Here is a 72,089-nt window from a genome sequence, read left to right on the forward strand (position 1 = left end):
TAAATCCTTATGGTTTTGACAAATGACTTTACTCCACCCTTTAAACCGGCTTTAGGACCTTATGCAACCTGACTCTTTAGAACATCTTCTTGGTAACCTACAGAGGTGAGGGGCAGAGGTACAGGCAGGCAGGGAGAGAGAGGGAGAGAGAGAAGAGGGGTGTGGTGAAGGAGATTTATTTATTTATTTTTATAGAAAAGATTATGTGGAGCCTTATTAGGCTTGGAGACCGCCTCCCTGTCACAGGGAGTCTGATCTCCTCTCTTCTCTTTTCTTTCCTTTCCATTCAGAAAAGGTTGTATGTGTGTCTGTGTGGAGGGGGGAGTAACAGGTGGGACTAGGGGAAGGAGGGAATGGGGGTGGGTTTGTTCAAAATATATCATACGCATGTGTGAATATTAAATAAAATGTTTAAAAATAAACAAAACAAAACAAAAACAAACCCTCCCCAATACCAGGTGTGGTAGCATGTGCTTATAATCACAGAACTGGGACTTGCCGGTCCCTTGGGCTCTCGGGGTAGCCACTCTTGCCTAATTGGTAAGTCGAAGGCCAATGAGACGCCCTGTCCCAAAGGAGGTAGGTGACATTCCAGGCGATGACGCCCACGACTGTTCTCTGGCCTCTACGTGCGTACATGTGTGTGTTCCCCAACACCCAGACTCCCACGTCCCTCTCACACATACACACACCAGAAAAAAGAAACTGAATGATCCTGGATAAGAGAGAGAGAGAGAGCCAGAAACTCTGTTTGAACAAAAAGGAAATCTATTCTTCACTATCTTGAACATTTTAGTTTCTGCATCAGTCTCAAGGGTTGGCTGAGCAAAGCACAGATCTTTCACTAAAATGCTAAGCCCCTGAGGTGACCTCACTGCACACTAAATGAGACAGGTAGAACAAAAGCAAGCATCAGGCTTAAGTGCTCCTTTTTATCACGATGGACCTAACAGAGTCTCACACGCTTGCTTCCACTATCCATGGGACCTGCTATGTGCCAGCCATGTTGGTAGGTTTGGGGTGGGACAGGCCTCATCTTCCCAGGCTCTCATATTGGTAACATGCTTCAGAGACAAGCTCATAACAGAAGAGCCTGGAACATTAACCAGAATATTATCTTTTTTCTTTAGATATGTTTTGGCCCATTTTAGTAAAAACCATATTTGTGTTTCGCTTACGAGCCATAGGGAGATCAAGAGGCCCTTGGAAGGAAACATTGACATTGGAGAAATAAACACCTGACCAGAAAAGATTTAAGCTTGGAGTTGAACACATACTTTCATTGACTATTAACATTGAAGATGTACCACACTCATACCAGGAAGTGAGGCAGAAGAATGTGTAGGATTTGCTACAAGAAGTGGCCCCTCATAATGTTTTAAAAAAACTTTTGTTTTATGTGTATGTTTCGCCTATGTATATGTATGTGCATCGCTTGCATGCAGTACCCATGTGTGCCTAAAGAGGGCACCAGATTCTCTGGAACTGGGAAGCCACAATGTTTCTGCTGGCAAAACAACTCCGGTCCTCTAGAAGAACCTCAAGTTCTTTTAACCTCCGAGCATCTCTCCAACCCTTGTATAAATCTTGATGTCAGTATGGTTTGATGTCTAAAGCAGTGGAATGGGTAGTAGCTCTGAGTTCTCCACAGAACCCCCAGCTGGGTGGAGATGCTCTAGTGTAAGAATGTGAGAATCAGTGTCTGTCAGGAGTCCTGATACTGACTGATACTCTTGGAAAGTCAAAGCCTTCTTTGGAGCGCTCCGACCGTTCATGCTGCCAAGTCAGGAGGAAAGATAGGGTTAGCATTGTTCTCAGGTTAGGATTCACTTCTGTCATTATTACTCATGTTATCTGCTATAGATGACTGAGAAAATTTTTTTCTTCCCACCCCTGTGGTCCAAAACAAAAGGGAATTAAAAGAAACCACTACAAATTGCCCATCACAGAGAAAACTCATTGAGGTCTAATTCTTGGTAAACACATTGGCATTTTTGATCTGGAAGATTCTTGTTTTCTAAGGCATAATTTTTTTGTTGTTCTGTTTCTAAATAGGCCTGTAAAAGATTGAAAAGGTAGGTGCTTTTCTGTTAAATTTTCCCTGGAATTTTTTTTTGCACATTTTGCACATTTTATACATTTTACATTTAATACACTCACGGAGGCAGTTCTGGCTTATCTATGAGTAACTAGGCTCTACCTTGGCTCAGACATTCCTAAATCCATCTATTTTAAGAATTTTAAAGTACCTCTTATCATTTCAGAATTCAGATTTGAAGTCGGAGAAAGGAAGAGAGAGAGAGTTTCGTTCTTGGCCTCAGTCCCATCCTGAACAATACAAGGTTGATACGGAAGTTCAGAGAATGGATTTAGGATGAGTATAGATTTTATTTTAAAACTACTTACATTTGCTCACCTCTCCTTCTTTGTGAGCAAGCAAATGGTAGTTTTGCAACAATCGTCCTCCACTAAGAACACATCAATCGTGAAAGGAACACTCAGCTCTTACCGGGTCGCTTTTAATAAAAGTAAAACTATATCTCACTTGTTTTTGTAGGAAGCCTAAGAGACTTGGATTAGAAACCTCAGTGAATAGAAAGAAATTCAGCAAAAATATGAGCCCATTCGTCTCTGGCGTCTTGAAAACTCACCCACTCAATTTGGGAAGCAGTGGGCAGAGGAATGATGGCGGCTGTTTACAGCCTGGGAAACTAACACTTCACACCCCTTTATCCCTGTGAAGAGTAGTCTGTTAACTTTCCCTTGTACTTTGGAGGTTTTTTCTTCTTTCTTTCTAGAAAGTGACTCTACTGTGAGGTTCTAGAGATCACGTGACCTTCCTTCTTCAACATTACTTCACATGATGCTTTCGGTCCCCTTTACAAAGCAAGATGTAGCCTAAGGGACAGCAGACCCTCTCTTCAACCCAGTGTCACCCAGAGCAAATCTTAAGCCCTAACCCCATCTGGGAAATGCTGAAGAGAATTACTCTCTCCCTGCCTGCAGCCTTTGTGGGTCTGGTGGCCACACCCTGCTGGTGCTCGCATTCTGTGGCTCCTGCTCCTGGGCAAAGCCACGCATGCTCCCAGCCTGATCATTTCTTTCAGTAGCTCGCTTTTCTATTTCATTGCGGTTCTTCTTCCACAGGCTCCTACTTTCAATAAAGTTTCTCTTCAGTGAGATGTGAGAACGTGTCCTTTTGTTTCCACCGTGATTTGTCCGTCTCTTTGCCATCACCACAGGGCCGTTTCATACCATCCTTTGGAAAGGTCGCTCATTCCTACAATGGGCTAATGACACCCGGACAGGCCGTATTAAAATTACGATCATAAACAGCTCTGGAGTACAAAGAGAAGAACTTAAGTAAGTGCCTTCCAAAAAAAAAAAAAAAAACACCGAAAATATTAGTTAAAATGTTGAAGTATATTAGCCAATTACACGAAATCCTTTTATATTGCCTTGCTTCATTTCAAACCTGGCATGGGCTATTTTGTCTGTGAACTCAAGTGGAACAAAAAGCTACAGAATGCAATTTGTGTCAGGAACTGGACTACAGAAGGACAACTAATTCTAATTAGTAGGAATTCCCCATAGGCCAGGGGGAGGCCAAGTGCAGGAACCAACTGCCTAATGCTGTTTCTATCTTGCAACAGGTGGGCCAAGGCCTTCTAAAGGTTGTCATGGCAATAGCTAATGGTAGACCTTTGGCCGGACACCAGTAATTAATTGCAGGCATGTCCAGCCTTTGAATGTGATATCTTTTAATACAGTTCTGAAATAAAAGAAGGCTGGCTCTTCTAATTGGTTAAAATTCAAACAGCAGAAGGCTTTGCCAAGAACCCCTGCAGTATAATGCAAGTCCGATTCCAGCCTCTCTAACTTAGATGTTTTACCTCTTGCTACACAAGGGAGTGGAGAGAAAGGTATTCACTTGAGATAAAGATTCTGCTCAGTGTGGACTCAAAAGCAAAACATTTGCTCAGGGTACTTAGGCTGTGTGTGAGGCCTTGAAGAAGCATACCTTTTCAAAAATCCGACAAATTATCAAAAAAAAAAAAAAAAACCAAAAACCCACCCTCATCTGAATTCCCACGCCCGAGTGTTACAGTCTATTGGGCAGGTATCATGCAATTAGTCATCTTCTGTGACAGCCTATACTTAGAAGGTGGTCCCTGAGCACTGCTTGGCTTTGGGGTGTGGCCAAGAATAGGAGAGTGGCGGAGGTGTTTGTAGAATGAGGGGACCAAAGAAGGCAGCTATGCTCCATGCCCCATGAGTCCGGCCCCTGTTTAGCTTGGACCCAGGGCACTTCCTCTCAGCACTTACAAGAAGCTGTAAGGGGTACTCGATTCCCACAGGGCTGGCTATTTGGGATATCGGGTATGATATATTCTAAATATCCAAGAATGGAGTCAAAAGAATGCTCCCTCTTTCTCTTTGGACCTGAAATTGTGCTACTGCCCATTCTGGGATGGTCAAAGAGCACCCAATGTCAGATATGCTAGTTAGATGACCCGAGTCTCACTGCATGGCAGACCACGTACTAAATATTCTGCATGCATCACCCTTCCTTACTGTTATTTTTTCTAGTTTAAGGAGCAGGGTACTGAAGCTTAGAGGGGCTGGCTTATCCAGTGTCTATTATACAGTTCTGGCAGAATTAGCATCTACAACCAGGCCTGATGTAGAGAAACCCGTGAAAACAGTGGGGTGATTTGTGTTCCTTTAGGGTTGAACCTGTTTAGAGTCCACCCGTTGCTTTCCTTTGTTGTCGTTATGGTTATATTAATTTATGTACTGTGGACTGCACCTTGGGCTTCATGCATACTCGGCCAGTCCTGTTTTACTTTTTATTTTGACGTTGGGTCTCATGAGATTGTGCAGGCCTTAACTCAGTCTATAGCTATCAAAGAACTTGAACTTGCAATCCTCTCTAATGTCCCAAGTAGTTAAAATTAAAGGCTGGTCCCCCCCCCCCGTCGGCAAGCAGCCCATCCTCCCCTTAGAATTATTCAATTCAAAGTGCATTATATAATCTTTTGGTTCTAAAACCTGGACCTTTTGTTCCCAAACTAGGGTCCAATTTACTGAAACGTTTTTTTTTAAAAAAGATACCTTTTAATAGACGTTTAGATTTTTCTTTTAACTACAGCACCATCACTTCATCTTCCTTCTCTGCTCAGTGTGCCAGTATAGTGTTATTATTTTTTTCCCAATGATAAATAAGGAAGCAGAGAAGGAAGGAACTGTCCCTCCCCTCAGTGCATGAGCCACAACCGTGTCTGAAAGTTTCCGGTTGCTCTTCTTTTCTGCTTGATGTTTTAAAAACAATTACGTTTTACAGAAAGAAAAAAATGAGATTCAGTTCATTCTGAGAAATGGGCGATTTTAATATCCAAGCTTCCAAAGTGCTGTTGACTTACATATTTGTGCAGTGTAGCCTGTTTGCATGGAGAGTGTGGCTTTTCTTGAACAGATCCCTCTTGGTTTCCCTGAGGGAGACTAATCTTCCTAGGTATTCTAAAGCTACCTCTATTCTTCAGAGCCCTCAGTTAGAAACACTCACCCTTGTTATTTTCCATGAGCTGGTCAGCAGGAAGTACAAGCAGGAGGCAAATTTAGGACATCTTCAGTAATCCTGTCCCAAAACCAATGTCTTGGTATAGTTCTTTGACCCTCTTGTTGTGAAGGTAGATCTGTGACGGACTTTCATACTGAGAAATGACCTGTCCCTACATTATACATGCTGCCTCTATTCATATATGTTCAAAGTACCTACTTCCTGATGTTGCTAATAAAGTCAGAAAAGTAGGCATGAAAAGATAGGGACAGTTTTACCCCCTCAGCCCCCTTTGTTTAAACACATGAAGAATTCCCGGGACACCGGTACAATAAGAAAAACACTTTAGGATGCCATTGCTTTAGTGACTGCATTCCCCATGGATTTATTTTTACCTAACAATTAGATGGGAGATATTCTGTAGAGCTGTGACCTCCCCCACCTCATGATAGGAATTGCTTTACTAATAAAACGCTTCTCTCATGACCTCCCCAGATCTTTTGACTCACACTGCTTGGGTGGCACCAGAGGCTAGAGCAGGGTTCCTTTTAGTAACACATTTGCATAAGTTGATCTGAATGATTCCCCACGTGATTCCAAGACTCCGGGGCTGGCCTGTCATCTCAGAAAAGCCTGAGGTACACAGCCCAAAGAGATCAAAACTCAAGAATTAACTAGTCTTCATAAAATGGTAACATCTCTAGGAACAGTAGAAATGATTATCATTTCTTCTTGGCGTTGGACTATGCCAAGCTAGAGAAAAACAGAGCTCTCAAACGTTGACAATCTGGTATATTGAAGTATGACCATTATTTTTTATTTTCCACATTTTTGGTCCAAAGACAGTTCTGAGTAATTGATTCCCATAATGAGCTATGGTTCGTTAGTCAATTTAATTTATAATTGAATTGGATGGATGTAACTCTGTGTAAAATTGTCTCTGAAGAATCTGTTTTGTTCGTCTGTTCAACTTCTGACAGGGATGGAAGAAAATCTAAATTATTCCCTCCTGCAACGGGGAAAAAAAATTCAGAGTCTCAGCTTCCCCGGTGAAATTAAGAGAAAAAAATATTTTTAATAGTTGCCATGCAAAAATATTATGGCTTTACTAAAATTTATACAAGCGTGTCAATTAACACTTTCGTGGCAAGGACGGTGGGTTGGGGAAATCTGTGTAAATGCCCCGAGGCAAGGGCCTAGCTGAGCCCCAGGAAGCTTCACATTATTAGTGTGAGCACTGGGTCTCCTCCATCCTTCATCATTGGTTATTGACAAAGATTGTCCTATTGCTACATAAATACACCAGGGGAACAATAGCCCTAATTCTGCAGGTGTTGAGCAATTACCACGACTTGTATTTTCTATACATTTTCAATAATGCTATAATTTAGGAAACAATTATTAAAATAATCATGTAGCACTTTCACTTTTTTCTCCCCCCCTCCCCCAGTTTGAATGCCTGTCAGGAAAATTTGAACTTTAATTGTGAACAATAGGCATTCGGTATTTTTTTCCCCCCCTCGGAGATTTTCCCCTTCTTCCTGAAGCCCTTCACATTTAAAACTTTTACAACCATCTTAGCACACACTCAAAACAAAGCCATAATTATGTAAAAAGAAATGTTTTACAGTTAATGCCATCTAAGACACTCACCAAGTGCCAAAATGCATAGGATTTTGGTAAAAGGCAATCTGCTCCCTTGAGGATAATACATGCAAACGACTCTTGCTCGAAACCTGAGGCAGGAGGCAGGAATAGTATACAGCCTCAGCTCACACCTAGGGAGCTCACTTTGATACCATGCCCAGAAGAGGGTTACAGGCTGCCATCTGAATGCAGTTTAATCATCTTAGAAGCAAAGGGCCTTGAGGGTACTCTCGCTCCGTAAGAATTATTACATCTAAGAAAGATGAAGGCGTGGGCTTTACCCTTCCTCGTTAACAATGGTAATGACGCCTAATGATGGGCTGTTGTATGAAATCCACCGACTGCGAAGACAAACCAGATGAAAACAGCTGCCCTTTTCCACTGTCAGACTCCGCTCTTCTGTGGACAAAGAGATCACGGATTCCCGTCCCAGACTCCGATGGAGAAGGCATTATGTCACTGTATGGCCACTGCCATTTCTATGGGCTTTAATCTAATCCCTTGCAAATGTTAAAACTATATATTTGACTTAGTTATAATGATATGAATAAACGATGTTTAGTAAGGTGGGTCAGGATATGAAGTCCAAATGTTACAGTTCTCAAGACGTGGAGCTCCTGCCGCTTCTCGTGTCTTCTGTACCCGTACCCGTCTGTTCTCTTTCCTCGTCCTTTTGCAGGGTTTAAACTGTTTTTTTTTCCAGTTACTGATACAGGCACACTGTTCAAACAAGCCACGTTCACTTTAACGCCACAATAGTCAACAAAGCAAGACTTGGCCTTATCAGGTAAAGTAAATCAGTAGAGGTTTCTGAAAGTCATAATTGGAGAATTCCTCAGTGGGACTCATATTTTATGTAAGTCAGGTATGTGAAATGGATTGGAAGTGAGTCCAACAGATTATTCAAAGCCACATCAATCATTCATACACAATGCAGTCAATGAGGGCTGACTCTAACACGAGATAAGCAGTGTCGTAGTAACTCACACTCTGAGGAAGCAGACCCCGCTGTGATCAATCACCCACTAACCAGCCCAAGTTACATTTTTGCTTTAGTCCTCATACTCTTCTGAATGGACATCGAAAACTATTGTTTTTAATCTAAAGTACTGGATCAATATCTATGATCAATAAGCATTCATTTCCCACTGAAGAGGACAATGGCCATTGGGATCCTGAGGTGTTCTCATAGAGAAAAATGTTGGGTTGAGTCGATCATTAATACATCAAACTTTAGAGGGGCAGAGTCTTGAACCTCTCCTTGAGGAAGGTTCCTTTCTTCAAGATAACTGTTTCTTCGTTAGGATTTCCAGTAAACTCTTTGGAACCTTGTATAATGATGGGTTCTGCCTTTGCAATCCCCAGCCAATAAAAATGGGAGGCATTATTTATTGATGACTTGGCCTTGTGAAATTTTATGAGGTGTCTTGTTATAAAAACACATTATAAAGTGTGGGCAAGCCTTGCAAATAGACTAATGATATCATGGTGGGAGATAGAAGGTTCTATGCTTGGGCCTACGCTCACTTAAAGTTGTGTAGACACCTAAGGGTCCTGCTTCCAGCTTATGACACCAGGAGAAGGAGGAAGAGTTTAAAACCAGAGATAGGAAACTCTCCTTTGTAACTTTTTTTTTTTTTGCCTTTCACATTAACATTTTTAACCAGTTCTTACAGGCAGGGGGTCCTGGCTTATAGTTCACTGCGATCAGAATTGTTAGTACGTTCATGGCTGTGTCCTGGCTTATAGTTCTCTGCGTTCAGAGTTGTTAGTACGTTCATGGTTGTTTGCTTTTCCTTTGTTTTCCTTGCACTGACAGCGTTGTTAAGAGATTATCTAACAGAGTAAATGTGTCACTGTCCTATGGCGAGACCCTGCTTACCCTTTAGTCAGGGGATTTGGGTCTGCACCACTAGAAGGTGAGCCTGAATGTCAGCTGCTTTAGGAGAGGGCACCGAAGTGAACAGGCCATCAAGCAGAGCTGAAAACTTTCTGCTTTGAAAAAGTTGGGAGACAGGAGGCAAAACAGGGAAGAGAAAAGGAGAAACGCTCAGCACTTGTACCTTGCGAAGCAACATACTTGAAGTACTTTCAACTGAGTACCCTTGCTTTAAAACATCCCTTGAGCACACACCTATCTACGTCATCTTATAAATACAAGAGCTGTACACTAGCACATGGGCATATATGTCTGCAGATGTGTATGTCTGTATGTTTAATAATGCCACTAACAATATCCAAAGCATAATTTAATCATGGATGATAATGAAGACTGATATCTTAAATTTTTTAAAAATTATTTTTTGACGGTTCACTGTCATGTAAAATTTCATTGCCCATGTTGGGGAAGAGAAGAAGAATAAAAGGAAGGAAAGATGGGGTGTGAATAGGACCAAATACATATTAAAATGTCACAACGAGGCCCCACGTGCTCGCACAGGTACTATATGCTTATTTAACAAACTGAATTTAATTCATGCGGCCTTGAAGGAGTGGAAGCCTGTGCTTCTGTTACTGATTCTGTCTTCAGTCTGTACAGACTTGGCAGTCGGCTAACTTCAGTCTTCAGGTTCTCCAGCCACTTTGCGACACAAGGTGTCGATCTTGTGAACCAATGTAACTCAAGTTACACAGTAACCCGTGAAGCCGGTTCAGTGGTTCAGGGGACTTGCAGGCATTTTTTTTTTTTTTTGGCATATACTCACACCCCTCACCTCGAGGTACAAGGATTATATCCCCACTTAATGCTTTCTGATGTATATACTATGCTGGACACTAGTGTCCACGCACCAAATAAGTACACCTAAGGTTGGTTTTGTGTGTGAACATAAGTGAACATTCCATGATTTCTTTCTGCACAAAGGCTCATCTTAGTGAACTTCCTTTGGAAATCTCTATGCTTGAGGACCGGGGAAACATTCAGATGCTCCCTGAGAAGTCTCACTGGATGTGAACATGCATGAGGCCACACGGCCTCATGTTACCCTCCCATCTCTTATAGTCAAGAGTACCGCTCCCACACCTTGGCTCTCTCTGCCACACAGAGGAGAAGGAACATTTCCATTCACTTACTCTGCATTTGCTGAGCACGATCTGTAAGGCTTAGCGTTCAGCGCGTCTGTTCGTAATGGAATGTGGGGTCTCACAGAAAACCACAGACAGATATGGGGATCTATGACATGATGGCAGCCTGCACAGGAGGAACCCGTCACCAAGCTGTGTCAGGTCATCTAAGGAAAGCTCCTTACAGAGAGCCATGTGGGAGCTGAGATCATCAAGATAAGTAGGACAGGTCCAAAGGTGAGAGAGATCAAACGTCCTACAAAAACTAAAGGATGTCCTTAATGGCTGGCCCTGTGGAAAACAACAGAGTGAGCAATTAGGCAAAGAGGAAAGGCTACAATAAACACTGTTCAGTGTGTTATATTAGAGCTTCCATTCCATTCAGAGACCTGTGCACAGCCATTAGAGACATTTCAGTAAGGGACAGACACTGGTAGGAGAACTCCAGAACAGAATCAATTTTTGATAAGCATGTGCTAAGCAATCAATATATATATATAAGCTTGGATTAACAATATCATCAATATGAATATCATTATCATTATTGACTATCACTATTGCTATCATATTGGATTTGTGGAGTGATCCTTCGTAGTTGCAATTTAGAGAAAACTGAGGTACAGAGCATTCTTTTTTGAGTTCTTTGTTTTTGGACATTTCTTCTCTTTACTTCCTGAGACTTGTCCAGCCTGTTGCTGGCACATCTTTTGGCAAAGATCCTTACAGTATTGGACTTTGTCTACATATTTATTTAGTCTTGAAGTGAACCAAGTAAGGAAAGGCCAGAGGTGACCCTAGAGGAAGCGTGGATGGGTATAATTTGGGGAAATGTTGCCAGAGAGCTTTCATTGTGTGGGAGCACATATTTCATATGGAAAGCATCTCACATGGGGCCGGTCAGGTACACACACTGAATAAATACTTCTTAACTGACCTACTTTTTCTTTTAACTTAAGAAATATTCCTGCAGCTGAATGGCTGGCTTTTCTGTCATTGGCTTACTCTTTTATTTTTTTCATATATGAAGATTTCTGGCTTCACCCCTTTCCTTTGAGGTGTGTGTGTGCTTGTGTGAGTTATGTTTATTTACTTGTGGGGTCAAACGTTTGGCTTGCTTCACTAGAGCCATCGCGAACAGTAGATTTCTGTTGTAGAAACGGTGCTTTGCATTATTTGAGTATAATTGCGCTACCTGAGCTTAATCTTCCATTAAGGCCAAGTCTTCCTTGAACACTAAACATCAAATATGTCTTTAGATTGTGCAAACATCGGCAAATGCTTCGCTCACTGTGTGGGCGGTCACAACTGAAAGTATCTGTTTGTGCCATTGTTATCTGTGGAGAAAAGGCTATCTTCTTTTGCTATCACCATATACCATTTTGTTGAAGGAAATCAGAATCAGGCTTTCCTGCCATTTGTCAGTCTCAGATCAAAAAGTCTCCCAAGCAATACAGACGGACTATCCCATTCTTGAGGAGGAATATGAACTCTATTCCGGACATCGCTCAGGGTCAGGACATGGCTCTGTCGGGAGAGCTTGCTGTGTATGCATAAAGGCTTGGGCTTGAGGTCCTGCACGCATGTCAAAGGGGAGCATGGTGGTGTATATATGTAACTCTGACGGTGCAAAGGGAGACAGGAGGATCCTGAGGCTGATTGCCCTGCCATGTTAGCTGCATCCACAGGGTTCAGTGAGAGAGCCTGTCTCAAAAATAGAAATAAAAATAAGATGGTGAGTGATAGAAAAAGATTCCTGATGTTGATCTCCGGCCTCCATGCAGCTGTACACAGATGTGCATGCAGACCACATGCAATATAGAAACGCACCCAGATAACGAAATAAAGATCAGAAACGTATCTTATAAATGGTCAGGGGAATCAACAGAAGCTGCGTATTCAAAGGGAAAGACGATGTTGAGATGATAAAGAGAAGGAGGCAGTAAAAGCCTAGCTGTGTTTTAGGCACTCCATCACACGCAGAAACCGGTGGCTTTTCCTTGTTTCTGGACACACCGCTGCCCGCTGTGCAGAAATTAAACATCACACGAAGCAGGTATTTAGAATGCCCATCAGAAGAAAAGATTAAAAACTGTAAATCTTGGGCTCGTGAGGTCTAGACAGAAGCTGGCAAACCGCCTGTTCTCTATCACCCACTGCTGAAGACACAGACCCAACCATGGCCAGACAAATACTGAGCACAGATTTGGCAAGGAATTCTTTTGTTTTGTTTTCCTTTCTTGGGCAAAAGGAAAAGCAAGCCCAATCCTCTACTTTTTTGTGACTTATTTTCAAAGGACAGAAGAGAGCCATTTCTGATGATGCAGGAGGATACCCCATGGAGATGTTGGAAGAAATCTTCTGTTTGCGGGGCAGATCACCCCTACCCGCTCATGTTTGGGGTGCAGGAATCCCGCCACCCTCTAGTACTTCATTGCAAGAAAAATGATTTTGTTCCAAATAAATAAATAACATGCCTCCCTCCTCAGTTTGAGGTCTGCTTAACAGGCATGAAAATGCAAAGGAAAGGGTGCATAATTTAGCGTGGGCATTTGAAATCTAAGGGTATATAATTTGGAAGAGCTGGTGTCTGTGTATTTTGTCAAGTTATAGCTTATCTTTGACTTTTATGTGTGCTTTCCCTTTTGGGTGCGTTTCCATCCAATACCGTTGCAGATTTATACATGTAATATAACCGTGAGAATGATGGATGGTCTGCAATACTGGGGTTGGTGGTGCTATCCATTTACCATAATAAAAAGTTAAAAAGACAAAATGTAATGCTAATAGTAAACCAAACACATCAATGCTTTCCTGACTTCTCTTCCCTGACTTTTCCCTCTCTGGTGTTTCCTCTGGTGGGAATCAGTCGGCTGTTTTAAACCCTTTGTCCTTTTCTCTTTATGGTCATGTGTTCCTTCCTGGTGGTAACCTTCTGGGTCTCTCACTCCTCAAATAGTCTCTTAATTTTATGTTTGTTACAATAAACAAATTTTAAAATAATTGTGTGTGTGTGTATGTATGTGTGTGTGTGTATGTATGTGTGTGTGTGTGTGTGTGTGTGTGTGTGTGTGTTGGAATGTGTGTGTGTGTGTGTTGGAATGTATGTGTGTGTGTGTGTGTGTTGGAATGTGTGTGTGTGTGTGTGTGTTGGAATGTGTGTGTGTGTGTGTGTTGGAATGTGTGTGTGTGTGTGTGTGTGTGTGTGTTGGAATGTGGGCATGTGTGACTGATGCCAGAGGTTGATGCTCAGTGTCTTCCTCAGTTACGTGTGTGTTTGTGTGTGCAGAGAAAGGCAGAGACAGAGACAGAGAGACAGTCACACACTCAATCACGTGTGTGTGTGTGTGTGTGTGTGTGTGTGGAGAGAGGGGAGAGAGAGAGAGAGAGAGAAAGGGGAAAAAAAAAAAGAAGAAGAAGAAGAAGAGACAGAATGAGACACAGAAAGGCAGAAAGATAGATAAAAGAGAGAGAGAGAGAGAGAGAGAGAGAGAGAGAGAGAGAGAGAGAGAGAGAGAGAGAGATTAGAAGAGAAAAGACGAGAGAGACAGAGAGGTCGAGACTCACTATGTAGTTTGGGATGGCCTGTAATTTACTGTGTAGACCAGTTGTTCTTGAACCAGTAAAGGTCTTCTTGCCTCTGCCTTCTGAAGCCTGGCTACTTTATTTTTTTGGAAATCCTGTGTCTGGAGCTCACCAACTCAATGGCCAATAAGCTCTGTAGATCTGGCTATCTCCACCGCCAGCACACTAGGATTACACATGAGAACCACAGTGCCCACCTTCTTCTATGTGGATGCTGCCAAGCTCACGTCTTGCTTTCTTGCCAATGGTCCATCTCCTTGCCCCACTTTTCTTGCTCTTCGTTATCCATTCTTCTTGCTACTTTCCCCCTCATCTTCTCCTCCTTTCTATCCTTTTCTTTTGTTCTTTTCATATCTACTTCTTTTCTACTTCATCGTTTGTTTTTGTTTTGTTTTCCTGTAAAATGTACTCTGTTGTCAGGGCTAATCTAGAAATGCTAAAGTGTAACTTGTGTTTGTCCATTCAACCTAGAAAATACAGTAAAAGTGCAAGGCACAATAATTCATGAATATATATCTGTGAGTATATCACCCAGTATTAGAACAAGGCTCAAGATCAGGTAGGCTCATATGCTTAGAAATGTATGGCTATTAGATCCCACCAGCTTTATGAGTTCATCAAATGTACTTAAACTCTCAAAATGCTGTGCCATGTAGTCTTGCAAGTTTTCAATCGATGTTACAGATGGACTTCTGGCCTTCAGGCACTGTCAGGACCTGGTAAAAAGTGGTTGTGTGACAGAGTTGGGAGTTAGCACAGATCCAATCAGAGTATTTGACTTCAAGCCCACGATCTAAAATCAAGCATCCCTGCATCTTTGCATTAGCAGAGGTATCCAGCAAATTATCAGGCTTGGTTGGGAAACCAAATAAATATAAGACCCACTATGAGGCCACTGATCTTAGTTAGAAAGTAATTGGTGGAGCAGAGAGGATGCTAAACCAAGAACCGGTTACTCGATTCTCTTACTTTTAAACCTCAGTTGGGAGAACAACTCTATTGAACCTCTACAAACTGTTTCAGGGAGAGGTGTATACTTACTTCATGTAGAGTACTGTGTGTTTGAAATTTATCTTGATCACTCAAGTTCACTGCTAGCCTTCTCGTAGCCCCTGTTTCTCAACCTCTCTCTCCCTGGCAGGAAGTAGTGCGTTGTCTGCATTGAGCACATTTTTGGGCAGCACCGTAGTTCCAGGCTCAGCTCTGATGTTGCTTTGGCTTCATCAGGAAGCTTCTATATGGTTGCTTGACTGTTGATTTGTTCTGTCCTGTGTGACTTTGTCACTCCACAATCCAGGGTTAGGAGTAGACATTCCTGTGTGGGAGGGGCCACACGTCACATGGAGATAAAATGGCAGAGAGGGGGAGATAACACGTGTGAAGTCCCTCAAGGTCCCACCCATGAAGTTAAACTACATATAAGCTCTGATTTAATTGGCCAAACCAAGTCACGTGATCAAGACTGAGCCTAGACACGCAGAGTTCACGGTTCCCAAGAAAGGAGCTGTAGTTGCATGGCAACAGATTGAGCATAGAATGTTCTTACAGGGAGAATGACAGGGACAATATGATTTCCATACATAATAAAAGCTATTGAAATGAATTATAGCCAGGAGAATAAAATTATTAGTATATTCTCTTGAGAATGAACAGACAGGAGATAGTTTTAAGAACTTTTTCTTTGTTTAGTTTCCTCAGCAAGATTCTTCCCATTGATAAGTGCATTTGAATAGCATTATCTGATTGAGTACTTAGCGTTAATTCAATAGAATAGTTAAATGCATGACCACGAAACGGTTAAAGAGCAAAGAAAAGACGACAGAGGAAGAATTCTAGAGTGGTTTCTTTCCCTTTAAGACGTAGAGAGAACTTGGTAGAGTTCTTCAGACACCAAATTCTTCTATTCCAAGCTTGAATCCCATTTACTAGAATTACCAGGGAGGGGAGAAGGTAAGAATTTGTAGATTGGCTTTCTAAGTAGCCTATATCAACCTTCCTTCAGATAAGGCAATAGGTCACATTGCTATTTATTAAAGTGGTTGAAAAAGACTCAGGCCTACACTGTGCTTTCTCTGACTTCCCTAACAAGAGCACTTGCTACAGCCCAAGATTCTCAGGCTTTAAGCAGCCATCACACTTTGACCCTGTGTTCTTGGAAGAATCTTTCTCTTCTGTTCTTCAGATTCTATTGTAGGTTGGGAACTTGTGTTTGTCAAGGGAACCAGTCAAAGTTGAACATTGGTAGATGGGGGAGCAGAAAGCTCTCAACCATGAGCTGGTCCAAGGAGATGATGAAGTGCTTTAAATTCTGGTAGACTAGCATTTTTTGTGAGAGAAACAAGATATGAGAAGTCAGGTAAACAAAAAATTTAATTCCTTTCCCAGATGCAAGCATATTTTAGTCCCCCTACTGATTCATACTGTAATCATATCTCAATATTAGTAGCCCATTATCTATGACACTTCTACATTTAAATTATTAAACTTATATTCTCAATTTTATTACGTGGCATGCTAAATTATTTACCTGCTTATTTAAAAAGTATCTGAATTTACAAAATCATTTTCAGTCTGCCTAAGATTTTTGAAAGGGGTTCGGCTTAAATAACATTCATTGCAATGTCCAGGTGGTCAGAGAAGGAAGTCGCACGGTGAATAATTTCCATTCCAGAGACTTTTTTTGAGCTGCTCAAGCTGGTTCCCACCTGCACAAATGCTGGTAGACAATAAGGACTCAGTAAATATTTACCGAATTGACATAGGAAAGTTAAGGACAGGTATGGGGATGGTTCAGAAAGACTAACTCATGCCCAGTCAGAAATCCAGACTGATAACCAACTGAAAATATCTGTAGAACTCGTTAAAACCCAGGGGGAATGCAGGAGAATGTTCCTCCTCTACTCCATTACTCTGTGGGAAATATAAATGAAATAGATCATTTACATAACGGCATAATGTGCCTAGATATAACAGATTATTTGCATAACTGCATAATGCCACTAATCAGGGAAAAAGCCTTAAATATTTCTGGGATGTGAACATACAGAATTCTATAAGGTATGCATATCAACCAATAATCAGTGCCTTCTCTCTCTTTTGCGACTCATGTCTTGATAAGCAGGAACACATCCACAGTAACAACGGGGCCTCCCCAGCACCAGACACTGAAAACGGGGGCCTGCTGGGGAAAGGCCTGACTGCAAGGTCTGGGTTCAGTTTCTCCAGACCAGCTGTCTACCTCGCATCGTGTGCAACTAATAGAGAGAGCTGTCCTCATGAGGACACAAAGGCAAAGCCCCTTGAAAGTAATTTTCAGGTGAGTAACAAGGAAGGAAAGGCTAGGCTGTTCACTTAGGTATCAGTGCCTTCCCTGTCCTGTTAATAAAGATACTATTTCAAGAAACTAGCCAGATAAGAGCAGGGGGAAAAAAGGCAGTGCAGTTTAGCGATAATAATCTTTTTTTTTCCTCCCACAATCAGAGTAGCAATACTCTGTTATATATTTATCTCAGTGCCAAGGTTCTTGAATGTGTATAACTCCACTGAGTTCATTATATTTTTTAATGTATCTCAGATTCATTTCAGATCCTGATTTCCCAGCACAAACCAAAGCAACAAATATATAATTATTCTCATAAATAACTCAGCACCTTATATTTCAAACAAGTTTTCCCACAAGGCACAAGTGCCCTATATTAAATTCTTTTAAGTGTAAGTTGATTAAGGTAAAAATTAGTTGCTATTACCTTGTGGACATTTTCGTCTTAGGAGCAATTCGACGTCGGGTCTATACCAAGTCTATTTGTTACTGCCCACAGGTATAATCAACAGGAAAATTAATAATCATGTTCTGTATGACTATAAATCATTGTGGTTTAGGCAATTAATTTCGGTAGAAAAACGAAGGATCTATAAGCGCTATTAAAGTGCAAGCCGCACGTTGTAACCTGGATTTGACAAAGTCATGTTGAAATCGCAGGCTCTCTAATGTCAGTGTGTTAGCATGGGGTCATCTGAGGAGGCAGGGTCTCTCAGCAGTGTATGAATGTAGTTTTCAGTGCATGCGGTATTTGGAGTCTCTGAGTCAGATGACGTGGAAAGAGTCACTCACTTTTAATAAAGGCGGAGAACGCCATTAGAAGCAGATGAACAAGGGAGTATTTAAATGAGCAAATATCCCAAGAGCCGGAGTCCAAGGAATGCTGTTTGCAAAACAGTTTCCTGTAAGACTTCTTTGACTCTGGTCTGTCTGGTCAGTGTGCAAAGTCAGACCCAGGAAACAACGTACCCAAGAGAAAGGCGGTAGCATCCACTCGTGGATGAAAGGGTGGGTAGGAACCATCCCCTACTCACTGATTTTCTCACTTAACCTTCACAATGTCAACCACGTATAATTATGTTAATAGATGAGAAAATACACTCAGAGTGCTCCAGCGGTCCCTGAAATAAAGGTCAGAGGATATGGTAGTCTTAATTCCAATCTCCGCTGATCTCCAAAGTTTAACTTGTGCTTTCGGGATCTCGCTCTTTTTGTCTCCTCTTTTTCCCCCTTCTGTGTTTCTGCAGTATGGTTTTCCTTCTCTGAGGGTTGCCTCCGTCTTTATGCTTTTCCCCTGCTGTGCCTTCCATCTCCCATGATGCCCTTGGGCATCTCATAGTCAGTTAATGGTCCTTGGGCTCACAACTCTGCAATGGTGGCATTGGTTGATGGGACAATTTTAAGAAGGATTTATTTCTCTTTCCGGTTTCAGGCGTTCTGTCTTTCTGCCTCGACACATGCCTCCTTTGTCCTAATGCATCCAACTTTATTAGTTTCTGTTCTAGGACGGCCACGTCTTAGCTTTATTTGTTTACTGTATTTTCTGAGGCCTTCTAAGAAAAGGAGGGAGAAGGAAAGACCAGAAGGCAGAAAGGTAGAAGAGAAGGGGATAAAGCTTTCAGAATGACTCCTCATGCTAAGGAAGCTGCGTCACTTTTCAGGAGATTCACCAGAGGATCCCTTAAATAGGAAACTAATTTTAAACACCTAATAGGATTTGATTCGTGCCTTTTCAGGAATCATTCATGGAGCAGAGCGGGCCACTCCTGACTGTAGGTCCACAGCATCCCATCTTAGTAGAACACAGTGTGCGGATGGCAATGCATTTATTTGCCCCATTTGCCTCTGGACAGTAGTCTTATTTCTGCCACTCGAGGAAGGGCCTTAAAGCCCAGGGCACACAATGAAGGGAGAAGACAGGAACTCAAACTCAGTTCTTGTGACTCCTTAACTGTGGCTTCTTCAACAGAGACACAAACTTCTCCTTTGAGATTGCCACCCCCTTAGGTGAGACATTAACTCAGCTTGTGTGCTCTGTTTTGCTGTAGAATTTGCTCCAGTTAATGGGGTCAAAACTCTCCCCATTAGTCAATCTGATGGAGTCTGTCCAACCTTACCTTACGCTATTATTCCACGCCTTAGCACCCTGGATTACATCTTTCTCTTCAGCCTCCTTCTTTGTTTCCAGAGAGCCTTTTCTTTCTTCTTTCTCCTTCAACACCTCAGATAATTCTTTCTCTTTCTTTGACTGGTTCACCCTTCCCTGTTTATGTATTTAAATGATAAATGTTTTGGTCCATTTCTATGTAAGCATCTAAACCATTAAGTCTTTTCCCCCAAAGAGTCAGCTGTTGCTTGGTGATGTTGCTGAATGCTTACATAGTCACACCTCTGGTCCAGATGTCTCCTTTTATTTGTGTCCATAGTTTCAGTTGCTAAGTGAATATATCCATTGTAACATTAAACAGGCAAGGGGAACCCAATTTTATCTCCAAATTAGATCTCTCATCTTCACAAAGTAGCTTTCCATTGGCCTCCCACCTTAGTAAACAGCGACAGCACTGAGGGTCCAATAGAAGAAATCAGCTGTCAACAGGGATGCTTCACCAAGTTCTACTGGATCTGCATTCATCCTGCCATCCGTCCAGGCCTCTGCACCCCCTGCTGAAGTTTAGTCATCTGGTATCCTTGTCACTTGTACTCTAATTGTTGCAACAGCTATTAATCATTTACCCTGCAACAGAGGCCCACTGATACAATGTAACCATAGCTATTTTGTCATTTATCCCACAACAGAGGCCCGCTGACACAATGTAATCACAATAAAGAAATGAGATCCTGGCTATACCACACCTAGCTCCATTGTGTATTCTATGCCCAGTCAAGAAGGCATAACAAGTAGGTGAGGAGGAGCACAGCCTAATGAGACCCAGCTTTTCTCACATCTCTACCCAGAGTCATTTCCCATCCAGAGCAAGAGCGCTTCAGCTTCTCTACACAGTTCCCATGGTCCACAACTGCTCTGCCCTCGTCTTTCTTTTCAGTACACCACACTTCTAAGCATTCTGATGAGTTCCTGCCTGATTTATTGATTATCCCCTTTACTATATACTTCAGAACTCCAGACCCTGTCATCTTCACTGCTGGATCAGGACCGTAAGAAGTATGAGAAGGGAATGTGTATCATTGGGTATCATTGTCCTCTTCTTGCAAAGACCAAAGGCACAATTAAATTGTACTGTTGAAGACTGAATAACGGGCTTAACCAATGCGTGGTCAGACTTTAGGAAGACAAGATCGCAGGGCATCTCAGGTGGTCGCTGAATGCCTGCCATCTCTTGGCTGATGAGGTAAGAAAGGGATTTAGCAGGCTGGGGAACATTGCTGGTGCTAAAGGCTTATGGGAAGTTAATGTGACAGGGACTATGGCTTGTGACAGAGATAGTCAGTCTACTATGGCAACCAAGCCAGAGTGGGAAGATGGGGGGCAGATAATCTGATCTCACTGTCCTCTTGCCCCTAGATACCCCTCATCGGTCTGACAGGTTGGGTCCTCAAAAATCACCCTTCCAAGCAGGGCATAGCCAAGGGTGTTGGAACAGATGTGGAGAAGCATATGGAAATTCTCAGTGTCTGGGTTGGTAAAAGTGGAGGAATAAAGAAAAGAATGGGTGACGATCCCAGATGTATTCTTATGCATATAAAATGCTATGCCTCTCAAATGCTGTATTCACTTAATGCCTGGTAATTAGAAACCTCCCTCACACCGTGCTGATCATCCTGAGTACTCTGAGGTCAGGGTTGTCTTTTATTCATCCTTTATTTATAATTTATACACTTTATTTAAAATTTTTACACTTATTTTTTATGCAGTGTGTATACGTGTATATGTGTGTACATGTATGTATATGTGTGAACACATGCATTTGCAGAGGTGAGAGGACAATTCTCAAGAGTCTGGTCTCTCCTTCCATCATGTGTATCCTAGGGATTGAACTCAGGACTCAAGTCATCAGGCTTGAGGCTCTGCACCCTCATCTGCTGGACCATCTCCCAGCAGGGTTCTTAAAGATGGCAGCAAGGACTCCAAGTTTCCAAGATCACTTCTGAGCTTTATTGACTCACTTCATATCCCATCTATCAAGTGAAGTTGAACCACTTCCCTCCTGGCTCACCACCCTTCCAAGCAGCCTTGACTGTTTTGCTCCTTCTTGCGAAGCCTAGTGGTTTGTATTGATTTTTGTCATTTTAGATATATGGGTGTTTTGTGTCCATGCGCATCTTCACGTCACAAGAGGTCATCTGACCCCATGAGATTGCAGTTGTAGATGGTTCTGAGCCACCGTGTGGATGCTGGGAACTGAACTCGGAACCTGTGAAAGAAGAGCCCGGCTCTTAACCACTGCTCCACGTCTTCAGCCCCATTGGCCGGCGGTGGTTTTGGGAAAGGATAACTTTATCTAATGCCCCACAGTCCTTATGTCCTTTATTATCTGTCACTGCCCCCTCTAACCATCTGTCCAACAGTGTGCTCCTTCCCTTGTTTAAAACACTTTCTCTTCAAAATGACTATAATGCTTCGGGTCCTTTTTGTGGCACCTGATTTTCTCTCTTCTTGGTTTTCTTTGTTTAATTAAGCTCTCCTGCTTTCCAAAGAGAGTCCTTATGTAGTCAGCAGTCACTTCATTTGGACTCCCGCAATAATCTGCAATGAATTTATTTACACTGTCATCCCTGTATTGTATTATTTAAATTTCTGTTATGATTGTCCTTGAAAGCAAGGACTATGGATTTATTTACGACAAATCTCCAGTATCTAGACAATGTGCAGTGGATGGTAATTAGAGACAGCTTATGGGATGAGCGAATGAGAAAGGGGAGCCCAGAGCACTTGACCGTCTAGGATAACCATAGCTTATTGGATTCCAGAGAATCCAAAAAATGTAAAAGTTATTTTAGGATTGTGAAAATGAAGTCAACAGGCTTTGCTCCTTGCTATGTCCAAATGCATGGATGGTCAATTTCACCTTTAATGTGCTTTCTTAGCTGAAAAGAAGACTAGTCCACCCAGCCCACACAGTAGCTCATACCTGTACCCTTAGCATTTGTGAAGATGATGGCGAAGTTGACATCTACATAGGTTATCTGGTTATATAGTTTAGTTATATACTTTGAGGCCAGCTTGTAGTGGGTAGTGAGTCTCTCTCTTATCTCTCTCTCTCTTCTCTTTTCTCTCTCTCTCTCCATACACACACACACACACACACACACACACACACACACATATATATATATATGTCAATAAATGGAAGCAAATCAACAAATGGAGGGTTTGAATATTAATAGAGCATCAAAACAGTAACTCATGCATGAGAAGCATTCCATAAATCATGCAAATATTAATTATGACCCACTCCTGCTGTAGGCAGTCATCATCACCTGGAAAGAAGTACAGTTAGCTCACGTTGGAGAAATGTCAAATATTTGCTGTAAGGGTGGGTCATAGTAAACTGAACATTCTTTTCATCTTCTTTCCTGGCTTCCACAGCTCTTCCTCTGTGGTAGTGCTTCACAGACTTGGGTGGCCTCTGGAGAGAAGGCAGACCCTGAACTGGAGGGGCAGGGAGAGGGGACAGAAAGAAGGCACAGTAGGGCTCGGGACATTTGAAAGGAAGAGCGGGCATCTGGAAAACTCAACAGCAGCTCAGTTCTTGGGGGAGCTTCACCATGACTACCTTCCCCTTTTACATCTCTTTTAAATAAAGTGTACATGCGTTGGAACCCATAGATCTTCAGTGACCAATTTTATGTGGTTTATTTTTCCTTATAAATAGAGACACCCATGAAGGCATGCTTATCAAGGAACAGAGGCCACCAGAAGTCTCCCCTGAGGTCTTCGTCAATTCGTGTCTGATCCTTTAATTGCCAGGATCACAGATTCCCCTTGTCTGTTCTCCAACTTTATAGAAATGGAGATGCGCAGTATGTATTTGTTTGTGTCTGGCTTGTGACTCAACATAGTGGCTACGGGATGCATCCATATTGTGTGCGTCTGATGCTAATCCCTGTAATTGCTGAGGAATATTACAGTGTGTGACTGTACCACAACCTGTTTATCTGTTCTCCTACTTGATGACATTTAAATCTTTACAGTTTTTGGTTATTATGAAGAAAGCAGCTATAAACACTCCTATACAAATCTTTTCGCATGCATCTGCTTTCGTTCCTACTGGGGAAGTTGCTAGGCACGGGGTGTAGGTAGGTGTGTGCTGTACACCGAGACTTTTTAAACATTTCTGCAACTCCGTTGTTACCATTTCGTAGTCTTCTCACCAACAGAGAATAACCTAAAGTTTCGCCACATTCTTGTCAACACGTCAGTTTTGAAAAGATTTATTTACTTTTATGTGTGTGGGTGTTCCTGCATGCATGGCCCTGTACCACGTATATAGATCCAGGGCCCACAGAGGCCAGAGCGTAGTATCACATCCCAGGGAACTGAAGTTACAGATAGTTGTGAGCCACCATGTGGGTATTGGGAACCCAACCCAGGTCCTCTGGAAGAGCAACCAGTGCTCTTAACCACTGAGCCATTTCTCCCAGGTTTGTACTCATAGCTAGTGTTTATAACTTTAGTCGTTCTTACAGGTCTAAAGGGACAGGTCACTCATGCTTTCTTTACATTTCATTGATGACCAATGCTATTCATATTTGATATGCTTCATATTCTCATAGAATATTTGTGTCCGTACTGTCTGTTTAAATGTGCCTCCCCCGCATACACACTCTTATAAACAAAAACACACAAGCATACAAATGCTCACCAAATGGGGGATGGGAAGAATATTGAAAAGATCACTTTTGTTTCCTTTTGAAAAAGAAAAAGTCTCACTGTGTAGCCTCCAGCTATCTTGCAACTTGCTAGGTTGCCTCAAACCCACAGGAATCAGCCTGCCTCTGTCTCCTAAGAACTGAGATTAAAGGCATTCGCCACCACACCTGGCCGAGAATCACTTCCTTAACAGTGCTATTAGACAAGCAGACATTTGGATTTGTTTTCCTGAAGTTCACATATTGTTTTTCTTAAATGATTGGTTATTTCTCATGCCCTTCTTGAAAACCCTGTCTGAGAACGAACATCATGAAATTATTCCCCCTCATGGTTAGGTCTGTGGCTCACTTGAAATTAGCATTTATGAAGATCAGATGATGTAAGGTGTACAGCCTTAACTCTAACAGTATATGTGTATGTAATATATAATATATATTATACACACACACACACAAACTCATGCATACATGTGTGTTTTAGTGCCCTTTGGTGTGTTGCAGCCACACATATCTGTGGGAATGCATGTGCAGGTGTGCACGAGTATGTGTGGAAGCAGGACCACCTTGGGTATCAGGCTCAGGACTGTGCTCCATCTCCTGTGAGAGAGGGTTTCTTGTCAACTAGAAGCTCACAGATTAAGAAGTCTGGCTGCCCCGTGTACCCCAGGGATTCTCCTGTCTGCACCATCATGGCACTGGGATTGCTAGAATAGCACCATGCTCAGACTTTTCGGTAGTTTTGGGGGAACTGAACTCAGGTCTTCTTGTTAGTTTGCAAGTGCCTTCCTTCCTGCCTGAGCCATCACTCCAGTCTCTGGTCAACATCCATTGTATTTTTCATGTTTATTCTCAGGTGCTAACACCAAGTTACCAAAAGACTTTAATTTGCCCTTAGAGTTGCTTTGGTGTCCTTGTCAAGCAGCAGTTGACCAGCTGTGAGTCCCCGTGTCTGTCTGCCAGTGTTCTTTCCTATTGTGTAGACTATCTGTGTACCTCTCAGCATTACCAAGATGGAGTTGTTATTATTATTAGAGAATATTTTTATGTCAGTAGACAAGTAGAATCCTTTAACTTTTTTATGAGATTTGCCCCTTCTAGGTTCTATTCTCATATAAATTTTACAGTCAGCTACAAATGTCTAAAAAAACTCCTTTGCTATCAATAAAAATGTATTTGGCTATGATTTCATCGAATTTCTAGATCAATTTGGAGGAGAATTAACATTTTGATAATATTCATCTCGATATAAAGAGATCGATAATGTTGACAATAATGTTCAAATTTTAAGATAAAAGACTATTGCGTTTCTTGATTCACTTAAATCAAAGGTTTCCTTCAGCAGTATTTTATAACATAACATTGTGAGTGGTTTTATACATGTTTGTCAAATTTATTCTTCAGGATGTAGGCTTTATTGTTATTTTAAAAGCGATCTTAAAATGTGACTTTCCAGCCTTTTGTTTTTAATGCGGAGTAAGTGGATTTTTATTTTCGTTTTCACCTTAAGAGGCCCTGCCAGCAACAGAGTTGATGGTCAGTCTTGGCTTAAAATAATGCAGTGATGGAGGAATGGTCTAGCCTGGCCTCAGAATCAGAGGGAGTCAGCCACAGAGATATTAACATTACAAATCCCAGACACAGGGGCAGCACACAGCATCTTTAAGGCAGGGTTTGCATGCTTGGTTTTGCAGGGCACTTGAACTGTCTCTGACCCCTGCTTTAGGAGGCACCCGTCCAAGTAGGCTGACTTTACTCCAGCGGTCCAGCTCTTTATGCAAATGAGCGGTTGTGGTGATGCATGACTTAGAACAGATTCTTGTTCTGTTTTCTTTTGATCGTTTCTTTTTTGAAACAGGGTTTCTCATTGTGTAGGCCTGGCTGTCCTGGAACTCTCTCTGTAGACCAGCATGGCCTTGAACTCAGAGATTTCATATCTAGAGTTGTAAAATCTTGAGGACATCATTGTATGCAGCTGTAGTCTTTAATTTGTTTTTTTTTTTTTACAGGACTAAGTGCAGATTGGATAACCATGATCCACCCCAAGGAGGAATGTTACTACCCATCCATGATTCTGTGTGGAATATTAACTCTGTGTCACATATGGAGGAATTCCTGGGCAACACTGGAAGTCTGTATAGAAGAAAAATTGGCATCTTTTCATTGTTTATAAAATAAATTTAAAATTAAGCTTGAATAAGACAAATCTCAATCTCTCTCTCTCTCTCTCTCTCTCTCTCTCTCTCTCTCTCTCTCTCTCTTTAAAAAAAGCAACAAAAATGAACAGAGAATGTAAACCCCATGGTTCAGAAGTGAAGCTGTCTCGTCCAGGCAAGCTTGGGTTTCCCGTGGTTGACCCTGAGATGCTCGTGTATGAGAACGTTCACTGCAGAGGGTCAGACCAGAGTTAGGACCACCAGGGCTTTCCTGACAAAGCAGGAACATTGAACGAAGTGGGTAAGATTATCATTCATTCGCCTCAGAGCTGAGCCTTCTCTCAGGTGAACTCAGGGAACATCACCAGGCAGCCTTTCCTGCCAATGCTGAGCAAGATTAACTCTCCACATCGACTCTGTGTGCCGTGGTGCAGACGGTCGTGAACCGAGTCTTGGGATTTATATAACATGAGTTTTCCAGTCACCCCCAGAGCAGTAGTTTGATCCCCCTTTCCTTCTTAGGCAGGGTATTGTTGTTCGATTCCTTTGTCAGGACATGCTTTTGTAGACCATCTATTCCGTCTGGCGATGGTTAGTTAGCTTTATTTTAGTGTGGCCTCTGGGTTAGCTTTTCATTCCTGAGAGAGAGTGGACATAAATCCATTAGCAAGGATTTAGGAAATTTTGAAGTCAAAGCCAGAGTTAGAATTTGGCCACTGTACTTTCTCAATGTCCGTTCTGATTTGTCAGTCTAGCATAGGTTAGCTCGGGGATGACATCACTTCCTCCCGAGAAGCATTTTTTTGACGTATAAAATCTCTTTGAGGTCAGACATGTGCACATTTCTAAAAAGGCCTTTGGCCTCCTAGGATAATGATATAACTTTAAAGGCTAAGTGAAGGCTTTTCCCACTTATTAAGATCGAAGAACGTCCCCCAGAGACCAACCTAAACAAGGGCTCAGTGGGGACGACGCGTGCCTGTGGTTCACATCCCAACGGCAGATCTGCCGCAGGAAAAGCAGAAGACAAAAGTAAGGAAAAGAAAACAAGAAAGCTTCCAACAGACAATTCACACATGTCACAAAAAATCCACCCTCCTGTGTCTGAAGTCACACATATGTCTCAGTATTTCTACATTTAGGCTTATCTTTGCAATATCTCCGATTGTGGAGCTGTTTATTCAAAGAGGCATTTTTTTTTCTCAGATGATACGTTTCCACTGGCAACACGTGCTGCCATTCCAAGCCACCCAGGTAACACGAACCTTCCCTTGGTCCCTCATTTATGTGACTTTGGAGTTGTCAGATTAGAGCCCACCTCCTAATTTCCTTGTAAACATAATTAGAAATACGAGGCGTGAGGCAACCATACGGCAGTTCTAGCTGAGTTAAAACCATCTACACGCTCTCAAAAGTTTCACTCCTTTCGTTTGAATCATTCATGGCTTATATTTAAATATATATTTAATTGCCATCAACAATATACTTTCACATTGCGCTACACTCTCTGGAAAAGATAATGTCACACCTATATTTGTCAAGGTTTTATAAAGAATGCCACATGTCCACTACAGATGGAAGAAAGCCACTCAAGCATTTTTCAAAGCTGAATATATATGTTTTATGCTTGAATTTGTGCATTAGCGAAGGTGCCATTAACTGACACAGTGCGTATACTTCCCATAATTCACTGGTTTATTGTAGAGGGAGCTTATCTCCTTCCTCTTGGAGTGTTTGGGCTGTGTTGGGTTGACATTCTTCCAAGATGGGGTGCAGGGGCTCTCAGTTTGTCCAGTCTGCAGTATCATCCTCCGCTTAGGATTGCGAAAGTCACTGTCTTGATCTAGATCAGGTTAGACGTGTAAAGAATGGCGATCAGAACTGAGTTGGAGGTGTCAAAAAGCCTGACTAGGAGTTGGCATACATCGCTTTGGCTCCCATTTTGGGGGGGGATCAATCACATGGGCATCTACAACTGCAAGAGGATGTGGGAAAGACATTCAGCTCTGTGCCTGGGAGGACTGCGGCATGTGATCAAAGATAGTCCTGCTCCCGTCTTCCTATGTCTAAGTGGGTAACACAAACCCTTCAGTGAAAATACTTGGATGAAAACTGAGAGTAACGTATCTTTGTGATCAACCCCATACATCAGAGCTGAGCATATTTAGTTGTTCTACGCCTTGTGGAGAACGGTCATTAAAGCGATAGGATAGCAGTAGTAGGCAAAACAGTGGTCCCAGATTCATAAAGCCTGGCGTTTCTGCCCAGCTCTTCTGTTAATTGCCTGAGTACCCTTAGGCCAGTCACTCTTTGGGCTTTTTTCCCCATTGGTACTGAGAACTTTAAATTAGATAATTGTTAGGTTTTGGATCAAGTTGTAGCCTGTGACTGACTGACTTTGTTTTTCCTTGTTGCTTATGATAAATCTGTAATTAGGAGGACACTAAATGGATGGCTGGTGTGCTACTTCATAATACTGCTGTGACTTTTCTTTCAACTTTGGGAGCGTTATTGATAAGCACCCCTCCCACTGTGATGTAATTAGGGCTTTAAAAAGTCTTACTCTTCTTTCTAAAGCTCCACTGTGTGTGTTCTCTCTCTCTCTCTCTCTCTCTCTCTCTCTCTCTCTCTCTCTCTCTCTCTCTCTCTTTTTCTCTCTGTGTGTATAAAACAAAGGTTATCATGAATATCACTCTGACCGATATCCACTCATTAAATCATTACGATCTTAAGTTGCTTGAATGAACTGGGTCATGCAGCTATCAGCTGCAATTACCAGGGAGTGAGTGGTTGAACTTAGGTCCCAATGCCCAGCTGTCAAATTGCTTCTAGACAATAGATGGGATACTTTTTAACATTAAAATGTGGCCCCGAGATCCTTGCCTCCCTTCTATCCAAAATAATCACCAGGTACCGAATGGCACAGTCGTATCTCTTCTCTTTTCTTCAGCTGCACGTTAGAATCCCTCCCTAGTTACATGCACGCATACATGAATGTGCGTCTTAAATTACCTACATGTGTTGCATTTTCTATTTCTCTTGAGCATATTGGGTTTTCCAGGCCAAATATTCCCAATAGGGAAATGGTTAAATATTGCTTTGGTCAACTTAATTTCTCCAAGCCTTATTAATCTTACCCCTGATTTCCATCAACCAATGTGTTAAACTTACACAGAAGAAGATCGTTAAGTCCTAGCTTTTCTATGGAGTGGTAGAAAATATTTTCTCTTCTACCATAATTACCTGTTGACCTTAGAATGTCTTTTTACTACTGAGGACAAAAACAACAAAACTACACAATGCAAAGACTTAAGGGCCTGTTTCCTTTTGTGGGTAAGCTTCAGAGTGAGAGGCTTCTTCATCCTTCCCAGTCCTCTGAGACTAGATTTTCTTCAATCCTCCCTGGGCTCAAGGAGGTCTGGCCAAATACCTGCTTCTGTGTTCTGTGTCTTCCTCTGAGAACTTGACAACATGCTACCAACATTTCCATCACACTTACAAGAAGTCATTTTGTCCTCAACATGCTATGGGAGGCCTAAGAATGTAAATGACAAATTCATTTCCTGGTGAAGAATTTGCTGTACCTGAGGCTCCTCCAAGCCAGGCTTCTTTGCTAACAGCTCCATAAGATGCCTCCAAGGTTATGTGTGGGCACGGATTTAAAAACAAGGGGGTTAGTTTATCGTATTTTTAAGGCTCAGGGAGATAGAGAAATGTAATAAGAAGTTTTCCTTAGAAGGTTGAATGATGTCCACTGTGAGACTTGCAAATATCTCCTACCCAGAATAGTCCCAAGCACTGAAAGGCATTGAGACCGTTAACAAACAGCAACATAGGAAATGAAAAATATTCATAGGGATTTTGAAAAATAGAAATATCTTGCTCTAAATGCTAAGTTTGAGAATGAGACATTCCCCGATTCTTTCAAACACACGTCTTTATTATTGATTCTTGCCAGTGAAAACCTATTCGGATGCATTCAGTCAAATGCATTCTCTGTGTGTCTGTCAGTCAGGTCCCGGGTGAGCCTGTCATTTGACACTTGCATTTGGACAAGGTGGGCTTGTGAATTAAACGAGTACTGAAATGCGCCTTCTGTGATGAACTGTTACTGTTTTTGAAAGCATCAGCTTAGGTAAGCTTTGCACTGGGAAGACATTAATAATCTTCTGTAGGTGATATGAAGCAACTTTTAATGATTGATTAATAACTCTCGGATGAAACAGTGATAACAAAGAATGTGTATGTTTGTTGTTGTGTAGACTGATAGAGAGAATCGTGAGTCAAATAAAAATTACCGGGGAAGTTAACGCACAAGCGGATGCACAAGTCAACCGCGCCTCTGATCTTAAAGCCAGTGAAAGCTGCTGTTTAGCACTTTTTATTTTGTTGAGAGAGCCATCATTTTGTTAGAGGAGAGAAAGGAAAATAAGGAAAGATTTTGCCAGGAAATGATACACTTTAAAAAATTTTCACAATAAACTCATGCAATTTAGAGTCCTAGAGACACTAGGAGGAAAACAATATGATTCTGATCTTAGCTAGGAAGGTTGGCAAGGTGGCCCAATGTTTAAGAGAGCTGGCTGCTATTTCAGAGGACCCGAGTTCAATTTTCTGCATGCACACAGAAGCTCACAACCATTCGTAACTCCTGTTCCATTGCATCTAACACTTCCTTCTAGGCCCCACGGGTTCCAAGCATACACTTGGGGCACAGACATACTTGAAGGCAAAATACCCACACTTGTAAAATATTAAACACAATAATAATAATAATAATAATAATAATAATAATAATAATAAAAAAACAGTGTGAAGGAAATCTGAAAGGTCATCTGAAAATAACACTGTGTGTCTCTTAGTTTTCTTCTCATTGAAGAGACTGTGTAGAGTGAGAAGAATTGAGCAGCTTTCCTGTCAACTATGTGTTCTCTATCAGAAGGACAATAAGAAGATAGGGTTTAGACTCGGGTGTCCATACAGAACACAGGTTAGTGAGGCCCCTGCAAGTGTCAGAGACCAGTAAAACTTTAAGAATGTTTATGAGATTTTTTCCAAATCCCTTGGGAAGAAAGAGGATACAGAATGCAGCTGTTGGGGTGATGTATGGAATTATAAACCTTTTAGTAATTGTGTCACTGCCAAATTATAGTTTCTTTTTGATTTACTCTGTAAAGCTTTACACAGTCCAGAGGAGCTCAAAATTAACAATGGGGGGAAAAAGAAAAGAAAAGAAAAGAAAAGAAAAGACAAGAAAAGAAAAGACAAGACATAACCCGAAGGGAGCCACAGTGGCAATGCACTGCACTGTGTGGTTTACATGAAGAGGCGTTTCTCAATCACTGACCCACAAGTGTTTGTCCCAGGGCCCTTGTTAAACACAGGCATGCTTAGGACTCACCCTGTACCTACCAAATCATGACGTTGGATGTAGGCCCCAAGGCTTTTCACTGTAAAGACCATTCCAGGTGATTTTGATTCTGACGCATGTCAAAATCATAACATGACCATCATAGTAACCTGGAAAGACCCAAGGGAGATCCTGACTCTCAAACCTAGAGAGAAGTCAACTTCAGAGACTCTTGGTTCTGGGATGAAGGTTCTGCACTGTGAACGTGGACAGTCTGGGACCCAGGGCATTTGCTTCATTAGATCTTAAGCAAAGCACAAATGTATACTGTTTCTATCCTCTTGAAAGCTTTTTGGCAAGGTTCTCTATTGGTTAAGTGGTTGTGGGCCAGGAGGATCTCCAGCGAGTGTCCCACACATCCCACGGAAAGACAGCAAAAGGGACCCTGGCATCATTCTCTTTCTTTTTTCCTGTTAATGCAAATCCCTCAGCTGGCACTCCTCTCACCATCCTTTCTAGCTACTACTGAAGCTTCGGAAACATGAGTTGGACTCCTTGTTACTCCATGCTCAGTGGGTACATGTGGTTGGAAAGGGAGTTCAGCAGTTTGATTTTACACACCGTGTAGAGACCACGCCATACTTTAGAAAATGGAATCCCAGAGTAAATGCATGTTTTATAGAAATGGAGTCTGGGAGAAAGGGTAGGAAATGATAAATGATAAATGCTTGCTCTGTTTGCGTGAGGATCTGCGTTCAGATTCCCAGCATCTATGGATAATCTGGGTACAGTAGCACTGGGTAGAAGGAGACAGGAATATCCCGCAGGCTTGCTAACCAGACAGTCTAGCCCATTGGTGAGTTCCGGTTTCAGTGAGAGACATTGTTTCAAAACTAAGGTAGAAATGAGATTGAGACAAACATGAGCCGTCACTGGTCTCCACATGCCCATACGGATGGGTAGCTGTACACAGTTTAACCACAGTCATATGCATAGAGATTGTGGTACAAGTTTTAAATTGTTCTAAAATTAATAAGTGTGTCTTGAATCAGTGTTTCCTTAGGACCGTCTACGTTGCTGGTGCGAAAGACACAGAGCAGAGTGAGAAGAGAAAAAGAGAAGAGAAGAGAAGGGAAGGGGAGGGGAGGGGGGAAAGGAAGGGGAAGGGAGAGGAGAGGAGAGGAGGAGAAGGGGGGAAGAGGAGGGGGGGAGGGGGGGGAGGGGAAAGAGAAGGGAGAGGGGGGGGAAGGGAAAGGAGGGGAGGGGAGGGGAGGGGAAGGGGAGGGAAGGAAGGGAAAGGAGAGGAAAGGGAAGGAAAGGAGAGGAAAGGAAAAGAGAGAAGAGGAGAGGAGAGGAGAGAAGAGGAGAAGAGAAGAGAAGAGGGGTCAGGAGGAGGAGGGGAGGAGTGTGCTGTTACTATGACAGCACATGAAACGCCAAGCAGCAGTGGAGAGCAGAAAGCAGTCTTCCCTCTGCCAGGTGTGAGGCGGTAGAGGGAAAGACTCAGAGGTGTCGTGGAACAGAGGCAGCCTGCAGCGAGCACGAGAACTGAGGAGTCTGGTAGGTGATGACTTACCAATGACTATGGTTATCTGGTGCAGAGGTGCACTGTGGTAGCCTGGACTCAGGATGAAGATAAGCACCGTTCCCAGAAAGGCCTGTATAATGAAGACTCTTCATAGTGGCATTGCAGCCATACACAGCCTGTCTTGAGTGGAGTCTAAGTAAGGAGATGGTGGCTTTTTTTTCTTTTTACATTTGTTAAACAAGTTGAACTTCTTTAATCATAGTAATAATAGCATTGTATTACATATCTCTATTAATTTGTCTTCTCCCAGACTATAAAATTCCTCTCCTCCACTCTCCTCTCTTTTTTACCTCTCCTTTACTCTTCCCTTCCCTTTCTCTGCCCTCCCCTTCTCTGCCCTCCCCTCCCCTATGCTCCCCTCCTCTCTTCTTTTCTCTCGTCTTCTCTTGACTTCTGTTCTTTTCGTTTCTCCTCTCTTCTCTTTCTTTCCCTTTTTTTCTGTCTTGGACACTTGTGTATAATATAGGTAGTTAATAACTACATAGTTTAGAATAAACGAATGAAGGAATAATTAAGGAAAATAATGAAAATTAACCAAACTCATTGTCTGCTAAAATTGAGGATAAAGATTTTCTGGCTCCTAAACAAGGCAGGCTAGTTCTGGTTTCTAGGGAAAAACCATAAAGAAAAGTGAACATAGTGTGGGGTCTCCAAGAGACAGGCTAGCTATAGGAAGTTTGAAGAAACAGTTCAGCTGGGACCGTGAACGAGCCCTGGCTTAAGATATAAGGAAACTTCGGAAAAAAGTGGAGCTCAGTTGAGATAGAGCATAGGGCAGCCAAGGGGCAAGAAGAAAGCTCTCATCTATTTTTTTCTGAACGGCCATGTAGAGTTCATAGGACACATGGATTTGAAAAAGGAATCATAGGATGAACTACAAAGAAATGTGGAGAAAGACAACGTTGGGCCAGCAACAGGCCAGACGCAAGTAGAGTCTTTAAAAGCATGTTTCAGTTGAAGCTACAACGTGAACCGTACGTGAACCACTCACCCTTTTGTCTTCGCCTGTATGATGGCAGATTCCCTAGGAACTGGGCTGTTTGTGATATATTTTCTTATATTACAAACAACTGACCAAAAAGAGAATGTTTTTGTCATTTTTGCACAGAAGTGACTTTAATATCATAGGCATTTAGTGACTATTCAAAGGACATGTACATCACACTCCTGTCAGGGAAACGGGTTGGCTGACTGAAGCTCTTCACCTCTCCCTCCATTTCTCCAAATTCACTTGTCCTAATCTCAGCCCCAGCACTGTAGTAGAACACCTACTGCATCTTCCTTTTCCTCTCCAACCTCCATATCCAGGCCTCCTCCTACAATCTTCTTTCCCCCCACTCACCCCATCATCCTAGCTCCAACACCAGCAGGCATTCTTCTTCAGTTATCCTGCTATTCCAACCCCCACTGTAGCAGTCCTTCTGGGAATCTGCAAGCCAGACTGCCAGAGAAGGAAGTAGGCAGGCGAAGCAGGGCAAAGCACATAGGCAGGATCCACATCTTCACTCCCCTCCCCCATCTTCTTCATGTCCAGCCTCCCAGTCTCCTCCCTAGCTCTGTAACAGACTATCCACTGTAGTCTCTCCTCACTCTCTGCCACATTCCCAGGGGACTAAGCAGATCCTAGTGGAATATCTGGCTTTTCTTCCTTTGTGGACTCCCCCAGCCCTCTTCTAGTGTATCCTCATTCCTAAGTGTCAGCTCCCAATACCCAGAAAAACATTTTTTTTTCCTGGAATCCCCAGTGGCAACACATCTCAGATCCCTCAAAGACTTTTCTACCAGCAACACACAGTTGTGTGAAGAACCAGAAAGGACAACAGAAACGAAGGGACACATACTCACCCAACAGGGACAAGACCCGTTGTCAGCACTTACAATTATAATTTGCCCAAATCCACATGCCTCGATGCTAGTGTAAAAACACAGTAACAGCCAGGACAATATGTTCTACTAGAGCCCAGCAACTCTACCCCAGTAAGGCCTGAGTGTTGCACCATAGCTGAAGCACAAGGCAGAAGCCTCAAAGTGGCATTTATGACTATGACAGACATCCTTAAAAGGAAATGAATAAACCTCCTAAAAGAAATCTATGAAAACACAAAACTTAGAAGGAAATAAATAAAAGAGTTCAAGACCCAAAGGTGGAAATAGAATGAACGAAGAAAACCCAAACTGAGGGAAATCTGGAAATGAAAAGGCAGAATCTCAGACAGAAACCTCAGAGACAGGGCTTGCCAAGAGAAGGAGGAGAGAATCTCCGACATTGAAGACATGATAGATGAAATGAGTTCCTTGGTCTAACATGTTAAGTTAAAAGAAAATCTAGGCTCAAGCATCCAGGAAATCTGGGACACTGAACAAAACTCAAATCTAGGAATAATGGGAACAGAGGGAGAAGAAAGGGACAGAACATATTTTTGACAAAATCACAAAAGAAAATTTTTCCTAAATTAAAGAAGGAGATGCCTATCGAGGGGCAAGAAACACACAGAATAATCAAATAGACTAGACTAGAAAAGAAATTCCCTTCGTCACAGAATAATCAGAACATTAAACATACAGAACAAAAAATTATTAAAAGCTGCCAGGAGAAAAAGACCAAATTACATACAAAGGCAGAGCTAGTGAATGATACCTGCCTTCTTAGGAGGGATTCTAAAAGTCAGAAGGGCCCAGACACACAGACCCTGTGAGACCACAGATGTCAGCCCAGACAAGACCAACAGAAACTTCAATCACAATATATGTAAAAAAATAAGACATGATGTAACCAAATTTAAGGAATATATATCTACATATCCAGACCTACAGAAGGGGCTTTAAAGGAAAACTCTTAACATAAAGGTGGTTAATGACATCTAATAATCTCAACCCAGAAAACCAAGAGGAGAAACACACACACACACACACACACACACACACACACACACACACACACACACACCCAAACCATAAGAACAAAATTCAAAATTACGGGAATCAACAAACACTACTAATTGATATTTTTCAACTTCAGTGGTCTCTATTCCCCAATCAAAAGACATAGAGTAACAGAATGGATCTGAAAATTGAATCTATCCTTCTTCTGCATCCAAGAAACACACTATAATGTCAAGGATAGACATCCTCTCAGAGTTAAGGCTTGGAAAAAATATTCCAGGCAAATGGACTGAAAAAGCAAGCTAGGGTAGCATTTTTAGTACCTGACAAAGTAGAGTTCAACTAATGAGAAGAGATCTAGAAGGATACTACATACTCATCAAAGGAAAATTGACCAAGATGACATTTCAATTTTTTTTTCTTTTTTTTCGGGGCTGGGGACCGAACCCAGGACCTTGCGCTTGACATTTCAATTTTTAACATCCATGCACCAAGCACAAGGGCACACACATCCACAAGGAAACACTACTACAGGTTATATCATATATTGACCCTCTCACACACTGATAGTGGGAGACTTCAATATCTGACTCTCACGAATGGACAGGTCATCTAGACAAAAACTAGACAGAGAAATGCTGAAGCTAACAGGCATTATAAACCAAAAGGACCCAACAGATATTTACAAAACACTTCACCCAAACTCAAAAGAATATACCTCTTTCTCAATACCCCATAGAACTTTCTCCAAGACTGACCACATACTCAGACACAAATTAAGTCTCAATAGATATAAGATATAATAGATATATAAAATTGAAATACCACCCTGCCTCCTATCAGACCACCACAGATTAAAATTAGATAGCAACAATAACAGAAGCCACCGAATCTCAAAAATGTAGTATTGGGGCTTTTTCTTTCTTTCTTTTTCTTCTTTTTATCTTATTTTCTATTTCTATATATTTTATTCCATTCATGTATTTTTCTTTTCTATCCTTTTTACACTGAAGCTCCTCTGCACATCCATGCTTCCGTTTAGTATTTTTATGGGATTTCTGATTGTGTGAAGGGAATGAGTAGACCTCTGCTTCTCGTGCCTTCTCTTGGGCTCTTTTCTTCTGTTTTGACCAGTTTCAATGTGATAGTTTTTGTTTTATCTTATTTTATTACTTATCCCTCAGAAGCCTGTGTTCTAGTGAGAGACAAAAAGAGGGTGGGTTTGGTTGGGAGGAGATGTGGTGAAGACTTGTGAGAAGTAGAGGGAGTGGAAAGTGGACTTAGTATATATATATGTGATGGGATAAAATCTATTTTCAGTAAAACAGTAGCGATATGTACATCATGACAAAAGCCCTGTGGTCTCCTGAGTAAAGCCAAGAATCTCAGCGGGGGTGAGCTAGGGGGCACCATTGGATGACTTCAAGAAGCCCTTGGTGTCCACAGTGAGTAGTGCAGAGAGAACGAAACAGTTAAGCAAATAGATCTTTGACGCAGGAAGTATATGTACGTACTACTCCCCTCTAGCCTGACAGAGCCCTAGAACCCACTCCTGATGTGGTGTTCACCATCCAAAATGCTCAAAAGACTTCTCCTCCCAGTCTAGAGACAGGATGGGCACACGGCATCTAGGATCTGTGGTTTCCTTCTGCTCTCCTCACACAGCCTTGATTCTTTCCCCATCAACCTTTCTTCCCTCATTCTCAGTATGGGCCAAGTCTCCAGGCTTCCTGTCCTTTGCTCTTTATCACCTTCTTGAAGGAAGGGTTCTTGGAGGTTTTGTCTCTCTGGCAGCTGGTTGAAGGAGTGTGGCAACAGGGAACAGGGTTATTAAGGCCCTGCCAGCAGCCAGCACTGGTGGAACTTATGCAATGTACTTCAAAGGGCTTGCTCAACTTGAGGCTGGAGGGGAACAGCTGTTGGGGCGAACTTTGTCAGGTGCAAGCCAGCAGCAGGGAGCTCAGGAGACAACCTTCAGTATGCTGCCTGCCCACTCAGGCAGCTAGGTCGACAGGTCCGTCCAGTTCACACAGTGTGCTTCTCCCATTGTCTACAAAGCATAGTGGACAAAAGGAGATTCAGGAATAGGAGAGGCCCATTTGCTGAGTCATCCTCCACCACTGCTGCCTCCAAATTCTTCCTCCTTTGTGGGCATGCCCTTTCCTCCCTACCACTTTACCTTTGCCTATTGGGACAGTGCCTTGTGCTCCTGATGGTTCCCACTCATTACTCCTGTCCTTTCTTTCCCATCAAACTCACCAGTTCATGTCCTTCTGCCCACCAACTCCTGACAGTGTGGGTTGGATTTAGGGGCCTTCCCTACCCTTGTTGGAGCCTAGCTACAGAATGGCATCAGGGTGTGCCTTTGTTAAATCTGACTGCACTAAAATGGCATTGCTGTTTCTCATCTGGATTTCATCTTTTGTATTCTCTTTGACATACAGTACAAAGATACCTAGTGGCAGCCTTGACTCTGTGACTCCTTGGCCATGACTTGTAACCTTTCTGCATCCTGCTGCTGGGTATAAAGAAGACATTTGGAATGCTTTTCTCATTTCTATTTCACAAGATGGGTAGGATCAAATGAGTCAATGTGAGTTGGGAGTAGGAAAGGGCTGCGTGCTTAGACACCTCCCATGGTTATCTCACGTGACTGGCAACGGCTTAAATGATAGCACTTCTCAGAAAACTTGCATGCTTGACTCTTCAGGAGGACATCGTTTGAAAGAGTCGGATCTAGTCAGAGAACTACTCAACGTCATTACACATGGAGACATTTTGTACACACTGTGGGGGTTTTGAAAGGGCTACTTACTGATGATGATGACACCGTAGTGAGTTACATCACACCCTAATGAGCTCCCTATCTAGGATTTAATCTATTGCTCCAAGGCATCAGAATCAGATGAGTATAAATTAAAAAGAAAATTAGGGAACAAACAATTGTGTTTTTAAAGCGTCTCATCTTCCATTGCTTTGAAACAATATTGGGAATTTTGTGTGTAGTAGTGTAGAAAACTGTAGCACCAGTAAAAAATCCATTAGACATTAAAGCTTGGCTAATCTGAGCCTTGTGGAGAGCATGCACTCTCGCTCCATAGTATAACACTTGCTCACAGGTACACCCCTGCTGAGTATACAATGCACCTTATTTTTATTGTGTCCCTGTGGGACTTTACAAAAGCCATTGACTACATCCAGGTTCCCTTTTCTCTGCTGGAACGTAGACATTGGATTGGAATCTGTGCTTCTGCAACAGGGTAGCTTCTAGTTGCGTGGCCATTCATATTTTAATTCAATGAAATTCCAACTTTAATTTCTTAATCACATTGGCTGTACTTTGAAGTTAATGACAACTGGGTAAGACAACAGATTTAGCTCATCTCCAGGTTTTAAGAAAGATCTGTTAGATATTTAAGACTTAGTGATTTCCAAGTATTTCTTTAATAATTTTAAGGCTATATGTGGGAATGACGTCACTTCTAAATCACCATCCTTCAAGTGTCCCTTAAAGGATGAGGAAGATCACTCTTAGCTTGTAAGTCTTATGGGTACCATTTTTACGAGTGGCTGCTAAAGGAATATCAGTCTTGTTGAAAACACTGCACACTTTGGTTAAACTGAAGTCTCAGCTTCGAGTTTTTGCTTCTATCTGAAAAATCATTCTAATCCTTACCAGGTATGCCTTCCTTTGGGGGCGGGGGGTCTGAGATTAATCTCCCTTAACAGTTTTCACAATCTTATAGGAAAAAACTAATCTAAATGATAAGTAGCTTCTTTTTTCTTCTTCAATCTACCATAAAATTGCCCATGTGTTTTAGAAGGCACTATTTTTACAGAACTTGTGTAAACACTCCTTTGGACTCCATCTGTTGAGTCAGCCCCAGTGTTAACAAGTATTGTTATGCTGTGCCATCCTGGCTGGTGACGTTGATGGGCTGCAAGTGAGATGGCTTGGCTACACGCAGACCCCAGGAATCAAGCCACTGTGACTGTTGCTGAAGAAGAACACTGATGTCATCAATGTCATTCCAACTCAACCCAAAGGGAAGGATGGGAGGGGGAACCCTGCATGTCGTTTCTGAGTCTGAAAGAGCAAAATTATTAAAAGATCTGAAAGTGATCCTATACAAGGTAAAGACATATTTTGAGAGAGAGAGAGAGAGAGAGAGAGTCCCCAAAAATCATTCAGCAGCCTCCATTCACTAAGATAATGGTGATTTTTTAAGTGTCAAAGCCTAACTCATCAGTAATCTTTCCTAAGCTTTGTCTTTCTCTGAGCAAGCTGAACCAAACCAACGCTATTCTTTATTGTACCCTGAAGTAAATGCAGTGAAACAGGCAAGCACTGATTCTACCAGCCAAGAGAATTGGCAAGAACACGCAGTGAAGTCCAATGACATAATCCATCCCAGCTTCAGAAGCTCACATTCTGACCTCCAAACCTGCTCTGGGACTCTGCTTCTTGTCAGTTACGGATTGTTGCCCTTGTTACCACGTTGCCCACGTGCTGTGATGAGAGCAGAGAAACTCTGCCCCTGGAGTGGGCTTGTGTCAACATTTTTTATTGCAAATTCCCATTTTCTGATCATTAAAAAGCTTTCGGCACAGAAGTAAGTTTGCAAAAGTTCAAACTTCGAAAGGATCCATTTAATGGCTTAAAAAGAACACTGGGCCACGCCCATAATTTAAAATTTTCAAGCTGGCTTTGTGGCCTGGGTTTTTTCAAAATGCACAAACTTAAAATATGAAGGGATTCAAGACTTGGAATAGTTCCAAAGTTGGTTTTTAGTGTTTGGTGAACTGGGAGGGAGTTTGTTAATGGTGAACTTTACTTGCAGATGTGAAATGGTAGTAACAATGAGGTTAGAATGCTTTCTAATGTCATCTGGAAAGTAGCGTGTGGGGGTGGGAAGTGAAGGGCGTGGAGGGATACTTCCATACTTTCCTAATTGGGTTCTGAGACAAGAAGGAAGGGTTGAGTTTGGGATGGTTTACATGATTCTGAGGCCCATAAATAAAGTAAAAATGAGGGGCCACCAGGGTGGGTAAGCAGTTCTGTGGTAGAATACTTCCAAGGCCCCAGGTTCCAGACCTAGCAGTAGTGTGGAAACATAGTACCTTGTTTGGAAATCATTAAAAATTCCAAGATGGCAGCATTGAAAGATTAAAGCAAATGAAGGGCTAGTGTAGGTGTGAGGTATTATGGTCCTAGCTTAGCCCCTCTCTCTCTCTCTCTCTCTCTCTCTCTCTCTCTCTCTCTCTCTGCCCCTCTCCCTCTCTCTCTTTCTTTCTTCTTTTCTTCTTTTTCCTTTTCTTCTTCCTCTTCTTCTGCTTCTTCTCCTCCTCCTCCTTGTTTAGCATTCTTGAGGTACAATAAGGACCTAAGAGTTTCTAAAGCATCCTCCCTGAGCATCAACCCTGAACATCATTTGACTTAGGAATTAGTTTACATGTGAACACTGTCATTTTGGTGGCTTTATATTCCTCCTTTTACAAAATACAACTATGCCTAACTACATCCCCTCTTGCATATTAAGGATAAATAAAATGTTTGAGGGAAGAGAGCTTTTAAAGCTTACAGCTTTTCACATCTGTTTTATAATGGCATTCTCAGAATAATCCCAAGAAGTAGTAAGACTAAAACATCTCCATATTCTGAAACTTTGTCATCTCGGTCTGTGTGGTTGATTTTCCTGAATCTACACAGGTCTTTACTGATGGAATAAAAATTGGGACTCAGCTCTTCCGACATTTAATTCTCACATGAGTAAAAGTAGCACAACATTTAAACTCCAAGTAGAAGGAAATATTGGAACAAGAAATAAAGAAAATATTGTGAAATGAGGTGAGTTTTATTTCTCATAATTTGGGATTTGACCAAACTAACAGACACTGGAAAGAATTTCCAAAGGATGTTTTTATGCAATGTGTTCTGCTTGAGACTAGTCTTACATCCATGCTAAATTCATGGGATATGAGCATGGGATATGAGCCTGCATTATAATTGGGCTTGTTTCAAACTAGGTAAATAAAAGATATGGGGGAGGTTATGGGCCACATAGAGAAGAGCTTTAGGGAAGACTAGACAGTAGTTTGCTTTTTGAAGTCTCATAAGTCCTGTGTTTCTTAGTGTATTCCACGGTGGTTAATAATGGCTGTCTGTCTGTCCTCCCCTCCTCCTCCTCCTCCTTCCCCCTTCCTCCCCTTTCCTCCTCTTCCTCTTCCTCCTCCCCTTCCTCCTCCTCCTCCTTCCTTCCTCCTCCTCCTCCCTCCTCCTCCTCCTCCTCCTCCTCCTCCTCCTCCTCCTCCTCCTCCTCCTCCTCCTCCTCCTCCTCCTCCTCCTCCTCCTCTTCTTCTTCTTCTTCTTCTTCTTCTTCTTCTTCTTCTTCTTCTTCTTCTGCTTGTATTTGCTCTTTTTTTCTTTAATTAAGTTTGGGGAAATAATGAATCTGACAAAGTTAAACAGCTTCCAAAGCATGGGTCATATCAAACCTTTAGTGAACTACTGTGATTTGTGACTCTCCAAGGAGAAGTTCAGGTTTTCCAAACTCATTTGACTCTAGAACATCTTAAACCCAAAGCCTATATTTTTTAAATATAAAGAATCTCCAGGATCCAGGGCTCAGCAGAACACCCTTTGGAAAATGATGTGTTGGATTAAAAAACCAACGCCGTCGATTATTGTCTTGTAGTGGGTTAACTGCTACAATCAAAACATTTCTCCAGAATTGGTTGATTAAGTCAGGGCATCATTAGCACCTCATAGCCTTCAGAACTAAGACAATATATTCTGTGAGGCCACAAAGTTTGTAAAGATTTGTTATAGAAGATCAAGAAACTAATGAAAATCTAATCAGTAAATCAAAAGAGAGCAGTGCCTTTCATCTTGGCTACACACCGAGTGCGGCCATCTTTGCTAGGACTGCTCTGGGCAACAGGAAGCTGCCCAAAAGAGGGTTTAAGATCTAGATAAGTTGAAGTGAATGGGCCTTATAGAAAAGCCAAAGCTGTCAGCCATCCAGCAGCTGTATAAAGGGAAACAGCACGATGAGACCAAGAGTCACTTGTTAGGTCCCTAACAATGCCACTCTTGTCCCGAGAAGATTCTCCCACGGGTCGACAAGTTGCCTGTGGGGTGAAAACCTTAACCGCTCTCAGCTGCCTCACCCCTGTCTACAGGCTCTCAAACGAGACTGGGAAAACTTCCAAGCATGCTTTGTATTCCGACCCTTCTGAGCATATTCACGGTTTGTTCTTGTTGCTCTCAGTTGAAGAGGCCATTTCTCTTCTTTGTCTTCCTGCAGCCTTTACCCTACATTGTTGCCTTGGTCGTTTATTTCTGACCTGTAATTGGGTAGCATCATAAAGGGCTTTCTTTAGCTTAGAGCAAGGAAGACCTGTGTTAAATAAACTAAACTCGTTCTCTGATGACTTGCGTGCTTATTGTGTGTTAGCAGAAGTGGCTGAAATGTCAAAGAAGCTTTTGCTCAATAGCTTTCTCTCTACAGGGTTAGAGGTTATGGAGGCCTGGGAGGGCCCTTGAATTACACTGGGTTTTGTAACCGCCGTTAGTGTGACATAATAAAATGAAAAGGTTGCAGCTGATATGCTTATTGCTTCCCCTTCTGGCGACTCAATGTAGTGAACCAAGCCATCCTCAGCCTTCTCTGAAGCTCCAAGAAGCTTTGGTCAGGGCTTCAGAAACTCACTAACTGGCTGCACTTAGCCAATGCTTATTAATAATTGTCTTCCTCCCATCTCTTTGGTTTCTCCTTCCTCTGTCACACCAGTAGGGGGCCTGCTGTCAGGGACAAGAGCTTTAAGAAAGGAGGGGTCTAGGGGCAGTTGGGGACCTCTGCTGGCTTGGAGTGTCCTCTGCCCCTCTGACAGGGAAAGAAAATCGAAAGAGAGGCTGGGGTGGAAACAAGTTACTGGTGCCTCTGCAAAGAACATTGCGATGTCCGAAGCAGGGAAGTGATTAAGAGGTGGTGAAAGGGGGGACTAGTAGAAATTTCCCCCCTGTGACTGACCCATAAATTTTGGAAACTCTGGTGATCACCCCTATTAAAAAAGCAAAAATATGGGCCCCACAGAGGTTATTCCAAGTTCATCCTGAGACACTGGGGCAGTCCTGGGAAGTAAACTTCTGACTCCTGATTCCTGTCCTTCAATCCCACAGCCTGAGAGCTACACCACCCCTCGCCTGTCACCCCACTCATAAATACAAGCAGACGAATCCACATCTAGAATTTTTTGCCTACTGCTTCTGCTTTCATCCAGACCTTACTCCAACCCCAGTGCATGACCAAATGTGGCAGTCTCGGGACTTCCAGCAGGAAACAAGAAAGCCAAAGGAGCATCCACAGGCGAAGGCCCGAGAAACATCCAGGAAAAACAATGCCAACATGCACGATGATGATAATAATTCCCCCAAGAGTCCCATCGAGATATCTAGGGATTCTCTCTGCCTTACCTGTGCACAGCCCTCCAAAGGAAAGTAGACGTTGCCTGGGTGCCTCCATGCAGCCACACTCCCAGCCCCCTGCATCATTAAAGGCAACTGCTCTGTAAACCTTTCTAGAGTTACCGTCCTAGTATTAATATTTATTTGCTTCTAACATACAGGCACCACAGACTGTCTTTTAGTGATTCGAGGTTCAGTAATTAGGAAACAGACATATCCGTAAACAGAGAGTCTATAAGATGCCATTTCCGTCTCTGATGCAAAGTCCAGAACCTTCCCTGGGCTGCCTTTAAAGAAGATGGCGCACGCTTTGGGGAGGTTCCGGACAGGCCGCGTGCTCCAGCGCTTGCTAAAAGCCTGCTGCAGTGGGTCGGAGTTAGATCAAACGTGCCAGCCAGAATCTGAAGGAATGGAAGCTAATGTGAGAGTGTAAGAGCCATTAAACTCTTCAAGTATGCGTGAACTGGAGAAAGTGAAGCCCATACACGGAGCATAGCCCTTAGCTGTTAGCAGGTGTGAGTCAGTCAGTTGTACAATTCATTTGTCTACCTAATTGCACTGAAGATAGGTTTTTTACTTTGCCTATAACATCTCTAATGAGTAGGTTTTCAGTTCGATCTAACTAATTAATTCTTGTTAACTTCCTTTGCATTGCTGTTCTTTTAATTTAACCAAGAGACAGCCCAGAGTTACGACTAGTGTTTAGTCTCAACTAGATTACACCAATTCATTAAGGCCCGTAATTGTTGGTCATACCCTTCCAAGTGGTCATTACAACCTCTGGCGTGCATACTGAATACCAGCCGTTTCCTGACTCCAGCCGACTCTGGTGTGAGGGAGGAGAAAATGCTAATAAAGAAAGAATAAATGGTTCTCGACTCCATTCAGGGCTGCCTAGATTTCTTTTGCAGCAGAAATTGTTCAGAGGTGGTAAAACCGGCTTCTCGCGGGCCCCCTACCTCCACCCTGAGCGAAAACAATAAGAACCAAGTGAAGCGTCCTCCGCTACTGTGATTACCGCATCCGTAAAAGTGATTATCCGGCTGCTGTAATCAACTTCAATGATAGCTGCCTGTTAGAGCTTCAATAATTACTCATTTCTGGTAACAGCTTGCTTTCAGTTTAGCACTTTGAGGCCAAGAGGGGGAAAAAGAAAAGAAAAAAAAACCTTGGGGCATTTTAATAAAGGATCCCACTCATGTGGTATTTTGGGGGGTAAGTGCTTGTGTGTGGGCAAAAAGAAAAATGCAGATGTAAGGTTTTTTTTGTCCTTCTCTCAATAGAGGCTCCGTTCACTTCCAGCTTAGATTCTATCCTCGGCAAGTACAAGTTCAAACAGGGTTCAATCATGTACTGAGTGTTTACTGAAGGACACACAATGGTTTAAATAAAGTGGTGGTTTTAAATATTTTACCCATTTCTTTAAACAAATTGCCAATCCTTAAAGTCTGTGCTCAACATGTCTCAAAAGTGGAATCCACGAGGATCTTCGAAGAAAACCTCCACAGTGAGTGCTTCCCCTCCTCTCCCTGCCCCCAACCCCCAGCCCTGGCTTTGACTGCATTGTATTATTACTGTTAATTATGTTAGGTGAGCATAAGGTTGGGAGAATAAATTTTATTCAGGGATGCCTCAAATATTTGTTCTGACAAGGAGATAAAGCAAAAAACAAAAACCAAAACAAAAAACAAACAAACAAACAAAAACCCAAAAACCAAAACCAAAACCAAAACCAAAACCAAAAAACAAAAACAAAAAACAAACAAACAAAAACAAACACAAACAAACAAACAGACAAAACAAGGTGAGATTATTCTAAATGGAGCAGTTCTGCCTTTGGATGCTGAGGTCACTGGAGGTGTAGTGGAGATGGGATAGCCAGACAAATAAATCAATGGGACCCACTGGAACATGACCCTCTGCTTCTCCCAGATCTCATAGACAACAAGTCTCACGAATATAATATTAAACCCCCAACAACAGGGTCCTTGTTTCACCACAGACAGACAGACAGCTCCTTGATGCACACGCGTTCTCTGAGCTTAGTCCTCATCAGACCTACTGTCCCATGCCCTCCTCTACAGACCTGCACCGCAAAGGAACAGATATAGCAAAAGCCTTATGAGAAAGCTGGGTGTAGTCATGTTCCTCGCCTCCAGTGTGCGGATCATTTGGGAACTTCTCAAAGTTTCCATCCTGTCTTGTACTAAATCTAAGCTTACCTTTGTTCCTCTCTGTAACAAAACCCCTAAATGTATCCAACTCAGGTTCTGATGTTTTCAAAATTGTTCAGAAGAAAAAACAACTCACGGGCTTTATTATTTTATTTTATTTTATCTTTTACTTTTCCTCAAACGACTAAATTATTAGCAAGTGAATAAAATCCACCTGTTTTCTAGAGACTGTGGCATGAAAAGACAAAAATTCTTTAATTATCTTTATCAATTAAAAAGCAAATCCTATTAACTTTTGTTTTCCTTAAAGGTCAAATTTCACCTGTCCAAAAACCTCCCCACAGCACGTGGCACCACCGTGAGCGTGGTTTGTTTGGATATGCGCTCTTCAGTGTATCTGTAACAGTATGAACATATCTCCATGTTCTGGGTGCCTGGGTATTATTGGTGGATTATCCATTTCCCTTGATCATATTTCACTGGTGGATCTCACACCGCCGGAGTTCATCTAATGTGTATCTAGGATGCATCCTCCCCTTCCTCCCCATCACCTCCACTTCTATTTTTGTTTCCAGCTAAAGTGTCTCCCATTGGGTCTTTCAGTGCTTAGTATATGGTTGCTCTTCCCTTTGGAAGAGGTGGAAAGTGTGAATGGAAGAGACCTGGGACCTGGAGTGAAGAGTCTGGATACACAGACGTTTCCCATCGCTACCTCAGCTTCAGTAACGCCTCTGCTTCAGAACATAAACCAAATTCGCAGTACTAACCCTTTTTTTTATGGCCTTCCATGTTGCCAAGTCACGACTGTTTCCTTCTAGTTTGGGTTTTTCTGCCCTGTTGGATATTTGTCTGTCGCTTTATGAAGAGAGGAAGATAAAGCTGTATATCTGGGAATCAAATGAAAATTGGGCACCTTTTAAGGTACTTAACGCTTTCGAAAATAAGACTATAACGAATACAACTGGAGTGTCGTCTTTATTTACATTTATCTATGTAAAAGTGCTGCTTACTTATGGAATGGGGAACTCAGATTGTTGATTAGCCCCTCTATAAAATACGTGTTATGCGAAATAGAAGATAATCAGAGCCATTGAGGAGGATTTGAGTGGGTTTATTTTTTCATTTCCATTTAAAACAGCCACCTAAAATCCTAAGGGGTTGTACCAGCATATATGAGGCAGATTCATACTGGAAAGGGAACGAGCCCTGAATATTATATTCAAGAAGAAGAAGAAAAAAAGATACAAGATGAGTCTTCCCCACCAGGAAGAAGCTGAGACTTGCAAGGTAGCTCTCCAGTAGGAAGTTTACAACTCTGTTGCATCACATGGTTTCCAGTTCTGCATTTTTCTTTTTTTAAAAAAACTCCAGTGGATCTGGCCTCCTCTCTTTTTGTGAACTTCTACCACCCAGGTGTCTGTCTATTATAAACGATCAACATTCGATGGCATTCAAGTCTTTCAAGCCAGGACATCAAAGAAGACAAGTAAATCGGTCACGCTCTGACACATGTAGTTTTAAGACATGAAGATTGGCTCTAAACCTTTTAGCGTAAAGAGATGATTAAGCAGACAGGCTCTGTAGGTATGAAGAGGTGTATTTGTGGCTGCATTATTGAATAGCAAAAGCCTGTGAACCTTTGACTCCCGTCTGCCCACTCTACCAAATACTGGTATCCACAGCTAGTGGGAACGGGGGTCCCGGGAAGACACTCAACTAAGATTTCAAGACAGAATCTGTTCGCAGTGGGTCTATCATTTGCAAACTGAAAGTGCTGGTTCAACAGTGAACATAATCCTTGCTTAAAGGCACGTAATATCTTTTTGATGTATGTCTGCTCCTCATCGCTGCTTTGCAAATTAGCGAACTACGGGGTGCCTCCTGCTTGGAAGGCTTTCCACAGTGTTTTGTGTGCGTCTAACACATACTCTGTAGGTGTTTGTTTCACTGAGGTATTATTGACTTTTCCTTACACTAGTAATGATAATAATATTTTTATATTTCAGAGATTTATTTTTTTTCCCCATGGGTATGTGCCTAAGTGTCAGGAGGGGTTCCATGGGCATGCATGGGCCCACACAGAGAAGGAGAAGTCAGATTCTTTGAAACGGGAATTGTAACTAATTGTGAGCCACCTGATGTGGGTGCTGGGAGCAGAACCCAGGGCCTCCCCTAACAACGAACACTCTTACCTAATGAGACATCTCAGCAGCTCAGAACGGTATACTTGAAAAGCCGTCTTACAGTGTGCGTTTTCTTCTACAGGAACTTCTAACGGGTTTTCTCTGGTTTTGTTTGGTTTAGCTTTATTTACTTTCAATCGTTACATAAAATAAAATATTTACGGTATTGTGACATGAGGTTCTGAAACGTATTTGTTGTAGAATTGGGAAACTGAGACCCACACCCATTATCTTACACACATTCATTCTCTCTCTCTCTCTCTCTCTCTCTCTCTCTCTCTCTCTCTCTCTCTCTCTCTCTCCCTCTCTCTCTCGAACACTTCTATTCTACTGGCTCAGCAATTTCAGGTACAATGTTATTAATTGATACCATGTACAGAAGAACTCCTGAGCTTTTCTTCCTACCATGGTGGTTTGAATGAGAATGGCCCCTCTAGGCTCACATATTTGAATGCTTGGTCCCCCATTGGTGGAACTGTTTGGGGATGAGGGCGTGCAGACTGGTTGGAAGAGGCCTGTCATTGATAGGGGCTTTGAGGTTTCCAAAGCCCATGCCATGTCCAGGCAGCTCTCTCTGCCTTGGGCTCCTGGACCAAGATGTAAGCTCTCAGCTATTGTTCTAGCACCAGACCTGCCTGACTATTGCTGTGCTTCCCAGCATGATGGTCATGGACTCTAATCCTCTGGAGCTATAAGTGCCTAATAAAGTCTTTCTTCTGTCAGTGGCCTTGGTCATGGTGTCCGTTCAGGGCAATAGAAAATTAACTAAGACTTTAACCTACCTGGAACTTTGTATTTTTTGACAAACATCTCCTCAGTTCCTTGTCTCCTCTCTATTCCACCTATTCCCTGGTAAGCACCTTTCTATTCTATGCTTCAATGAGGTCAATTCTTTTAGACTCTACATACAAAAAGGCCATGCTCTAGTTGCCTTTTTTACTTGCCCCATTTCATTTACTGTAATGTCTCCCCAAATTCAGCCATGTTGCAGCAAGTGACACAATTTTTTTTAACTTACTAGTATTCCATTCTACACATATACTGCATATACTGCATATATAATCCATATACTGCATTTCCTTTATTTGTCCACTGATGGACTCTTAGGTTAATTGTATCTCTTGGCAGTTAGGAACGATGCTGCTATAAAAATGGGGTGCAGAAATCTCAATATATTGACTCTTTTCCTTCAGATTTTTGCTTGATTATATGGTAGGTTTTTTTAAATTAGATTTTATTTTTTCTATTAAAAATTAGCAGCTTTGGTTGTATATATTTATGGAGCACAAAACCACTGTGATACTTTGAAAAGGAGTGATCCCCAATAGACTCATGTGTTTGAATGCTTGGCCCACAAGTAATGGCACTATTAATTGGTGTGGTCTTGTTGGAGTAGGTATGGCCTTGTTGGAGGAAGTGTGTCACTGTGGGGGCGGGCTTTGGGGTCCCAGAAGCTCAGATTAGTTCTTTCCCTGCTGCCTGCTGATCAAGATGTAAAACTGTCAGTTCCTCTAGTGCCCGGTCTACCTACACACTGCCACATTTCCTGCCACGATAATAATGGACTAAACCTCTGAACTGTAAGCCAGCCCCAATTAAATACTTCTTTATGTGTCTCCTCATGGTGTCTCTTCACAGCAAATTAAGACTGTCATGTTATGATATATAAGCACAATGCAGAATAATTAAATCAAGCTAATTAACATATCTAGTACTTCAAATACTTAAAAAGCATCTTTTTTTGGTCTGAGGATATTTAAAATGTACCCTTTTAAAATTTTTATAATGAAAATATTCTGTTAAACATATTTATTATCTCTTTTACAGTGATTTAATAACTTCAGGTCTTATGTTGATCCAGTTTGAACTACTTTTGCATAAGCTATGAGTGTTTAATAGCATTCTTCTGTTTATGAATGTCTAGTCTTTCCAGCATCATTTATTGGAGAGTGTGTTCTTGGAAGTTTGGTGAATGTTGATTGACATAAATATATGCTTTTATTTCTGGACGTTTTATTTTCCCTGTGAGTCTGTTTTGAATTTCAGCAACACACTATTTAGATTACCATAGCTTTGTGGTACATTTTGAATCCAAGTGCTGTCATGTTTCCAGCTTTCTTCTTTTTGTTCAAGACCATTTCGATTATATGAGTTTTTGTGTTGTTTCATAAAATTATGGTTTTTTGTGAAAAATGGCATTATAATGTCGATGCACGTTAAGTAATATAGACATTTTAATAATGTTAATTTTTCTAATCCATGAACATGGGATATCTTTCCAATTATTTTGTCAAAAGTATATTTTGGTGCTGTAAATTAAATGCACATCTGTGAACATGCTAAACTTGTGCTCTACCGCTGAGTTATCCAGTCTTATGCAGTTTCTTTCATTAGTGTTTTGTAGTTTTTTGGCCCACGATTTTATTTCCTTGGTTAATGTAATTTCTATGATTTATTTTCTTCACTTTTTCTGCAGGGAGTTTCTTTTTTTAAATTATGTTGGATATTTTCTGTATTTACATTTCAAATGTTATCCCCTTTCCCGTTACTCCCCTCCTGGAATCCCCCATGCCATCCTCCTACCCCCTGCCTCTGTGAGGGATTCTTCCACACCACCCACCCACCCACTCCCACCTAAACACCCTGGCATTCCCCTACACTGGGAAAACGAGCCTTCACAGGACCAAGGGCTTCTCTTATAGATGCCAAACAAGGCAATCCTTTGCTACATACACAGCTGGAGCCATGGGTCCCTCCATGTGGACCCTTTGGTTGGTGGTTTAGTCCCTGGGAGCTCTGGGGCAGGGGGTGGGGTCTGTTTGGCTGATATTGTTGTTCTTCCTATGGGACTGTAAACCCCTTCAGCTCCTTCAATCCTTTCTCTAACTCCTCCATTGGGGTCCCTGTGCTCACTGTGATGGTTAACTGCAAGCATCCTTATCTGTATCAGTAAAGCTCTGGATAGCCCCTCAGGAGACATCCATATCATGCTCCTATCAGCAAGCACTTCTTGGCATCAGCAATAGTAACTGGGTTTGGTGGCTGCATATAGGATGGATCAGGTGGGGCAGTCTCTGGATGACCTTTCCTTCAGTCCTTGCTCCACTCTTTGTCCCTGTATTTCCTCCAGAGAGTATTTTGTTCCCTCTTCTAAGAAAGTCCGAAATATCCACATTTTGGTCTTCCTTCTTGAGTTTCACATGATCTGTGAATTGTTTCTTGTGTATTCTGAGCTTTTGGGCTAATATCCACTTATCAGTGAGTGCATACCATGTGTGTTCTTTTGTGACTGGGTTACTTCACTCAGGATGATATTTGCTAGTTCCATCCATTTATTTACCTAAGACTATCATGAAGTCATTGCTTTTAATAGGTGAGTAGTACTCCATTGTGTTAATGTACTACATTTTCTGTACCTATTCCTCTGTTGAAGGACATCTGGGTTATTTCAGCTTCTGGCTATTATAATTAAGGCTGCTATGAACATAGTAGAGCACATGTCCTTGTTATATGTTGGAGCACCTTTTGGGTATATGCCCAGTAGTGGTATAGCTGGGTCCTCAGGTAGTACTATGTCCAACTTTCTGAGGAACTGTCAGACTGATTTCCAGAGTGGTTGTGCCAAATTGCAATCTCAGCAACAATAGGGGAGAGTTCTTCATTCTCTACATCCTCGCCAGCATCTGCTGTCACCTGAGTTTTTGATCTTAGCCATTCTGACTGGTGTGAGGTGGAATCTCAGTGTTGTTTTGATTTACATTTTCCTGATGACTAAGGATGTTGAACATTTTTTTAGGTGCTTCTCGGACATTCAATATTCCCAGATGAAAATTCTTTGTTTAGCTCTGTACTCCATTTTTTAATAGGGTAATTTAATTCTCTGGAATCTAACTTCTTGAGTTCTTTGTATATATTTGATATTAACCCTCTATCAGATGTAGGATTGGTAAAGATCTTTTCCCAATCTGTGGGTTGCCATTTTGTCCTTTGCAATTTTATGAGGCCCAATTTTCTGACTCTTGACATTACAGCATAAGGCATTGGTGTTCTGTTCAGGAAATTTTCCTCTGTGCCTATGTATTTGAGGCTCTTCCCCACTTTCTCTTCTACTAGTTTCACTGTATCTGGTTTTATATCAAGGTCTTTGATACACTTGGACACGAGCTTTGTACAAGGAGATAAGAATGGGTTGATTTGTATCTTCTACATACTGACTTCAAGTTGAACTAACACCATTTGTTGAAAATGCTGTCATTTTTCCACTGGATGGTTTTAGTTCATTTTTCAAAGACCAAGAGACCACAGGTGTGTGGGTTCATTTTTGGGTCTTAAATTTTATTCCATTGATCTACCTGCCTGTCTCTGTACTAATACCATGCAGATTTTTTTTTAAATCAAGATTGCTCTGTAATACAGCTTGAGGTCAGGGATGGTGATTACCCCTCAGAAATTCTTTTATTGTTGAGGATAGTTTTTGCCAACCTGGGTTTTTTTGCTAATCCAAATGAATTTGCAAATTGCTCTTTTTAACTCTCTGAAGAACTGAGTTGGAATTTTGATGGGGATTGCATTGAATCTGTAGATTGCTTTCTGAAAGATGGCCATTTTTACTACGCTAATTGTGCCAATCCATGAGCATGGGAAAGATTCCCATTTTCTGAGATCTTAATCAATTTCTTCCTTCAGAGACCTAGAGTTCTTGTCATACATTCTTCCTCTTGCTTGGTAAGAGTCACACCAACGTACTTAATATTATTTGTGACTATTGTGAAAAGTGTCATTTCCTTATTGTTTTTCTCCCACTGTTTATCCTTTGAGTAGAGAAAGGCTACTGATTTGTTTGAGTTAATATTATATCCAGGCACTTTACTGAAGTTGTTTATCAGGTTTAGGAAATCTGTGGTAGAATTTTTGGTGTCACTTAAATATACTATCATCTCATTTGCAAATAGTGGTATTTTGACTTCTTCCTTTCCAATTTGCATCCCTTTGACCTCTTTTTGTTTTCTAATTGTTCTGGCTAGGACTTCTAGTACTATATTGACTAAGTAGGGAGAGAGTGGCAGCCTTGTCTAGTAAGATTTTAGTAAGATTGCTTCAAGTTTCTCTCTATTTAGCTTGATGTTGGCTACTAATTTGTTGTATATTGCTTTTACTATGTTTAGGTATGGGCCTCGAATTCCTAATCTTTTTAAGGCTTTTATCATGAAGGGGTGTTGAATTTTGTCAAATGCTTTCTCAGGTTCTAATGAGATGATTGTGTGGATTTTTGTCTGTGAATTTGTTTATATAGTGGATTACTTTGATGGCTTTGTGTACATTGAACCATCCCTGCAACTATGGGGTGAAGCCTACTTGATCATGATGGATGATCATCTTGGTATGTTCTTGGATTAGGTTTATGAGAATTTTATGGAGTATTTTTGCATCGATATTCATAAGGGAAATTGGTCTCAAGTTCTCTTTCTTTGTAGGGTCTTTGTGTGGTTTAGGTATAAACGTAATTGTGGCTTCAAAGAGCCAATTGGGCAGTGTTCCTCCTGTTTCTATTTTGTTAAATAGTTTGAAGAGTATTGGTATGAGGTCTTCTTCGAAAGTCTGATGGAATTCTGCACTAAACCCATCTGTTCCTGGGACTGTTTTGGTTGGGAGACTTTTAATGATTGCTTCTACTTTTTAGGGGTTATGGTACTATTTAGATGGTTTATCTGATCCTAATTTAATTTTGGTACCTGGTATTTGTCTAGAAAATTGTCCATTTTATACAAATTTTCCAGTTTTGTTGAGCATAGGCTTTTGTAGTAAGATCTGATAACTTTTTTTAATTTTCTCAGTTTCTGTTGTTATGTCTCCTTTTGCATTTCTGATTTTTTTAATTTGGATATTGTCTCTGTACCCTCTTGTTATTTGGGCTAAGGGATTATCTATCTTGTTGGTTTTCTCAAAGAACCAGCTCCTGGTTTTGTTGATTCTTTGTATAGTCCTTTTTGTTTCTATTTGGTTGATTTCAGCCCTGAGTTTGATTATTTCCTGCTGTCTACTTCTCTTGGGTGTATTTGCTTCATTTAGTTCTAGAGCTTTTAGGTGTGCTGTCAGTTTCTTTTTGGAGGCACTTAAAGCTATGAGTTTTCCTCCTAGCACTGCTTTCATTGTATCCCATAAGATTTGATATGTTGTGCCTTTGTGTTCATTAAATACTAAAGAGTCTTTAATTTCTTTATTTCTTCCTTGACCAACTTATCATTGAGTAGCGTGTTGTTCAGCTTCCATATGTATATGAGTGGTCTGTTGTTTTTGTTGTCATTGAAGACCAGTCCTAATCCAGTGTGATCTGATTGGATGCATGGGATTATTTCAGTCTTCTTGTGTCTGTTGATTCCTGTTTTATGATCGATTATATGGCCAATTTTGGAGAAGGTATCATGAGGTGCTGAGAAGAAAGTATATTCTTTTGTTTTAGGATGAAATGTTCTATAGATGTCTCTTAAATCCATTCGGTTCATAACTTCTGTTACTTTCACTGTGTCTCTGTTTAGTTTCTGTTTCCATGATCTGTACATTAATAAGAGTGGGGTGTTAAAGTCTCCCACTGTTATTGTGTGTGGTACAATGTACGCTTTAAGCTTTATTAAAGTTTCTTTTATAATGTGTGTGCCCTTGCCTTTGGAGCATAGATGTTCAGAACTGAGAGTTCATCTTGGTAGATTTTTCCTTCGATAAAGTGTCCTTCCTTATTTTTTTTGATAACTTTTGGTTGAAAGTTGACTTTATTCAATATTCGAATGGCTGCTCAACATTGTTTCTTGGGAACATGTGCTTGGAAATTTTTTTCCAGCCTTTTACTCTGAGGTAGTGTCTATCTTTGTTACTTATGTGCATTTCCTGTATGCAGCAAAATGCTGGGTCCTGTTTACATGTTCAGTCTGTTTGTAGTCTGCCTTTTTATTAGGGAACTGAGTCCATTGATGTTAAGAGATATTAAGGAATAGTGGTTGCTGTTTCCTGTTATTTTTGTTGTTAGAGGTGGAATTATGTTTATGTGGCTATCTACTTTTGCGCTTGTTGCAAGAAGATTACTCTCTTGATTTTTCTAGCGTGTGGTTTCCCTCCCTGTGTTGGAGTTTTCTATCTGTCACCCTTTGTAGGCTGGATTTGTGAAAAGATGTTGTGTAAATTTGGTTTTGTTATGGAATCTATGCATCTTGGTTTCTCCCTGTATGATAATTGAGAGGCTTGCTGGACATAGTAGTCTGGGCTGGTGTTTGTGTTCTCTTATGGTCTGTATGACATCTGTCCAGGATCTTCTGGCTTTCATAGTCTCTGGTGAGAAGTCTGGTGTGATTCTGATAGGTCTGCCTTTATATGTTACTTGACCTTTTCCCCTTACTGCTTTTAATATTCTTTCTTCTTTCCTTCCTTCCTTCCTTCCTTCCTTCCTTCCTCCCTTCCTTCCTTCCTTCTTTCTTTCTTTCTTTCTTTCTTTCTTTCTTTCTTTCTTCCTTCCTTCCTTCCTTCCTTCCTTCCTTTCTTTCTTTCTTTCTTTCTTTCTTCCTTTCTTTCTTTCTTCCTTCCTTCCTTCCTTTCTTTCTTTCTTTCTTTTTCTGTGTGTACTTGGTGTTTTAACTATTATGTGACGGGAGGAATTTCTTTTCTCGTCCAAACTCTTTGGAGTTCTGTAGGCTTTGAGTATATTCATGGGCATCCCTTTCTTTAGGTTAGGGAAGTTTTCTTCTATAATTTTTGTTGAAGATACTTACTGGCCCTTTAATTTGGGAATCTTCACTCTCTTCTATAGCTATTATCCTTAGGTTTGGTCTTCTCACTGTGTCCTGGATTTCCTTGAGGTTTTGTATTAAGAGCTTTTTGCATCTTTTTTTTTATTATTGTATCAATGTTTTTTATGATATCTTCTGCCCCTGAGATTCTCTCAATCTCTTATATCCTGTTGGTAATGCTTGCATCTTTGACTCCTGATCTCTTTCCTAGGTTTTCTATCTCCAGGGTTGTCTTTCTTTCTGGTTTCTTTATTGTTTCTATTTCTCTTTTTAGATCCTGTATGATTTTTTGAATTCCTTCATCTGTTTGATTATGTTTTCCTGTAACTCTTTAAGAGATTTTTGTGTTTTCTCTTTAAGGCCTTCTACTTGTTTACCTTTTTTATTCTCTATTTCTTTAAGGGAGTTATTTATGTCCTTAAAGTCTGCTATCATTATCATGAAATGTGATTTTTAATTCAAATATTGCTTTTCTTGTGTGTTTGGGGATCCAGAAATTATTGTGGTGGGAGTACTGGGTTCTGATGATGCCAAGTAGTCTTGGTTTCTGCTGCTTAGGTTCTCGGGCTTGCCGCTCACTATCTGATTATCTCTGATGTTAGTTTTTCTTGCTGTCTCTGACTGGAGCTTGTCCCCCTGTGGTCCTGCAAGCCTGTGATCTTAGGAATGAGAGTACTCCTGTGAGACCAGCTCTGTCTAGGCAGGTTTTGGGTCTGGAGGTCTGTGGTACAGCTTTACCTCTGGGTGCAGATGGAGACTGGATGGATCCTTTCCCAGGCTGCTCTGCAGTTCCTGTGCCCTGCGTGCTCCTGGCAGGTACCTCTTTGGGCAGTTAATGGAGTAAAAGTAGCGTCCTACCTGTGGTCTTAGGAGTAAGAGCACTCTTGGTGGACCACTCTCTCTGGGCAGTTTTTGGGTTCAGAAGGCTGTGGGACAGTCTTAGCTCTGGTGCATATGGAGACCAGAATGGCTAATCTCTCAATTCTTCTCTCAAAATTTAGATTCTTTTGTTTGAATAAGGCTGTATATATGTGTGAAGCAGCCTGCAGACTGGATTTCTGGAATTAGATACCAATCCCGTAGTCTAGTGATCTATAGGTGGGAGGTAGAATGTAGGGAAATCCAGTCATGTTATCAGAATAGCAGCTTGGGTAAGAGGGTAGCTCATTGAAGCCATTAAATAGCTGATACTTGGTACCTTTTCAAGAACAAGATGAGGACAGTGGATTTAGTGTCTGGGGAGGGCTTCTCTCTGCTCCTGCCACGGTGCACTGTTGATGTGTGTGGTTCAAAGGAGATGGGATGGGATGTCACATAGTTAAAAGGCTTTATTTTTGCTGAAATGGTAAAGGCAGGCTAGCTGTTTTCCTCCAGTCTCTTCAGAAGGCATGAGAGCAGAACTCCCATGACCTTGTCATCCCTGCATGCCCCACCTCTTTCTACTATGGCTTAGTTTAGAATGAATTCTGAAGGTACACAAACATTCAAACCACAGGAAGCTGTGTCCAATGCACACAACTCAAACGTTGACAATAGAAAATAATGCTTTCCTAAGTGCCTTTACTGCACTAAAAGAACAAATTCTACATGAAAAGTATGGTTTTACTTTCTGAGTTTCTTCTAAAACATGTAGCATATTTGTTTATATATATTTATTTAGTTTTACTTTTTTGCATTTGAAAAGTGAGGGTGATTTAATTTTGAAAGAATCAGAAATCATTGAGCACTTTTTCAGATCAAGGATAATGAATTAGTCTTATAATTATAATTTTGTCAAAAATGAACAGTGAGTACAAAAACCACAAAACTATCTTTTCTGTTGTTGTTTTTTGTTCATAAGCTGACCTTGAAGGCAGTTCCAAGAGGAATTTTTAAATTATTTTCAGCAATGATAGAACATTAAATAAATGTATTATCCTTTTGAGTATGACTGCTTCTTTTGAAGAAAAAACTTTAGGTGTTTGTTCAGTCTGGTGAGTGTGTGTGTGTGTGTGTGTGTGTGTGTATGTGGTGTGTGTGTATTTGTGTATATATATGTGTGTATGTGTATGTATATGTGTCTATTTGTGTGTGTATATATGTGTGTATGTGTGTATATATCTGTGTATACGTGTGTGTATGTGTGTATGTAGGTGTGTGAGTATGTGTGTGTATGCATATGTTTGTTTGTATATGTCTGTATATGTATGAATGTGTATGTACATGTATATATGAGTGTGTATGTATGAGTGTGTGTGTGTGTGTGTGTATGTGTGTGTGTATGTTCATGTCATTACTATCTCCATTCTACAACAACCAGAAAGCCTGGTTTGAATCTAAGTTAAGGGGGACTTGACAATTAGTAGGTAGATATTGTTCATGGATGGTCATACATGTAATCTGTTCCAATTAGAGTTGACATGTATTGGCTGCTGACTATTTTAACTACCAGCTGACTGAAGTTTCTACTACTAACTTCCATTGGAAACAGGGAACTGTTGGACTGTATCTACTCTGTTGATCAGAACAGCATGGGGGTAACTAGATGCTGGATAGGATCATTACTAATTAAAATATAGTGTTCCAATTACGTAATTAAACTCACTAATGTGTGTGTGTTCTATAGACTCAATGTTACTATCCTCAATATATTTCCCGAAGACGAGAGGTTCTTAAGATCCCCACTACAAACAGAGATGGTTGAGAACAATTAAAACAGCCTAGCTTTCACCAGTGGTTTTCATCCAGTGTTCCTTCCTTGCTGGGTTCTTTCTGCAAGAACACAGAGTGCATCATTATTCACCAGAGTTCACTATTGGAGTGGGAAAGAATTTTATTTCTTATAGGTCATTCAGAAGTGAAGTGGGTATCCTCCCGAATTATCTAGAGCAGCCTCACTTTTCTTCCTCAAACAACACAACTATATTCATTTCCCTCTATGCCCCTTTTTGTTTTCTGTGCACTGATATCAGGAAGAAAAGCACACCACCACCACCAACACACACACACACACACACACACACACACACACACACTCATTTCAGTCAAAGGATATATTAAGTAGTGAAGTTTTTGCATCAAACTATGAGATAAACCAGTGCAGGCTTGATTTTGGATTACAGTCTTTGAAAGTAGTTACTGTATTGCTCAGGGAAAGCACATGGTAAGAATCTACATTCCTTTGAACCTAGATTCCTTCATTTATACTAAACAAGGAAAAGGAAATGCATGATGTATATGATTTGCCTTTTAGAGTTCTGGTAAACAATAAACACATATACAAAGGCCACTCTTTCACTGACTCCTACCTCCTGGAAGTCCTCGTCACCCTTTTGGTATTTGGTGAGATCCTTCTATGCTCCTGAGATATATTACCCTGTCAAGGTAACTACAGATGATATGTCTTACAACCCTTTCCAACTCCACCCATATTCATTTTTATACATTAACCTTACTCCTAACTTTATGTTTCTTCTGCTTTTTACCTGTATGAAAATACTATAATGATTTTCCTTAAAAGTCAAGGAATCCTCTCATCCAGCAGGGACATAGTTACCAGTGGAGATTGTATATGTTGTTAGGCGGTAGCGACACTCTAGAATATGGAAGCAAGAAAGTCAGGCATCCCAAGTTGATAATTTATAATTGATCCAGGCATTTCATTCTATACTTATCCTCAAGTCATCTTCTATGATCTATTGCTTAATGAAAGAAGAAATTAATTAATTAAGAATATGTGCAAGGATGCCCAGGGGTTCAATTTCAATGTAAAATAAGTAGCTTATATTCACTAAAGAGATTTTAACAATGTGGTTCGACCATTGATGAGGCAACCTTGAAAAGGAAGATGTAGACCCAAGAGTCATGCCTGGAGATTTTTCTTTTGCTATCTGACTTGTGTTTTCTGCACTTAGTAAAGTAATATACACCTGAGGTCATGGTCTGTGGTTCAATCACTTTCAGAGTCCATAGATCAATCAGGTTCCACATCATGCTTTAGAGTCTGAGATCCATTGAGTATTATTTCAATTCCTGCTGTTGGTCATTATTAGGCCATCACTTTGCTCTTACAACTCCTGTTTCATTGCCATGGTACTTGTTTCCATGGTTCTTTTATTTATCAGAATACAAATTCCTTGGGGATGTATTTCATTCATCTCTATACCCTCAGAGCATATAGTGCTTAGGTGGTCAATAATTGTTGGTTAAATGAATCAATTGAGAAACAAAACAGCAGCAACAAGAATAAAAATGTTCTCTGGCCCAGGAAACAATTATTAGATAGCCCACTAGTGGGAGGACAATCAAATTCCCTTCCAACAGTTGTGGATATACTTCTCATGCTACCGAGGAAGAATGACCTTGGTCACATGAAGCAGTTCTGCATTCCAGGTTCGCTCAGTTTCCAGGTGAAACCTTCAGCCCCTTTGAAGGCTGCCTTATGTTCCCTGGGCCCCCAGGTCATTCCCCTACATAGTGACACCATCTCATTAGTTCAACAGAAAGGTGAGATTTACAGCTTCTGTAGGAGGTTGCTGTACAGAATAACTGGAGGAAGCTGTCACTGCCTGAATTAGCACAACATGTTTGCTTCCTTCCGGCTGTGCTGTTATCAATTCTAGGATGACACAGAGTCAACATTTCACGTGATTATGCCTGCTAGTAAATGGTCCTCCAAGCGTCACCCTTCCCCCTAGCCCTAAACCTAGAGGACCAAACTCTAAGAACAGAGCCGACTTCTGGCCTCAGAGTCAAAGGTAATTGGTGGCAAGCTTACTTGCCATTCCTTCCAACTCAGGACTTAGGAAGTCTCAGTTTTCCTTTCAGAAATATCTCATTTGACTAAATTAAGAAGCTTTATATAGAATATTATATTATAACAGAACCTCTGGTGTAAGATTCTTCCCAAGATTTTTTTTAAATAAGTCAGCCACACCGGATTCTTTGGAGAACTAAACTACCTAGCAGAGGATTCGCTACTGAATGCTGGGAGTAGACAGTTCACAACTGGTCTTGTGACTCATAAAATCTCTAAGCACTACACTGGGGATAATAAATTACAGGATGCTCAGAACAAATATTTGTCATTAGTTAGCCAAGTATGAAGTACATCTTTTAAGAAGAAAATATATTTAATTGTCAAGGCAGAAAATTACCTATATACTCCCTCTCTTTAAGGTGTTCAGAATTGAAGAGTGTCACTTTTTTGGCACGTATGATATGAAGCAAGATAGGAAATCTTTCAGTGATAGGATATGTTTGAAGGCACTAGAATGCAAGCTATCTAGAAGGGACAGTACCTTCAAGGCATCTGGAATGTGCGTGAGGTAGGAAAATGTTGATAGCTTCTCAAACTTATTAGTTATTTCTGCCCTATCCTGGATTAGAGCCCTGGATAGGAAGCCTTCCTAAGGAGCCTTTGGGCACAGTAAAACATGCAATAGTGTTTTCCAATGCGAATGCTCGCAATAGCCACGAAATTAGGTCAGTTTTCTGGTTCCTTCCTGTCCTGTGATCTAACCTGGGCTGTTCTGGTCAATTTTATAGTTGATTGGTGACTCAAAACCGGGGCAACAATGAGACATAGACAACATCCTGGATGCTTATGAAAAGAAATCTATAAATTAATGTTATTCTTAGAGAAGAGAAACTGATGAGCCCTGGCCCCCTCTCTCTATTAAATCATGCCCCCACCCCACCTTCCAGTTCAACAAATACTGTGACATCAGTGAGAAATCACAAGAGCCATTCATTCCTGGACTTGAACCTGTAAGGAGATGAAGTAGAAATTTCTGGTGTCTTTGGAAACTCAGTTGTGTCATGTGATGTTTTTCTGGAAGCTGTCTTGTGAGAAAATGTTTGTTGAAACAGACATATGAGAGGATATTTTGCTGAAGCAAACATGAGAAGGCATGTGGAGAGTGCATGATATTGGGAAGAGTATAAGTAGAACCTCATAGACATAAAAGGAAGCTCTTACTTCTTCATGTGACATTTCACTGGTTTTCACTGGTCTTTGCTAGCTATGCAATGCTTTGCTGGTTTTGCTTTTTCACTGGTCTTCACTGGTCTTCACTGGTTTTCGCTGATCTTTACTTCTTAGACAGAAACACACCAAAGAAGTTCTTGTGGTTAGTCCAGCTGCTTCTGGCTGCTTCTGCTGACTCATGCCAATGTGGTGGAGCCTTGAGGTTTCTGTTGGATTGTGTTGATTTGTGTTTTGTGTTTGCTATTGAACTGGACTGCTGTTATCCTGACAATGACAATGAACTTACCCAAAGAACTACTGCTAAACAGGTCCCCACCTCCTCTTCCTATTAACCTTCTTTCTCCTCCACCTGTGTTCAGTAGGCTAGAAGGGAGGTTGGATCATTTAAGAACCCTAAATAAAGTAGGTTTAGAGAAAAAAATGTAAGCCTACAAAGCAAGGTGGGGAGAGGAAGAGGAGAAGAGGAGGAAAGAGGAAGGGAGGGAAGGAATTACAGAGGGAAGGAAGATTGTATTTGACCTATTCCAACTAACTGAGTGATCCAAGTAAGTCATTCAGTTCTGTGAATGTCTGTTGAAAATATCTCCCAGGTCTAAGTCCAGCTCAGCATAGACTTCAGGTTGTCAAACTCAGATCAAATAAAAATATCTGAGATAAGACAGAATAATGAAGAAAATAAAACAACTCTACCAGGAGAGTTAAGAAGGAAGAGAGAAAAGAAGGCAAGAAGGGAAGGAGAGAGGCAGGAAGAGGGGACTGAAGAAAGGAAGAAGGGAGAGACAGATGGGAGAGAAGAAGGGAAGTGCTACCGATTCATAGACTCCCTGAACACATTGCATCTACGCTCCCATGACTGTGCAAGGGAAACAGTGACAGGGATGTCTCCCTCATCTCACCCTTTGTACCCAAGAATTGTCTCTTAGAACTATACTTCAAGGGATTACCACCTCAAGGGAAGGCCCAAAGAGGAGACCCCTCTATTCCCCTTGAACAATTCCTCCAAGAATATTAGGCTTCTATGGGTAGAAAATGTTTGTTTTCACTGTCATGTGACATTCAATCCACATAAGATATTTAAGAATCTTTTTTCTGTGATATAGAGTTTTTTTTAATCTAAATGTTTAGAGTTCACAATTGGATGATTTATAATGTCTTGTTGATTTGTCTTTAGAAATAACCTTAAATATCAGAGGAGAAATGAGTAGGGAGTTCAAGTCTCCAAGTACTTAGGTACCTTCTTGTTGTGAGCCAGGAGTTGCTTTATATCCGTGTGTGTGTGTGTGTGTGTGTGAGAGAGAGAGAGAGAGAGAGAGAGAGAGAGAGGAGAGAAGAGAGAGAGAGAGAGAGAGAGAGAGAGAGAGAGAGAGAGAGAGAGAGACTGGTTTGGAAACCTAAAGCCCACCTCCAGTGACATCTCCTTCAATAAGGCCACACCACCCAGTCCTTCCTAAATAGTCCACCATCTGGAAACCAAACATTCAGACGCATGGTGTATGGGACCCAGTCTTAGTTAAATTGTCACCCTTGGTGATGGTGTTGAGTAGCTGGATGAAGTTTCAGTTAACATTTTCTGTATTTCTAGATGTTTGTTTATAGAAGCCATGAATTCCTTTCTAACATTTAAGTTCATTAAGATTGTGCTTCCTCTGACTGCAAGACATAACAAGGAGCTGAAGGGCAGAGCAATTACAAGGGGTGTAACTGAGAAATGCTTGGATTTACCCCAGGCAAGGGATTAATTATATCTCCCCATCCAAGGACATATATCTGAAACCAGAGCCATCATAAATAAACACCAGAGTCTGAAATCTTCACCTTCATAAAAGGTCTATAAATATTTCTTTGATTTGTTGCATTGAGATGATCTAAGTCAATGTTCAGGAAGAGATACTTGTATTCTCTCTCTGTCTCCCCTCTCTTGTACATGCACACTCTTTTAACTGTGTGTGTGTGTGTGTGTGTGTGTGTGTGTGTGAGAGAGAGAGAGAGAGAGAGAGAGAGAGAGAGAGAGAGTTTGCAGTCATGCGTGTATAGCATCACTGATAGAGAAAGACATAAGAACATTGCGTTGGCCTCTGCCCATCCCTTACCATATGGTGTTCCATGTCATAGAAAGTGACATTCGTGACCAGAGGACTGAGATCAACTCATTGTCAGCCTGCATTATGTTGTAGAACTGAGTAAAAATTAGTGTGCAGAGTGGAAATGTCTGTAGTCTCAGGAGCATCGCCATCAATCTTCTCCATGCCTTCCACTGGGAAACCAGGACAAAAGAGGGTAGAGGGCAAGATCTGTGTCTGCTCATATAAAACAGCACTCCCCCCTTCCCCTGAAGGAACATTCTTCCTCCTTCTACAAGCAGGAGAGAGCAGATCGTGAGGCTGGGGAGGAGCCTGGGAAGTCATAGAGCATCAACCCCAGCGAGGCAGAGAATGTACAGCTTCCTGAAACCTGGTGGGACCAAGTTCATAACCAGAATGTGAGATTTCCTATTAGGCCTTAGAAGTCGAGAGAGCTAATTTGGGAGAATTAACAGAAAGAGCCCAAGTGAGTACTACATCGAAGAAGGGAATACTAAAGCCCAGGAGAAGCTTGGGCTGCCGGAGTATCCACCATAATTAAAGTAGATCATAACTGCTCTGAGGAGAGAAAGTGGAGGGTGAAACTTTCCAGTCAGCCCCATCTCCACGGGCGACGGGAGTAACAGAGGCTCTGCCATGGTGGCAGTGAGGAAATCAGGAGGGAGCCCCAGAGGAATTTCTCATAATGTCTAGTCTTCTCTTTCATTTTTAATATGAGGAAATAATAATTATGACAAACCAGAATCGAAAAGATGAATTCAGTGGCTACATTTGTCTCTCAAACAAAGAATAGAGCCAGTTAGGGCATTCGTATGAACGTGACTCTGTGAGGAAACACTGTCTTTAAACTTTTGAAGACGATATGGGTACCTCTGTTAAAGTTACAAAAGATAAATAACTCATCCTGAACAGATACATGGACATATTGGCAGTTACAGCTCTGGATGACAGACACAGGGACTTCATTAACACATGACTCATTTAGATCCAGTGACTCCCCTGCCCTCCAATATGAAATAGGAGAGGGGTTGTGAGGAGATGACAGAACCCACTGGAAACTTTCCCTTCCTTGTCATCCTTTTAGAGAGTCAGAACGTGAGCAGGATTTTTCCTGGGATTGGGAAAGCAGACTTACTGGGTGAGCCATTGAAGATCACAGAGGCCGTATTAGTAAATAATCAAAAGGTGGAATGTGTAAGAAATGGCGATGACTTATGAGACTGCACAGGCCCCCTGGGAAAAGCCTGGTGATTCTACTTTAATAACGTAAAAGTCTCCCCTCCAACACAGCACTGTTGCTAGCTGTCAGCCCCTTGCAGAAATGGCTGTGCATCAGACAGCTGGCGGGCCTCCTCATGGTCTATGAAGAACGTGTAACAGGCTAAGCCTGCCATCTTCATGAGGCAGCCATGGTGTGCAGAACAATGGCTAACTCCTGCCTCCAAGGGTAAGTGATTGAATAAGACACTTGCACTGATTCTGCCCATCCACCCAGAGTAGAGAAATTCAAAATAAGTGCTGAGACCTCATCTCCAGAAATCAATTGAAGATTCAGATGTACTAAGGTGCTCCTGCGAACACAGCACTTGGGAGGTGGAGGCAGGAGAGTAAGGAGTTTAAGTCCAGCCTGGGCTACATGGACTTTGTCTAAAGAGAAAGAGAAAAGTAAAGCCCAGGAGTTATTATAATTCTTGAAATATCAAACAATACAATTTTAGGAGGAAGTACCCTACTACTATGATCCCATCGTGACCCGAAGGTGCAGTTTCTTAAGGAAGACACGGAAAGGATCCCTAATGAGCACACGTCATTAAGAGAGTGAAACAGAAGAAGCACAGGCTGAGGTATTTATGTTTCTGAATCTGCACAGGCACACAAGGTCCTATATCCAGACCCTGTGCAGGACATCCACAGACCAAAAAACCAGATAAGGACACTCTTAAAATAAAGGAAATTGGCAAAGAACTTAAACACGCATTTTACAAACAACATTAAAATCATTGATATGCACACCACCAGGGGACCATGGGATCTGTCAGCAGGGAAATAAAACAGACACGCTGACACAGTCTTCGAGGCGTGGCCTAACTTATGAAGCAGAGTATCCGTGAAGATGAGATTCTCATGTTCTCTTTGCTGACTGGAGTAAAATCTGCTTTACCTACCTTGAAAAATGACTTGGCCATTCTACAAGGCTGAACCTCCAGGCCTGTGAGATGGTTCAGTGGATAAAAGTGCTTGTGCACAGGCCCGATGACCTGAGTGTTATCTCCGGAACTCACTGAGGAAGAAGAGAAGCTGAGTCCAAAAGATCCCCTCTGACCTTCTTACATGCCCCTCCCCCACCCTGTACACACATACACAGAAAAAAAAATGGGGTAGAAGAAAAACCTAAAATGGAAAACACACACACACACACACACACACACACACACACACACACACACATAATACTCTTCCCCATGCACAGACATGCATGCACTCAAACATACAATGCGCATACAATGCACATGTGCACATATACACATGCACACACACATGAATGCATCCACAAACATACCACACACATGCACACACACATACACACACACACACAGTCACATACATACGTGTCAGAGTGTGGGGGATGTCAAAGGACAGAATGCAAAGGAACTGCCTGCTTCAAAGGTTATATCAAGACATGCTAGACTTTTTGAACAAAGTTAATAGTTTAAGAATAATGAACTTTGTAGACAAAAAAAGTGAAATGAGAGTAAAGGAAACAAAGAAGTATTAAAAATTGTCATCAAAATCTATCAATGAAGCAATCACTACTTATAAGAAGTTTTTCAGACAATTATGGTACAATAAAATGTCAGTTTTAATTTTTCAATCAGTTATTTGACTTCTCACTTGAATTCATTTTCAAAGGTGTATGTTTCATTGTTAGGGTCATGCCTGTTCCTGTTGTGCAGAAATGAAAGACTGGAGGACTAATACCCTCTAAAGGAGGACAGGACTACTCCATATTTTAGCCACAAGATGTCGCTATTGAAGACCAAGCCTCTGTTGCCTAGAGATACAGCAATGGCGGTGTGGTGGTGGGGTGGGGTGTCTGTCCTTTCCCCAGGGAATCAAAGTAATAGATGTTTAATTCATATGTATTTTCTTGACTACTTTTGCTTTAGATTCAAGACTATTTCATCGTGGGTAGATATGGCCTTCCTGCAGTCACAGGCTAAACTGGAACCAGTTTTCTTATACAACCCTGTGCTGGGTTAGGTACGTAGGGGACATGGGTCACCTTGAGCCACAGATAGATATTGTGCCTGCTGTTAGGTTTTCTCTGGGATTTGTTGGGAGCTCACCCGCCATTGGATCACTATAGTTAACCACAGTCCAACATGAAACTACGGGTTACAGTGAGTGACAGCAAGGGAGAGAGCCAAGCTATCCAAAGGAATGCTCAACTCCACTTCCGGAGCTCTCTGTATTAGACAACATCACAAGACAGCTTTCATTTCCAAGTCACTTTAGGATCTCACTAGGCCTTTCACCTGGTAACCATCTGCTCTTGACTCCCTACTTCTCATTGAGAAGGGAAACACTCATTTTTAGCATCGATTGTCATAGAATGGTGGCCCAAGATTATTGGCCATTTTCACCCCAGGATAGGGAAATAGCTAAGATTGTTTTAAAAATTCTACCTCATCAGGTCAACCCGGTATTCTATAAATCCACTAAAAACAAAATAGATGTGTGAAAAATGGGTAAAAGATACAAAATGAGCAACTCGACCCAAGCACGTTTACTTCTGTCAGTATATGATAAGTCACTAAACTTACATTTTGCATCATATGGCCAAACAACAGGTGGTATCTTTTATGTCGTGGAAGAAATCCAATTAATATTTAAGGATGGCTATTTATAGAACCAAACTAAAAATGAGGCACGGGTGACTGGTAGAGATGCTGTAGTGAGAGGAAAGCTAGACTTGGCACTGGAAAACTGAGTTCAAATCCTTTCTCTTCTGTAGATTAGTGGTGGCTGTGTAGGAGTATGCTAATGTGCCTGGCTTTGATACAAAGAGCTATCAGGCTTCCCCTATAGAAAAAGGCAATGCCTGCCAAACAAGAGCTGATTGGAAAGGAAGAGAAAGGTGCTTCTGTTTCTTCTTTCATGTGGGCATGAAGTAAGAATCAAGCTCTTGATTGTTGGTTCCTTTATCTTTACTGGAGGATTTTTGGAGGCAAAGGAAGCCAGATAAACAAGGAGTAAAATTGTGAAGCAAATTGTAAGGTGTGGTCCTCCTACACTCTGCTTCCAGTAGGCAGTAATCACTCTGGGTTCCCATAAGAAAATCCTTCAGAGTTGATAAAAAAAAAAAAATAGACTTGCAGTCATGGGGTTCAGGTAGGAACCAGAGAATTCTGTCCTTACAGGGCTATGGGATTTGCACCTATATCAACCACAAGGACAAAGAAAATACGAACAAGAAGAGATTGAAGAAAGGTCTGTACAGCCGTGCTCAGTGACGGCAGGGGCTTGGAACGCTGAGTGCTCAAAGCCTTCAAGTGGCCTAGGGTAAGGAGATTAATGGAGAATAGGAAGATCCATAAAATTAAGTTGGAATGAACATTAAGGTAGAGAATTAAACTTTGGCTGCATAATAGTTTGGATTTTAGGCAACAAAATGAGCTCTGTGATAATGGAAATCTCATTTAGGAGTAAGATAATGTAGAATAAAAAAAATCACCCCTGAAAAGGTGAACGTCTGCTATTTCCCCGACCCCCCACATATGATATTACTTTCTGCCAAGTGTAGTTGTGGAAGGCTGTGTCATTATTTCTCCAGAAGTTTTGTTGTGTGTTTGTTTGCTTTCTAAGTTCTGAGAAAAGTTCTCAGGCCAGGTTGCCTGTTAATTCTTGACCTTACTGCATCCACCTCTGAAGCTTCCACTTTTACGCTACCATATTCTCGGCTCGAAAGGAAGGTTTGAATTAGAAACACAAACAATTGCTTCTTTTCTCCTATGGCATCATTATAAGGATTGAATAAGGGAGCACGAGAAAGTCCTAGACACCTGTATGTCAAATGTTTCCCTCACATTATCTAAAGAAGACAATCACGGCGAAGCATCTTCTACCTTCCCAAAGGTGCACACCTCTTTCATTCATGGTGAACCCATGCCAGCAATGCACGTGAAGCTTCTTCTCTTGATTTCACCTTTGGATCTGTCAGTGTGCAGCAGGTGACCTTTACGCACATTGACCTCATCGTCCTTTATCTACTTCCCTCCTAGGCAGTTGACCCCAACCCCACTGCTACTCTCACAAAGGTGGGATGGGGCTCATCCCTGCCACAGCTAAGACTTGCCCAGGGAAGTCTTCTATTTGTGTTTTCTGCATTCTGCTGATTCTGACACAGCTGAGTACCCGGCTCCTCCAGCCAACACACATTTAACCCTACTGAGATCTTGAGTCCATCTGCTCACCGCCCTTTCAATGTGCTTCTTCCTAGGTCAACAGTCATAAGTGAGTTTCTTATTGAGACTCCTTGTTTGTAATGGTGAAGGTTTTCCTACACCACTTTGTGTTCCAGGGGATCTCATGCACACGCACCCATCCAGGAACTACTTTGAATCCATGAATGAAAGATATACACACATTATTTTAAAAATCCCTTGTCTAACTCAAAGGCTGGGTACTCCTAAACCTCCCCCTGCTACCCAAGGCCCAATTGGGGAAGTGGCCAGTGGCCACCAACTTGAATTCCCACATGGCCTCTTTGCATCCTAGCCCAAGATTCCTGATTGAATCAAAGCATTAGAACCAGTCTCCATCATATGTTTCGTCACAGAACCACTTTCTGACCCATGCCTTCCCCTTTCCTGCCCCCCCTTTTTAAATTTGGAACCAGAATGTTCTTTCTAGAACTTACCAAGGTCAAACAATTCCTTGTTCAAATACTCCAGTCTTTATCCAAGCTTTTAGCTAAGATGAGAATCTGAACTAACCCAGCATCCTCAGATAGGAATGAAGGGTCTGTTCTACTTCTCCAGGAAAAGCAATTGGAAAGTGTCTTTATAAGAAGGAATCCCAGTGTAGCCTTCTATTGATCCTATTGATGAATATCATTTAAGTGTAGTCCAGAAACAAGCCTGAATGAATAGCCTGAATGAATAAGGACCATATCAAACTATAAACCAAGCTCTGTTCTCCCAAGGACTTCAGATATCTGATAGTAGGTAGACAAGAGAACCATGTATATAACATTCTAGAAAATATCACAAACATAAAAAATGCTTTAATGAGTACTTAAATCCATGGGAAGTTTTGGAAGTTGAGACAGAAGGTCAAATGTAGTATTTATGGAAGACATTATCATCATCATCATCATCATCATCATCATTATTATTTAAGTTAGAAAGATACCAAGGGAGGAAGAAAACACTGAAAGGCAGGACTAAAGAATTTTGAAAATGTGTTTATTCATGAGTGTGTGTGTGTGTGTGTGTATGTGTTTATGTATGAGGCTGTATGGTACATGAACACATGTGTTTATGGGTACTGAGAGATCAGAAGAAGTCATTAGGTGTTCTTCATTATCACTCTCTGCCTTGAAGCAGGGTCTTACTCCAAACCCAGGGCTCTAGTCTCAGCTAGGTTGGACCCCAGCAATAATCAGTCATCTTCCTGTCTCTGCCTTTGAGCTGGGATTACAAGCATTTGCAGTGATGCCAAGCTTGTTACACAGGTACTGGAATCCAAATTCTAGTCTTTGTAACTCAGAGCAAGCACTCTTAACTTCTGAATCTTCTTTCAAGCCATTATTTAAAAATTTAAGAATGACCTCTAGATACACAGGCAATTAAAAACAAGAAATATGAAAGAGAATTTGAATGACATGGAAAGCAGAATTAGAAGGTATAACAGACATCTAACACAGGTCAGAGAGAGAAAGGGGATAGGATAAGAGAGTTATGGTGATCAAAGCACTTGGGATTTCCTAGAACTTGTAAAAAATAAAAACATGAGTACATTGACAAGGGAAGAGGTTTCAACCAGTAAAAGAGTGAAGACCACACCTACCAGGGTCAGAATCAACTCACATTACTGGAGACACAGAAAAATCATAGCAGTAGCTAGAGAGGAAAATCAACATCAAGGAAAAGGCAACTATACTAATAGCAGATTTTGCCTTAGTAAAAAATGATATGACCAGTCATAAAGACCTAAATACTCTACATAGCACACCTACAATTGTGCACCAAACAAAGTCTCTGAAAAAAGAAATCAGGACAAAATAATTATATATATAAAATAATTATATATATATATATATATATATATATATATGTTTTTATCATAAATAAGCCAGATTATATCTACTATAAAGAATATGCCAAAATCATCTCCACGGAAATAGCTGTGTACACATGGTACACAAATGATGTATTGATCCCATTAGGTGACTTAAAAAGCT

The sequence above is a fragment of the Rattus rattus genome, chromosome 3, assembly GCF_011064425.1.
Source record: "Rattus rattus isolate New Zealand chromosome 3, Rrattus_CSIRO_v1, whole genome shotgun sequence".
Classification (NCBI taxonomy): Eukaryota; Metazoa; Chordata; class Mammalia; order Rodentia; family Muridae; genus Rattus; species Rattus rattus.